General features: G+C 39.5%; 1 protein-coding gene across 2 annotated transcripts; it reads right to left on the bottom strand.

Moving 5' to 3' along the window:
* Positions 1 to 15,267: 15,267 nt before the first annotated feature.
* On the bottom strand, positions 15,268 to 62,574 carry GCH1 (GTP cyclohydrolase 1). Of its 2 annotated transcripts, none has more exons than XM_047079626.1 (6): positions 62,097 to 62,574; positions 35,389 to 35,498; positions 32,500 to 32,555; positions 18,887 to 18,918; positions 17,860 to 17,944; positions 15,268 to 16,953 (listed from the first exon to the last, which is right to left on the bottom strand). In XM_047079626.1, the coding sequence occupies exons 1-6, from the start codon at positions 62,434 to 62,436 to the stop codon at positions 16,827 to 16,829; spliced, it is 750 nt and encodes a 249-aa protein (XP_046935582.1). In that variant the 5' UTR covers positions 62,437 to 62,574; the 3' UTR covers positions 15,268 to 16,826. The 2 variants fall into 2 exon arrangements, with proteins under 2 accessions (XP_046935582.1, XP_046935584.1); XM_047079628.1 differs by having other exon boundaries at positions 15,268 to 16,681.
* Positions 62,575 to 72,089: the final 9,515 nt, after the last annotated feature.

Genomic DNA, 72,089 nt, shown 5'->3' with positions numbered 1-72,089 from the left:
CAGGGTCTTCTGTGGCCTAGCCCCTGTCCACCTCTTTGACCTTCTTTCTCCATTACTCCCCTGTCCATTGTGGGCTCTACATATATTAGTGCTTTTTATCCAAGTGTTTCCCATATTTCTCCATATTATCTCTCACTAGACTTAAGGACAGGGCAGTCTTACTCATCTTTGCACTCCAATACACAACACGGTTAAACCAAAGGGAACAGTCATGTATGAGAAGATCTGGGTCTCCCTCATCAATACCAACTGTAGGTGACAAGGAAGGGGGCTGTGGTGCTGTCTCCAGGGCAGCCTTGTCAGGGCACACAGGACCTTGCTCCCAGGAACCACTTGGTCTGGTAACCCATGAGCGGAGATAGGGCCTGATATCCATGAAGCCTCCTTGATACCCAACCCCTCAGAAGCTTCTGGAGCTAGGGTGCCCCAAACCAGCTCTCCTGGAACAAAGAATCCAGGCTTCTATACCATGGCCTCCTTCCTGTATTATTTCTATCTCTGGTAGTGAAATTTCCAGCAATGAAGTACTCACTGAAATATAGCTTCATTCACAGGGATGTTTCTATAATCTAAACAGTAAAAATAAATGAGAATAGGGAAGAGGGAGAGGAGAAAAGGAGGCCAAGAGGATTTTAAAGCCTTCTATGGGATCATTTCCATAGTTGTAAATGCTAGGAAACTGACACTCACCTACTTCAGGTTAAATTCCTCTTTGCAGCCCATATGGTTGCAGCTCCTTGCTGTTCATGGGAGAGAACCACACAAATGTGTTAGATCTAGAGCCGGGGTCTGCAAATTCTAGCCTGCTAGCCAAATCCTGCCCACACCTGCTTTTGTAAAGTCTACGAGGTACAAATGTTTTTTATATTTAAAAACTTTTTTAAATGTTTATTTATTTTTGAGAGACAGTAAAGAGCACGAGTAGGGGAGGGACAGAGATATAGAGAGACACAGAATCCGAAGCAGGCTCCAGGCTCTGTGCTAACACAGGACTCGAACCCATGAACCCCAAGATCATGACCTGAGCTGAAGTTAGACACTCAACCGACTGAGCCACCAAGGAGCCCCTGATTTTTATATTTTTTAATGATTAAAACAAAAAAAAGAAGGTTTTATTACACATAAAAATTATATGAGATTCAGTTTTCAGTGTCCATAAATATAGTTAAATTGGAACATAGCCAGGGCTCCTGGATGGCTCAGTTGGTTAAGCATCCAACTCTGAATTTCGGCTAAGGTCATGGTCTCACGGTCTTAAGATGGAGCCCCGCGTGGGGCTCTGCACTGAGTGTGGAGTTTGCTTGAGATTGTCTCTCTCCCTCTCCCTCTGCCCCTCCCCGGCTTGCACGTGCACATGCTCTCTTTCTCTTTCTCTCTAAAAATAAAAAATAAAAAAATGAATTGGAACACAGCCATATCTATTCATTTACATATTGCCTTATGGCAGCTTTCACACTACAATGGCAAAGTTCAGCAGTTGCAACAGAAACCACCATGATCTGCCAAGTCTAAAATATTTCCTATCAGTCACTTTGCAGAAAAAGTTTTGCAATCCCTGATCTAGCGTACCAAAAGGACTGAGAATTACAGAGAAATAAAGATGCAAAAATTCAGATGAAAGCAATGATTTCTTTATTTCATCCAAGAATTCACATACTTTATCTTTATCCTTTTTTCCCCCAAAACTTACTTCAGCTGTAACGTTCAAAGATATTTCAAATAGTCGTTAAAGACCCTATACTTACCTTTTTTCTCTTGGCTCCATATATGTAGATAAAGATGTATATATATATATATTTTAAAGATATATATTTTTAACTTTGAACAAAAGAAGTACAGGTACACAATTTTTTAAAAAGTCAAAAAGCGACAGGTTTACAATTTAAGCAAGAGTCGACCCCACCTCCCCATTTACAAACAACGTCTTAAAAGATGGTTCACCTGTATCTCCTTGTAGTAACTTAACTAAAAAATGTGCTTAATTGCTCTTTCTTGATTGTTCAAGTTAGATGTTATCTAAACTGTGTCGTCACAAATGAAGATAGAGGTTATCTTACAACTTTTAGTTAACTCAGTAATCAGTGTTTACTCTATGACTGTGTAAATATTTCTCACCACAGAGACAAGTAGCATTCCATGGTTACGTTTCTCACATCCATATTTTTGTTTTCTTCCATGTTTTTAAAAGCTAAGAGGGGGAACTCTGTGTCCCAATACTGTCAGAAATTCTAGGTCTCCAATAATGATCTTCCCCAAACTCAGTACACTGCAAATTATCAGAGCAATTACATATCTATAAAACAGATTATGAAACACAGATGTTGCTTAAAAAATAAACAGTCTGTTCAGAATTACAGGCACTCAGGTCTGCACTCCCCTTCCATGTCACAATACCTCATGTGGCTTTTACATAAGAGTTTTGGCCCTTTGCTTTCAATCCTAAAGGAAAAGAGTAAGAAGAGTAAGGAGGACAAGTCTGCATTGCTCACTTCATCTGCTTACAGAACATGTTATTGAAGAACCACTGCCCCCAGACTTCCCTGTTCCAGCCTCTAAAACTGAAAGTAAATCAAAGAGACCAGGACTCCTGGTCCACGAGCTACTTTCCTAGAATGCGATGTTAACTTACGACTTTAAAGGTTCTCAACAAGAACCACCTGAGTTACCTGCCTAATCCCAGAACTTTCTTCAGTGTGAGACCAAGACATTAAGGTGGACAGGGATCAAAAATCTAATCCACCTCCAGGTGGAAGGACTCTAAAAATCACAATCCAAACCTCAAATGATCACTTCACATACTTTGGGTTGAGAGCTGACTTATAAGCAAGAACTTTCTTGTTACAAACAATGCTGAAATGAATAAACCTTGTACACAAACAACACTTTGACACATACACAAATACATGTAAAGGATAAATTCTCAAAAGTAGAATTGTTGGGGTAAAAAAAAAAATATATATATATATATATATATATATAGTTGTTTCCAATGACATATAGAGGATCTTTCAGAATTTGATCTTTTTTGCTTATACTCAATATGATTTCTAGATCTATATTGTTCAGGACTACATGGTTACAATTAAATTGCATTTTCTATGCATCGTGTATACTCACTTCTCTAGGCTAATTAGGGAATGATTTATCATAGATTGCATTTCTAACCCCAGCACCTCCCCATGTTATATTTGCCTGAGGACAGTCCCTTCTAATGCCACCTGTTTATATCATCTACCCCCCACCCCTATTCTCTATATCCCTTCAATTTCAAATTCATCCATGTAGTGTTGTTTATAATCTCCTCAATTCCAAGTTCAGCAATGCTCTTACTTTTGCAGAAACAGTGGGTTATAATAAAGGTAGCTCCACACTGATTCACTATAGACCAGTAATTCTGACCCAACAAAAGGAGACATCAGGCCATGGTGCGTGCCATGATGATTTGGAGTACCCTGACCAGTAACAAGGAGAAAGAATATGATCATTTCTCAGAAAGAAACTGAGAGGGCCCCTCCTCTCAGAGATTATCTCCTCTCAAAGAAAATAAAATTTTCATTCAACTGTACTTAGAAAAGGTAAGTATCTTTTGACTTAGATCAAATCCCTTTTAGAAATAATTTTAGCAAAAGTCTTCCAGTCTGTCTTTAGACAGAAAGCCACATTAAACAAAATATGATTGCCTCAACCACATGAGCAGAGTAGTTAGTACCAGCTTTGTTAAAGATAGAAGTCTGAATGCTTATTGCATTTGGCAGTTTAGTGATTTGATTTTTGCTGAAAATAACATTTTGAAGTATTGGACAACCAGAGAAATTAAAGAAACGTCTGTCCCATATCCTCTAGGAGAACATTGGCCATAATCTTTGAGACCCAATTTGATAATAAATGTATTACGACTTTAACACAAAGGTAGAACAATGAAAATATTGTTCACTTAGGAATATATTACATTTTTAAAATGATACTCAATGTTGGTAATACTTTGTCTGGAAGCAATCTGGAATATTTACCAAAAGTCTTTGTGTGTGTGTGTGTGTGTGTGTGTGTGTGCGCGCGCGCGCGCGCGCGCGCTTAAATTTCCTCCTGAGAACAGTTTTCCAATAACCTCAAAACACACCCTTTCATTTACAAACAATTGATGTACTAATCACAAATCATTCTCAGCTATTTATTAGCTAGTTTCAGTAAAGGCATACATAATCCAAGGTCTTTCTTTACAATGTCCTTGTGTTTTTATTATTATTTTAACAAGATGAACTGTGGTTTCGTATACTGTCATTAGAAAGGACTAAAGATCACAAGCATACTGAAATGCAGAACTCAGATCTCAAGAGTTTTTTTTTTTTAATGTGAAGATGTGGGATGTGAGATTATAATAAAACAATACAATGGACCCTTGTGCTGTTAGAACTGTTTACTTATCTTGACCCTGTGGAAGTGGATACCAAACCAAATGTTCATTATTAAAACTTAATACAAATACACACACACACACACACACACACACACACACACAAGTACAAGCAAAACTGGGAAAATCTGAATACGATTAGTGAATTGTATCAATGTCAGTATCCTGGTTATGATATTGTATGATAGTTTTGTTCAATTTAGCATTGAGGGAAACCATTGCAAAGTATATAAGGGATCTCTGTGCAATGTTTTTCACAATAGCATGTAGACCTACAACTGTCTCAAGAAAATATTCTGTTTAAAAATGTGAATCTGGGGCACCTGGGTGGCTCAGTCAGTTGGGCATCCAACTTTGGCTCAGGTCATGATCTCATGGCTCGTGGGTTTGGGCCCCGCATTAGGCTCTATGCTGACAGCTTGGAGCCTAGAGACTGCTTCAGATTCTGTGTCTCCCTCTCTCTCTGCCCCTCACCCTACTCACATTCTATCTCCCTCTCTCAAAGACAAATAAACATTAAAAAAATTTTAATAAAAAAATAAAAATATGAATCTGCCAAGATAAATGAAGTGCAAAGGTGCCCCTAGGTAAAAGAAGAAATTAATCTGTGTACTATTTACTAGGAGACAGTTACATATAAAGGGATAACTATATATGTAGAGGTTGGGAGGTGTCATGACTAGTTCAAGTGAGGTCATCCATTTTTGTTAAGAGAGGGGAAGAGGGAAAAAGGGGGAGTGACTTTTTGTTTTAGTAAATCCATATCTAGAACCTTATTCTTGGGAAATAGAAATGTTTACTATAGCATTATTTATAATAATAAAAAACTGGAAACAATCTATAAGTTCTTCATTATAAATTTGAGCAATACATGATGATATTTCCATCATGGAATGTCACATAACCATTTAAACAAAGTTGTAAGATACCAAGAGAGGGAAAGGCTATGTGTACTTTACAGTATCTAAAGAATTAGACAGTTACATGGGGATAACGAAGAGGCAAAGACTGGCAGAGTATATATCAAAGTGTTAATAATGAACACTAAAAAGAAATTTGAGACAATCTGAGAAAAGGTCAATGCAGAATGGGTATGATATTAAGTAATCATTGTAGATTTTTGTTGGGTGTAGTAATGCGTGTGTGTTTTAAGTCCTTCCTTGCCCTTTATTCATTGGTGTTACATATTGAAGTAAATACAGATGAAATGAAATGATGTCTGGACAAATTTGTTCTAAATAATCCAGGAGTGTATATATATTATTTTTACAACTTTAAAATAAATGTTAAGAGTAGTTATCCCTGGACTGTGTAATTATAGGTAACTAGTCCTTTTCTTTATACCTTCCTATATTTTCTAAGTTTTCTATGATGATCAACTAAAAAAATCAGGGGGAAAAAGTAAGATATATTTAGAAAAATCAGACCAGAGAATTAAGTTATTTATACACGGGTAATTGCAGCGCTAATTATATTAATCTGGAGACAGTCCCTTTTAAGGGGCAATTTACCTTTAGACTTATCAGCTGAGTGGTTGCAGATGCCCTTAACTGTGGATGGTGGAACCGATTGCTCACAGCTCGCAGAAGGATCCATGCAGCTGCTTTTCTGTCCAAATCACCTGGACTTGGGCCCAGTGGCTTCCTGATGTGTCCCATGGCTCTGAACAGATCTATCTTAGACTAGTGGTTCTCAACCGGAGGAACCCACCAAAATAACCAAGGGCAGTTTTTTTTTTTTTCAAAATACAAATACCAAGTAAGTCTTCATAGGGTAGAGACACATGTATTATCTAACAGTTCCCCAGGCAATTCTGATTCAAATAAGCAAACTAATATATATTAAATGTAGTATAGGAATAATTCTCTGTGTGTATTAACTTGCTTACATACGCCTTAAATATTTTTGGAATTATAAGTAAGAAGGTAGTAAAAACCAGTCATTTGGGGGGAGGGGAACTGGGTGGTTGGGGACAGACTTTTCACTGTGTTTTTGAATTGTATGCAAATGAATGCATTCGCTATTCAAAAATGGTGACAAGTGGGGAGAAAAAATTTTAAGAGCCTCTGCTTTAAACACTCAGCTCATCAGAAGCACTTTTCGTTGCTAAAGTGGTCAAACTTCTGTAAAGTGGACACATTTTTTGGCTGAAATTTTTGCTAAAAAAAGTTTCCAAAAAAGCATCTAATGTTGACCTAAGAACACTACAAATAATAATCTTAATGGATCTCACATTCTGATAGTTACAGAAACCACTCACCACTTTAGAGCGACACATTTTACCATTAAAAGTACAAACAGCCTCCATGGAGGAAAGAGGGTTTTCAATTTACAATAATAGTAAAGCATTTCATAAAATATCCCTGGTAGTAACTATTGTCTGGCTTACTCACGGGCAGAAGTAAAAGTAAGCTTTTCCTTAATATCATTTGTGCTGTTTGAATTTTGTTCTAAGTACATGTGTTACCAGTATAAAAAAAAAATTTTTTTAAATGTGAGCATTTAAGACTGTATGACCAGATGAAACAATACACGTAGCCAATTCACAACCCTATCTTTGCACTTTTGAGTTCAAAGGACAAGGCCAATTTACATTTTCAAAAATCAGATTCCAATTCAAAACAATGGGGGCTCAGTGTTACAGAGGTCACCTGGAAAAGATTAACTACGATGATGAGCTGTTATGAGTAATCTAATGGCCTGAGCCCATTGACTAATAGAAAGACCAACAGATGGAGCAACAAGATAGGAACCTCTGTTCTTTAATCCAGTGGCAGTGACGCAAGTCATTTAATCTTCCTAGAGCCCAAACTTGCTCACCGATAAAATAGAAATGTTCTTTATTCAAGAAGACTGTCAAGAAAATAATACTGTGGGAAGTTCTATTGAATGTTTACCCCACTTTAAAAGATCACCTTGGGGATGCCTGGGTAGCTCAGTCAGTTGAGCATCTGACTTCGGCTCAGGTCATGATCTCACAGTTCATGGCATTTGAGCCCTGCATCGGGCTCTGTGCAGACAGCTCGGAACCTGGAGCCTGCTTCAGATTCTGTCTCCCTCTCTCTCTCTGCCTCTCCCCCACTCACTCTGTCTCTCTCTCTCTCAAAAATAAATGAACATTTTTTAAATAGATAGATAGATAGATAGATAGATAGATAGATAGATAGATAAGCAAGCACCTTGTAGGAGCACCTGAGTGGCTCAGTCGGTTAATTGTCTGATGCTCAGGTCATGATCTCCCAGGTTCGTTAGTTTGAGCCCTGCATGGGGCTGTCTGATGTCAGTGCAGAGCCTGCTTCAGATCCTCTGCCTCCCTCTCTCTGTCCCTCCCCAATGTGCATGTGCTCTCACTCTCTCACTCAAAATAAACAAACATCAAAAAAAGAAAAAAAACAAGCATCTAGTAACAACTTTTCCAGATTTAACATTGGGTACACATGCACATGTGCACATCACACACAGTGTTAAATCTGGAAAATTCTTCTTCCATCCCCCCAAAATTAAAATGCAGGAAACAAATGATCGGTTTTCAAAACTCAGGGTTTCACCTTGATTTACATTTTTTTTACAATGCTCTAGTTAAAAAGGCCATGAGAATTTATTGTTGACCTATCTATACTTCAAATGTATAAGACCCTTTTTATTTTATAATTATTTTCTAAACATTAAGTTTATGTGGAAAATTCTGTTAAAATATTCAAGGATTGACATAAAAAAATCACTCTCCCCTTACCCCTTCATTGTGAGGTGATTTTGACAATTGCTAAGCAAGAAAAGGTCAAATTAGATTTGAATAAGACTTCAAGTTCACATGCTCCTAGGTCACAGTGAATCAACTTTCAGGAGAATCAACTTTCAATCCAGAAATGAGAAATGAGAAATTTTGCTCTGAGATTAGTTGTCCTTGGTTAAAGTTACTTTCCAAATGACCAATATGAAATAATCCTGTGGTTCCTGCTAGTTGTTTTAAATTGATTAAAAAAAAAAATTTTTTTTTTAACGTTTATTTATTTTTGAGACAGAGAGAGACAGAGCACGAACGGGGGAGGGTCAGAGAGAGGGAGACACAGAATCTGAAACAGGCTCCGGGCTCTGAGCCATCAGCCCAGAGCCTGACGCAGGGCTCGAACTCACGGACTGCAAGATCATGACCTGAGCTGAAGTCGGCCGCCCAACCGACTGAGCCACCCAGGTGCCCCAAAATTGATTTTTTTTTAATTTACTAACTTTTCTGTCTCTTTTCAGTTTATCCCTAGGTTGTAGATGTGAAATGACCCTCCAAAGAGAAAAGTCTCCACAAAGAAATTTACCAGTTAAGATAGGATATGACTGAAAAAATTAGTATCATCACACATATAATGGGAAACCCCACAAAAAGACAAACTAGAAAGAAAAATATCCCATTGGTCTATTCACTCAGCACATTTCAAATAAGAAAAAATCCAGGAAAAAAAGAGGGAGAAGAAACTCATCCTAAAATGAGAAGAAAATCAACAAAGCAGAAGTGTGACAGCCTCAGAGGAAGTTTTCATACATGCCCAGGCATTTCATCCCAGACTCCCCTCGACACAGCCTTCTCTGCACTGACCAACAGCCAAACCACATCTCTCTGGGCAGCACAGTCAGTTCCAGAAGTTAAAGGATTTCTCAAAAGGTCAGGGTTGTGGACACATTGCTCAAACCAAACAGGAGAATGTAGAAATAAGAGGAAAAGCGGATGGATGTATTAGGGCTGTGTAATACATGTGCTAGGAGTTATCCCAACAGGATTTGTAAGCAAGTCATAACTACACCATTAGGGAGAGAATAAAAGAAGCTGCTTAAAAACAAGACCTGGGGGCGCCTGGGTGGCTCAGTCGGTTAAGTGGCCGACTTCGGCTCAGGTCACGATCTCGCGGTCCGTGAGTTCGAGCCCCGCATCGGGCTCTGTGCTGATGGCTCAGAGCCTGGAGCCTGTTTCGGATTCTGTGTCTCCCTCTCTCTCTGCCCCTCCCCCGTTCATGCTCTGTCTCTCTCTGTCTCAAAAATAAATAAACGTTAAAAAAATTAAAAAAAAAAAAAAAAGACCTGGTGTGTCACTTCCTTCTCCACCCCAGTCAGCCAGAGCCAGCCTGGTGTCCTTACTCAGAGGGCCATACAGATGTAACAGCAGTCAGGCACCCAAACACTCCTACCGTCCAACCCAAACCTTGGAATTCCCCAAGGACAGGACCTCAAAGTGATGTCAAGTCCTGGCGGATTCACTATTTCCAGTCCTATAATAACCCTTCCACCTTAACCAAATCTTGGCAGCCGAGGAAGCCATGTGGCAGATATTTTAAAACTAAAGCCTATCCAGAAAAGATAGACACCTCGCCCCACCAAAAAAGGAATAAACTCTATTCCATACCTGGGTGGGTGTTACTGGGTTACAAAACTAAAAAGAGGTGTGTCCAAGTTGAAGGGTGAGCCTGCACTACTCAGTGCTGCCTCAGGATCCAGGCTGCCTTGGGAATAGGAGTTTAAGGTCATGGAGGAATGTCATGGAAGACAGCAGCCCTTTCTCTTCTGCTTAATTGAAGTTTCACTTCATTCGGGCAGCCACAGACATCCCAGCAGTTGACATTTCATGAGTTCACAGGGACTTCTCCAAAAGCAAATGACCAAATAAATGGTAAGGATAGTATAAAAGAAAGGGAGCAAGAGGTGAATCTACAACTTTACACAGACTTAAGAAACATATCAACCAATGAATAATCCAAAGAAGAAATTAAGAAAATTCTATTTACAATAGCATCACAAAGAATAGAGTAGGTGATGAATACATGGAGCACAGATGATACTTAGGGCAGCAAAAACTACTCTGTATGACAGTGTAATGGTGGATACACATTATTATGCTGTATTATTATATTGTCCAAACCAATAGAAGGTACAACACCAAGAGTGAAACCTAATGTAAACTATGGACTTTGTGTCAATGTTGGTTGATCATTTGTAACAAATGCACCACTCTGCTGTAGGATGATGATAATGGGGGAGGCCACATGAGCATGGGCAGGAGGTATAGGAGAAATCTCTGTATCCTGACCTAAACTGTCTAATAAAGTCTGTTAAAATAAAATAAAATAAAATAAAATAAAATAAAATAAAATAAAATAAAATAAAATAAAATAAATAAAACAAAATAAAATAAGATACTTAGGAATAAACTTAACCAAGATGGGGAAAGACTTCAACAGTGAAAACTACAAAACAGTGATGAAAGAAATTAAAGACATAAATAAATGGAAAAAATATCTCACGTTCATGGATTATAACACTTAATATTATTAAAATATTCATACTACCCAAAGAATCTCTACATTCAATGAAATCCCAATGGCCTTTTTTGCAGAAATAGATTTATATGGAATCTCAAAGGACCCCAAATGGCCAAAACCATTTTGAAACAAAGCCGGAGGCCTCACACTTTCTCTCTCATTTCAAAACATATTACAAAGCTACAACAATTAAAATAGTGTAGTTCTAGCATGAAGACATATAGACCAATAGAACAGAATAGACAGCTCAGAAATAAAACCGCATGTATATGATCAAATGATTTTTGACAAAGGTGCCAATGCTACACAATGGGGGAAGAGAATCTCTTCAACAATGGTGTTGGAAAAACTAGGCACCCACTTGTAAAAGAATGAAGTTGGACCCATACTTTACACCATACACAAAAATTAACTAAAAATGGATTAAAGGTCTAAACGTGAGAACTAAAACCATAAAACCCCTAGAAAAAAGCATAGAGGGAAATCTTCACAACGCTCAAATGGGCAATGATTTCTTGGATATGACACCAAAGGCATAGGCAACAAAAGTAAAAGTAGACAAATGGGACTACGTCAAACCTAAAAACTGTGCATCAAAAGAAGCAAAGACTGAAAAGGCAATCTATAAAATGGGAAAACTATTTGCAAACTATTTATCTGATAAAGGGTTATAAAGAGCTCCCATGCTCAATAACAACACAAAATAAATAACCTGATTAAAAAAAAATGGGCATAGGACCCAAGTAGACTTTTCTCCAAAGAAGATATACAAGTGACCAATATGCTTATGAAAAGATGCTCAAGATCACTAATCGTCAGTGAAATGCAAATCCAAACCACAATGAACTATTATTTCATGCCCCCTTAGGACGGCCATAAACCAAAAAAGCTGGAAAATAACAAGTTTTGGTAAGAATGAGGAGAAATTAGAACACTTGGTACACTGTTGGTAGGAATGTAAAATGGTACAGCCATTTTATGGAAAACAGAATGGAGGTTCCTGAAAATTTTTTAAAGAATTACCATATAGGGGCGCCTGGGTGACGCAGTCGGTTAAGCGTCCGACTTCAGCCAGGTCACGATCTCGCGGTCCGTGAGTTCGAGCCCCGCGTCGGGCTCTGGGCTGATGGCTCAGAGCCTGGAGCCTGTTTCCGATTCTGTGTCTCCCTCTCTCTCTGCCCCTCCCCCGTTCATGCTCTGTCTCTCTCTGTCCCAAAAATAAATAAATGTTGAAAAAAAAATTTTAAAAAAAGAATTACCATATAGAGAGAATATAGAAATTCTATAATCCCACTTCTGGGTATATATCCAAAAGAATTAAAAACAGGTTCTCGAAAGAGACTCACAAATATGGAGAATGAACTGAGGGTTGCTGGAGGGATTGTGGGAGGGGGGATGGGCTAAATGGGTAAGGGGCATTAAGGAATCGACTCCTGAAATCATTGCTTCACTATAGGCTAATTTGGATGTAAATTAAAAAAAAAAAAATAAAGTTAAAAAAAAAGCAGGTTCTCGAGGAGATATTTGCACACCCATATTCATTGCAGTATTATTCACAATAGCCAAGAGGTGGAAGCAATCTAAATGCCCATGAATACATTAATGAATTCTAAAAATGTAGTATATACATTGTGGAATATTATTTAACCTTTACAAAGAAGAAAGCCCTGTCATATGCTACAACATGGATGAGTCTGGAGAATATAATGCTAAGTGAAATTAAGCCAGTCACAAAAAGACAAATACTGCATGATTCTACTTTATATGAAGAATCTAAAGTAGTCAAACTCAGAAACAGAAGCAGAATGGTGATTACCAGGGATTGGGGGGAGGGGGAAAGAGTTCAGTGGATATAAGGTTTCAGTTTTACAAAATGAAAAAGGTTCTAGAGATCTGGTGTGCAACAACGTACATATAGCTGTTACTAAGTGTATACTAAAAATGGTTAGGATAGTAAATTTTATGTGTTTTTCACCATAATTAAAAAAAAAAAAAAACCAGATCAACCAATTGCAATGTATGGAACTCATCTGTAGCTTGATTCAAACAAGCAATGAATAAATTTATGAGACAATGAGGGAAAATTGAATGCCAACTGGATATTTGATATTAAAGCATCATTTTTTGTGTGTGATAATGGATTTTTTTTATGTGATTCCTCTCCTTTTAGATAATCAAATATTTCATGGGTGAGATAATATCTGGAATTTGCTTTGAAATAATCCAGCGGGGATGGGAGGTAACGGAGGAATCAAGATGGCCATGAGTTGAGACTTATTGAAGCTAGGTGATGGGTACACAGGGGTCACGTAATTATGTACTATCTACTGTTATGTATGTTTTTTTCTTTTTTTAAATTATTTTTGGGGCGCCTGGGTGGCTCGGTCGGTTAAGCATCCGACTTTGGCTCAGGTCATGATCTCATGGTCCGTGGGTTCGAGCCCCGCGTCCGGCTCTGTGCTGACAGCTCAGAGCCTGGAGCCTATTTCAGATTCTGTGTCTCCCTCTCTCTGTGACCCTCCCCTGTTCATGCTCTGTCTCTCTCTGTCTCAAAAATAAATAAACGTTAAAAAAATTTTTTTAATTATTTTTTATGAAAAAATTTTGTTAATGTTTATTTATTTTTGAGAAAGAGACAGAGTGTGAGAGGGGGGAGGGGCAGAGAGACAGGGAGACACAGAATCCGAAGCAGGCTCCAGGCTCTGAGCTGTCAGCACAGAGCCTGACGCAGGGCTCGAATTCACGGACCACAAGATCATGACCTGAGCTGAAGTCAGATGCTTAAACGACTGATGCTTAACCGACTTACCCAGGCGCCCCTGTTTTTTTTTTTTTTTTCCATAGTAAAGACTAAAATAAACATAAACCAGGTACCTCGGGGGAGAGGGGGGCGGCTATCATGTATTTATACTTCACCTTGAACTCATCTGCTGAGACTCCCTCTTCTCATCATCAACAAGTGGACCCAGGCCCTTCAGGGTGAATCCAGGTGTTCTGTGTTGGCATCATTCTCTAAAACCTTTGGTGTCTGCAACTGCTCTTTCCCTAAGCGACAAAACAGGGAACTCAGCCAATCTTTAAAAGTGAAAAAAAAACCTCAGGGGCAGCAACTTGGGCTTAGTTGAGCAGCTCGTTGTTCTACTGAGTTATGGTTTTAGGAATGTGGTATTTCAATAAGCATTTCTAGATTGGGTGGCTAGATTCACCGCCCAACAGTCCACAGAGTCCTTGAAGGAGCAGCAGGCCACTCCAGAGCCCCAGAATCTGGGCACATGGACATTAGTGAAAGGCAGGGGCCTCTGCCTAGGTAGAGCAGCAAATGGGGAGAAGAACCCCAAAGGAGGTATGGACAAGGGCACCAGACACAGACAGAAAAGAGGCAGCAAAAGCTTTGCACTTCGTTGGAAGTTTTGTCCAAGGCAGGCTCTTCCCTAGAAGAAGGAGGGAAACTCTCTTCCACTCCCAGCACTGCCTGGCTCCCTGCCCCAGCCTGTTCTTCCTCCAACAGCTCCCACACAGAAACAGCACCAGTTCTCAGGAGGCTGATGTTTTTCAAACTTAGATTTAGGACAATAGGGACATGAGGGCCACTCAGACTCCTCACTCTTACCCCAGACCTCCTCTTCCCTTACCAGCCAGAGGGTGAGGACAGTAATACCCAAACCAAATACCAAAGGAAGACAGAGAACCCCAGGTTAATTTCTACTGCCACTGGGATTTATATTTTAATAGCTTGATGACTGAGGGAAGCCCTTATGATGGGTATCTTTGATAAAAGAGAATACAATTAAAATAATCTATTGTTATATCTATACAAGTGGTTCAGAAAGAAACTACTTTCACAAGAAACTATGGTATAACACTTTAATAATTTCAATAGAACCAACTTCAGGAACAGATGCACACATACATAAAATTCAAACAATTGAACAGTGTACTTAAATGCATCAAATTCTTAAAAATCCCCAAAATGGATTCACAGATATGAAAATTTTAAAGTACTGCAGACTAGAGTAAAACAGCCAAGATTATTACTTTGCATTTACCAATAAGACAATAGCCTGTAGATACATTAGACCTTTATGAGAACACTTGTAGGAAATGTTAGAGACTCATTAAAAAGGAATACAATTGATCTCAGAAAGATGAATTTATAGCTAATAATTTCTTTGGTCCTCCAAATCACATCTTTTTTTACTTTAAAATACCAAACATGAGTTGAGTGCTTAATTCTAGTTCTTAAATGTCTAAACATTAAGCAGGATAATGTTTATATCAGATTAGATTTTTTTAAAGGAACTCAGAATGAATTAACACTGTATTTCAGAAACTCCAAGTATAGAAAAATATAGAAAATAGAAGTAGGGAAGAATTTTTTTTTTTTAAACATTACTTCTGGGGGCGTCTGGGTGGCTCAGTTGGTTAAGCAAACAACTCTTGGTTTCAGCTCAGGTCATGATCTCATGGGTTTGTGAGATCAAGCCCTGCATAGGGCTCTGTGTTGACAGAGCAGAGACTGCTTGGGATTTTCTCTCTCCCTCTCTCTCTCTCTGCTCCTACTCTGCGCATGTGCGTTCACTCTCTCTCTCAAATAAATAAATAAACTTAAATAAATAAATAAACAGCACTTCTGCCACCGTGTCCCATCATAAGTCAAATGACATCAAAGTGGCAGATTTAGGACCATCAAGGTTAAAGAAAGCACTGCAATTAGTTCTTAAGGTAACAGAATAAATCTGAAGAGCATGAGGTCAACCAAATAAGAGACTTTTCCATGGAATGACTGTGGTTGTGTTTTTGCAGGGGAGTTGGGTTTTTTCTTTGTTGTTTTAATTTGGCCCACACTGCCCCAGTGGAGGAAATTTCAGGTAGTCATTAATAAGGCAAGAGCTTCCTGGAAGAAAAGACCTATATACCACTTGAACAGTTACACTGAAGACAAGACCCACAGGGACCACAAGAGGAGCCAATATGGGGGCTTCCTATATTTTCCAGTAATTCCAGAAAATTACAGTGCATTTTCATAGGCACCAACAATGCAGCTTTCATTAAACATTGGATATCGGTCACAATGCAGTCCATGGTTAGTTCATTCTGCCATCTTTCATATTCACAGAAGCTATGGTTCTGCAGACCTGAAAATGATGGACATTCTCAAAAGTTTCTGGAAATACATAGAAAAATACTTGATAAGACTTTAAAAAAAGTTTTGAGGCATCTACAAGGAATACACAAAGTAAGCTTGCAAGAGACTTCTAAAGGTAAAATTGTGAGGACTAGTTATTTGCAGTGTTGGTACTTAAGTCTCATAAAATAATGGCTTTTTAAAAAAATGGCAAAGGTAGCTACACTCTAAGTGGTGTGATATTCGCATCAAGGCACAGAGAGTTAAATGTCTAAATCCCTGTATGTTGACATGTATTCCCATTTACATTCGTAAACAAAAGGAACAAATTCTTTGTACTTGAATTTAAAAAAGAACAGAAAGTAGAAACGTGACAGTAAAATCAAAAACATAGATATCCTACCACCTTCCCTTTCATGACTAACATTATAACTGGACAGTTAAAAAATAAATATATAAAAAATAAAGTGCCCTGGCAGTTTATGAAATGTGATCATGGTGGAGCCTGTTGGACTTCGTGTTTGCAGAGCAATGCTGCATGCTGTGCAGGGATTATTTTAAGCACTATACCATTTTTGTTTGGGGAGGGGGAAAAAAAAACAGTATATTGGCCATAATTTCCTCCCATTCCCAAAATTCCTACGCTTATGAACCCAATTACCATAGTATTTGAACAAAATACTTGAGTTTTTCTTCCTTTCCAGCACCCAGTGGTTATCCAAATGGCAGTGATTTTGTGCATGTAACTTACACTATTTGGCAGTTTCCTTGACAGTTACCACTAAAAGGTGGCAAGAAGAAAGTAGAGGGCTCACCCCTTTATTAATTATTTTTATTTCATTTCTATAAATAATTATTAAACACAATTAGTGACAAGGGATAAAGTTCACATCTGTAACAACTGGAAACAGAATGTACAAACAGTTAAGACCAGACAAACAATGTTTCTAGTGGCACAATCTGCAAACCACAGGACACACGCTGAAGTTCAGCTCTTAATGAGAGTTAGAAACTCTTCCCGAGTCTTTGGATCTTCCCGGAACACACCCAACATCGTGCTGGTCACAGTTTTGCTGTTCATTTTCTGTACCCCTCGCATTACCATACACATGTGTCTACAAAACAAGACAACAGAGGTGGCTTAAAGAAATCGACAGTTGCTGGTTTGGTTTTTAAAGTAAGAAGCAAGCCAAAAAGTTAAATCTGATTATACTGAGTTCACAGCTACCAGCTGTATCCAATATCACTTCTTAGACAGATTTGACCTGAAGTTTTCATTAAGTTTCTCAGTGGCTGAGTCTTTGATGCATCTAGCAGAAGGGGAAAAAAAGGAATTTTCTTTCTTGTGAAAATACTACAAGGGGTCCGCAGAAATACAACAACTTCTGGATAAAAAGAAATACAGAATTTTCACTTGAATAATCTTTAGGACCCAGACAACACAATGCTAGCTTAGGTGCTAGGAGAAACACTGAAGTATGCTGGTCTCACCAGGCGAATCCAGAGAATGGTGACCACAGTGAGCCTAAGCAACCTGATGAGGCCAGACAGCATGCACAGCACAGAGCTCATGCCATGCCAGGAGAGTGGAGAAGATGTGCGCAATTCCCATAATTCATTCTCACTTAAATAAGTGTCTTCAGGTGCCCTGTGCACACAGTCTTAGCTCCATTTTTTAAAACGCGTGACAAAATATCAGGAAAAGTCTGCATAGAGCAACAAAGAGCTAAAGAAGAAATCAAGAGAAGACATAAAATGCCACGGTTGCACAAATCACTACACGGATGACTCCCTACACCTCCATAACCCTCACCAAAAACAAAACAAAGCCTGTCTCCTGTACCCAGGTTCCTATATCAACAACACAGTAAATGAAAGAGGTTAAAAAAAAGCTTCAGTCTCAGAGACAGAAAATGGGACAGTGTCAATTGTGTGCCACCACCCAGCGCTGGGAAAAGAGCAGCACTAAATATCATTTCCATGCACCACAAGGACATTATGAAAGGCAAACATAGACTTACGTTGCTTCCACCACCACCCCAACTCCAGCGGGCCGCAAGGCTTCTGTGATGGCTACCGCGATTTGTTTTGTAAGACGCTCTTGAACTGTGGGTGTGACAAGAAGCTTGGTTTAGGAGTCTGACACACCCAGCCGTCTTTAGAGTATTTGTTGTCTTTAGAATATCTGAAGTCTTAAAAAGCAGACTTCTGTGAGGTTTCAGAGCCAAGGCACACCAGCTTTTCCCAGTTTGCTTTGTCTGCTGCCTGGCCCACAGGGGGCAGCTGTTCAATTCCCTCACCTGCAGAATAAGTACTGACGGGGGCTCAGCACCACTGGAGGGAATGGTAAGAATGACAGCTGTCTCTTAGGTGTGCAGTGAGACCAACAGAATATTGATAACAAGCACCTCCATGCAAATGAACAAGTAGCTCGCAACATTATTAACAAAGGCGCTACAGTCCAAGTATTGAATTGTATGTAAAGCTGGAGACCAACCATTTAACCTATGCAATGCAGTTCCTGTGCTGAATAAACAACTCATCTCTGAAAACACATTAAGAGTGTTCACTGCAGCACTGCATCTATTTGAAAACTGACAAAATTTTCAAACATCTATTAGAGCAGGAAATGGTTAAATCAAGCCCCAGCACAGCCGTACAATGGAATGCTAAACAGCCAGCAAAATCAATGAGATAGTTATGTGCATGTGGGGAAAAAAAAAATGTTTTATTTGTTAAGTGAAAAAAAATAGGGGGAAAAAAGTGAAGCCCATTACATACAATATGAGGACATTTAAAAATATAATAAAAATAAATTGATTTCAAAATGTTGGTAGATGCATGAAATACGAAGGAGTGTGCAAATACATCAATGATTTCTTCTGGAGGCTTGAAACACTGCAGACTTTCTCTTTCTATCTTATATTCCTATGAGGTTTTGATTTTGGTAAGTCGCATGTATTCTACTTGAAATAAGAACAACAACCAAAAATACTTTTTCCTTAAGAAAAAAAATGTTTTTCTGTAAATAAATGTTTAAAAGTTTACCTTGTAATCGTCTACTATAGATTTCTACAATCCTAGAAAAGAAAGAATCGTTTTAGTTAATCATAAATTAGTTTGAAGTGGAATTCATAAGGCTTCTTCAAAAGACTAAAAGGACTTTATTGAAGCAATTGTAGGGTGTGGGCAGGAGATTGAATCTTCTAAGAGGGGAAAAGATACAAAAACTAATGGAAATGAGAAGAGGGAGGGTCTTGAGGAGACCACTAAGCATGACACAGAGTGGTACTTCCCAATGTCCCCAAAGAGAGAGAATTAGATGAATATTCACTTAGGAAAAACACAATGGGACGTAAGTTTAGAGCTCCCAAGTCATCAATTTTAGGCCAAGTCTCAAGTGTTCTAATTAGTCATATTGTTTAATCACAGCTTAAAGTTCAAGTTAAAAATAAAAGACTATTTGTTAATTAATAGCAGGCCACTGTCAACTATTGTACCCACTAAACCTATTAGGATAATCAGATTAGAACTGAACAGACGTCTTCAGACATCTCTTTATAAGATAGATCTATATAAGCACTCAATACGATTAACTCCCCAAATTAAAAGCCTCCTGATCTTAGCTTATAACACAATCTGTCAAGTGATGGATTTTCCACTTTCAACATCTTTCACTCTAACTTGTGAAATGTAAAGATGGCCACGTGAATTACTCATTTGAGGATAACAATTCATGTTAAGGATCTTTTTTTCAAAATTTGGCTTTTTAGTCCTGAATTTGGACTCAATTTAAGGATCACCTCACCTATGAGGCACTTTATGGCTCTTCCTCCCACCACTATGCTGCTCAGATAAAACTGAAAAGTTGTTCCTTTATATCCATTACAGCCAATAAAGTCAGTAATGGGTATGCCACCCTGTTTACCACTCATCCTGAAGGCAGGAGCCACCCTGATTCTTCTTCGTGTTTCTAGTAGATTTATAACATTGAAGGAATACATGTTTTCAATTTTGAACAAAAACCTGAGGAAGGATGGTATTCAAGCTCCTGGATAGGTCTCATTTCTTCCGGACCAAATCTTTCTATATATTTCTTCTGACAGTTCTCCAGCTGATTATTTTCTGTTGTATTAATAGGAGATGCCATTAATTTAAAAATTAGTAATGTCGGGGTGCCTGGGTGGCTCCGTCTTGATTTCAGCCCAGGTCACAATCTGACAGTTCATGAGATGGAGCCTGCATCGCACTCCATGCTGACAGTGTGGAGTCCGCTTGGGATAATCTGTCTCCCTCTCTCTCTGCCCCTCCCCAGCTGCGTGTGCTCTCCTTCCCTCTCTCTCTCAAAAATACACTTTAAATAAATAAATAAAATAAAAATTAGTAATGTCTTCCTGCTCATAGTCATTTCTTTCTCTCGAGAATTTCAGGTACAACATTAGACAACAGTGATAATATTAGGCATCCATATTTTGCTCTACACTTTAACAGGAATGCCTCTAACATTTGCTATCACCCATGATGCCTGCCTGTTTCTGGCAGATAGCCACTCTCCTGCCAAAGGAAAGCCATTCATGTAGATCATTAATTGAGTGCCTTCTACATGTATGATTATGTGATAAGCAGGGCCCCTGTGCTCAGAGAGTTTATAATTTATTCCTAGTTTATTCATTTTTCATTTTTAAGTAAGAAGTAGGCATTGAATCTCTGTCTTCTCAGCATTAAAAATAATCATATAGCTTCCCTGAATTTAAAAAAAAAAATCTTTATTTTGCCCTCTTCCTTGAAGATAATTTGTTGAGAGGTATTTGTTGAAAGTAGAATTCTAGGGGCACCTGGGTGGCTCAGTCGGTTGAGTGTCTGACTTTGGCTCAGGTCATGATCTTGCAGTTTGTGAGTTCAAGCCCCATGCCGGGCTCTGTGCTGATAGCTCAGAGCCTGGAATCTGCTTTGGATTCTGAGTCTCCCCCCCGCCTCTCTCTCTGTCCCTCCCCACACTCACACTCTCTCTCAAAAATAAGCAAATATTAAAAAGAAAGAATTCTAATTTGACACTGATATTTGCGTTTTAACGTTGCCATTAGCAAACAATCATCAGTCTAATTGTCATTACCCCCTTAGATAATATTTTTCTCTGCCACTGCTTTTATGACATTTCAGAATGTGTACCCTGAGGTTTTTTATGTTGTGTCAGATGGGGGTTTAATTTTATTTGCCCTGTTTGGGATTCATTAGGGTCCCTAAATCTAAAGACTATGTTTTTTTCCATATGCTCCCCAAACCTTTTCAGCCATTACCTTCTCTAATATTGCACCTACCCCATTACCTCTGTGATCTCCAGGAATTTCAATCAAGGACATAGTAGACCTCCTCAGTCTTCCATATCTCTTACATTCTCACTCATATTTTCCACCTAGCCCTCTGTGTTACATTCTGTGCAATTTCTTCAGACCTTTCTTCTAGTTCACTATTTTTTACTGTGTCTAACCTGCTATTTAATGTAACTGTATTGGGCTTCAATCCAATTATCACTTTTTTTCCTAGAAGTTTTTTTTTTTTTTATAAGAAGAACCTTTTTTTTTTTTTTGAGACAGAGAGGGACAGAGCATGAACAGGGGAGGGGCAGAGAGAGAGGGAGACACAGAATCGGAAGCAGGCTCCAGGCTCTGAGCTGTCAGCACAGAGCCCGACATGGGGCTCAAACTCACAAACCGTTAAGATCATGACCTGAGCCGAAGTCAGACGCTTAACCGACTGAGCCACCCAGGCGCCCCAGAAGTTTTGTTTTTTTAATCTAATTCTGAAAATTTGCCAAACTTTCGGTACTCTTATTTTCTAACGTATTCGTTGTATATTCTGCATCTGCTAGCTTCAGTCTCTTCCCTGTTTGACTATTTGTTTCATCTGACTCTGACCCACGGTAGGTTTGTGTTTTTTTTTTTTTGTTTTTACTTTTGGTGAACTCATGCTCCTTGGAATTCTTTGAAGCTTAAATAAAAGTGCATCAGAGAATGAGCACTTGTCTCTGCCAGGTGCTGGAAGGCTACCTCATTGGCAACCTCTGAAATTAAATTACTGCCTTGGGTTTTCTGAGGACCACACATGGTGATGTGAATTTTGAACCCAAATCCTTGTGAATACATAGTTATGGGTTCTTTTTCTTGCACTCCCCAGAACAAAGCTAACAGGTAACATCTCTCCCAATTTGGGGTGGGATAGGGAGGACAGAAGCCTGACTTTGACTCTAGTGCCAGCTAATTCTTGTGAATTCTCACTGGAATTGCTTACACTTCCACCAATGTTTGAAATGTTCACACACATTATATCTCCGTATGCTATACTAGGAGGGATATCATTACCATCTAGTTTACCATACTCCCAGAATCTATAGTTCTTGGAGTTAACCTCCTTGGGTCATGATGAAAACAATACTTGTGCCTGTTAGAGGAGTTTTTTGGGGTTTTTTTGTTTTTGGTATTTAGGATTTTTACAACTACATTTATAAGTGAGATTAGTCTATAATCTTTTTAAATGCTAGCTTTATCAGACTTTTACCAGGAATAGGTAGCTTTATCAAATTAATTGTATAGCTTTTCAGGTTTACCTGAATAATTTATGCAACATTGGAATTAGTGGTTACTTGGAAGTTGCCTATTAAATTGACCATCCACTCCTTTCCCTCCCACCCAACTCACATTACTTTGACTTTTTCTAATGGTTACTAGTCTATATAAGTTTTCCAACTCTTGGTTCATTCCCTTCTCCATCTTTTTTTTTTTTTTAACTTAAGATGTAAAGTTTCTAAAACATACTTTTAGTTACATAGCCTCTCATTTCTAGGTATAAATCTTTCTCCTCTCAGACTTCTAAGCAATCTATGATGTATGATATTTTGGGTTTATGTTTTCTATTCTTTTTTAATTTTCTAATTTAATCATTTGATTTTCTTCTTTCCCATTTGTTCTATTAAGCTTGCTTTACAATTTCTTTTTCTTTAAAAAAAATATTGGATGCTTAATTTACTTGTAGTGTTTCTTTTAAAAAAAATTTTTTTAATGTTTATTTATTTTTGAGAGAGACAGAGACAGAATGCAAGTAGGTTAGGGGCAGAGGGAGAGGGAGACACAGAATCCAAAGCAGGCTCCAGGCTCCAAGCTGTCAGCACAGAGCCCGACGCGGGGCTCAAACTCACAAGCTGTGAGATCATGACTTGAGCCGAAGTCAGTCGCTCAACCCACTGAGCCACCCAGGCGCCCCTGTAGTGTTTCTTATTTAATAATGAAAGCATTTGTGGCTAAAAATTTATCTCCAAAGTGCAGGTTTTTAAAATTTTCATCTTTACTGAGATATAATTGACATAAAAATTATAAAGATATTTACAAGTGTATGTAAGATATTTAAAGTGTAGACTGTGATTTGATATATGATGCACTGTGGAAAAATCCCATCTAGTCAATACACCCATCACCTCACATATTTATCTTTTTTTTTCCCCCAGTAAGAACAATGAACACTGGAGTACAGATATCTCTTCAATATTCTATCTTTATTTCCTTTGGATATATACCCACAAGTAGGATTGCGGAATCATATGCTAGTTCTATTTTTAATTTTTTGAAAAATCCCCATACTGTTTTCCATAGAGGCTGCACCAGTTTACATTCCCACCAAGAAAGTACAAGGATTCCCTTTTCTCCACAGTCCCACCAATACTTATATCTTTTTTATAATTCTGTAGCCATGCTAACAGATATGAGGTGATATGTCATTGTGGTTTTGATTTGCATTTCCTTAATGATTAGTGAAATTGAGCACCTTTCACTTACCTGTTGGCCATATGTATAACTTCTTTGGAGAAATGTCTTTTCAGTTCATTTGCCCATTGTTAAAAATTGGATTGTTTCTTTGCTATTGTGTTGTAGGAGTTCTTTATATTTTTTTGCACATTAACCCCTTACCAGTTATGTAACTTGGAAATATTTTCTCCCATTCTGTAGGTTGCTTTTTCATGGTTTCCTTTGCTATGCAGAAGTCTTTTAGTTTGATGCAGTCCCACTTATTTATTTTTTATTTTGTTGCTTTTACTTTTCCAGAAAATCATCACCAAAACCATTGTCAAGGAGCTTACCCCCATGTTTTCTTCTAGTTTTATGGTTTTAGGTCTTATGTTCAATCTGTTTTGAGTGGATTTCTGTGTATAGTATAAGAAAGGTATCCAGTTTTCCTAACACCATTTTTTAAAGTTCATTGATTTTTTTTTTAGTAATTTCTGCACCCAACATGGAGCTCAAACTCATGAACCCAAGATGAAGAATCACACACTCTACCTACTGAGCCAGCCAGGTGCCCCCCCAATACCATTTGTTGAAGAGACTATCCTTTCTCCATTCCTTGCTCCTTTGTCATAAACTGGTCATATACGCATGGGTTTATTTCTGAGCTCTCTATTCCATACCTTTGGCCTATATGTCTGTTTATATGTCGTTGCCATTCTAGTTTGATTTTATAGCTTTGTAATTTAGTTTAAAATCATAAAGTGTGATACCTCCAGCTTTTTTGTTCTTTCTCAAGATGGCTTTGACTATTCAGGGTCCTTTGTGGTTCCATACAAATTTTAGGATCATTTTTTCTATTTCTGTGAAAATGCTGTTGGAATTTTGAAAGGGATTGCATTGAACCTGTAGATTATTTTAGGTAGCATGGACATTTTGACAATATTAATTCTTTTAATCCAATAACATGAGATATTTATTTGTATCTTCTTCAGTTTCTCTCATTAATGTCTTACAGTTTTCAGTGTACAGATATATCACCTCTTTGATAAAATTTATTCCTAGGTATTGGTGCAATTGTAAATAGGATTGTTTTCTTAATTTCTTGGACAGTTTGTTAACGTATAGAAACACACTGACTTCTGGATATTAATTTGTATCCTTTATAATTTATTAGTTCTAACAGGTTTTTGATGGAGTTTTAAGGTTTTTTTCTTAAATTTATTTATTTTCAGAGACAGTGAGATTGTGTGGAGTATGTATGAGGGAGGGGCAGAGAGAGAGAGGGAGAGAATCCCAAGCAGGCACCATGCTGTTAGCACCGAGCCCAACATGGGGCTCAATCCCACGAACCATGAGATCATGACCTGAGCCGAAATCAAGAGTTGGATACTCAACTGACTGAGCCACCCAGGTGCTCCTTTAGGGTTTTCTATATGTAATATCATGTCATCTGCAAATAGAGACAGTTTTGTCTCTTCCTTTCTGACCTTGATGCTTTTTTCTTGTTGTATTGCTCTGGCTAGTATTTCTGATGCTACATTGAATTAAAGTGGTGAAATAGGGTATCCAGGTGTTCTTGTGTTGTTCCTGATATTAGCTGAAAGCTTTTCCTCATTGACTATGATATTAGCTATGGGCTTCTCATATATGGCCTTTATTATGTTGAGGCACATTGCCTTTATATCCAGTTTGTTGAGAGTTTTCATCACAGATGGATGAATTTTGTCAAATGTTTTTCTACATCTGTTGAGATTACGATATGACGTATACTTCATTTTGTTAATGTGGTTTATCACTGCATATGTTGAAACATCCTTGTATGCCTGGAATAAATCCCCCTGGATCAGAGTGTATGATCCTTTTAATGTATTGTTCAATTCAGTTTGCTGGTATTTTGCTGAGAATTTTTATATCTATGTTTGTCTGGGATATTGGCTTATAGTTTTCTTGTATAATTTTCTGTTTCAATATCAGGTTTAATGCTGGCCTTGAGAAATGAATTTGAAAGTATTCCCTCCTATTCTATTTTTTAGAAGAGTTTGAAGAGGATTGGTATTAATTTCAAAGTGCAGTTTTTTACTTTGAATTGCACACACTGACATGCAGTGTTTGTATCATTATGATTTTCTATCACATCAAAGGAGTTTAAAAGAAATTTAACTTCCAAATAGTTGGTTTTTAAAAATAATTTATTAATATATAGTTTCTTATTACACAATAGTCTATTCATTTTTTTTAAGTTACAGCTAGTTTTTGACCAAAATCCTATTACTCTGCTTTGTATATCCTTTTTTGTACATCTCAATCAAACATTGAGAGGTAATTGGTGTTCCCACTCACTTCTTTGGAGTTTGTCAGTTTCTCTATGTATTTCATCTAGCTCCTGTTCTGTTTTGAACCCATTTGACAAAAAAAGATTCATGACCACTTTTATTATGCAAACTTCAATATAAGAGGACCCACCTTGTCTCCTTTGATAAATTTTGCATTTTCAGCTTTTGTAATTTTTTTTTTTTTAGAGAGAGTGAGCATGAGTGGGGGAGGGGCAGAGGAAAGGAGAGAGAAAATCTCAGGCAGGCTCTGCACTTCCAATGAGGGGCTCAATCCCAAGACCCTGGGATCATGACCTGAGCCAAAATCAAGAGTCAGACACTTAACCAACTGAACCACACAGGCATCCCTGTAATTTTTTTTAAATAAAGGGGGCATGATTAGGTACTTATAAAATCTGTGTTAGGTCCTGTTTCCTGTGTTGCATTATGCTTTCTCTCCTCTTCCTCCTCCTATGACAACTGGGAAAGTAACCTGGTGACACCTTTGCAGGTAGATGGTATAATTTAACCCTTGCAAATCTTAACAGTATTTTTGATGCCTTCATATAACTTGACTTGTCACCAGGCTGCAAATTCTCAACTATGGCTAGAGCAAAGAGCAAAAAAAGCAGCAGAGGGTAGAGCTGGATCACAGTGGGACTTGCCAGCTAAAGTAAGGAGTTTGAACTTTATCTTAAAAGCTATGGGGAGCTACATCAAATCCACACTTTAGAAAGTACATCCTAATAGTGTATGAGAGCAGATTTAAGGATGCAGAGAGATTAGAGGCAAGGAGGAGTTCAGGGTTTTATAATCCAAGAAGAACATATGCAAGGCCCAACAGAGTGGCAGCAAGGATAGCAAGAAGGCAGCATGGTAACAGGAGGGAAGTGGGGGTGCTGTAGGAGGTCAGTGAGCATACAACAGCAATGGATGGATTCCTTCTCACTCCTTGCTCCAAAATACATTCCAGATGGAGTGAAGATTTAAATATAAAAATAAGGCCATAAAAATAACCCAAAAACATGAGTTTATGACTACATAAAAATTTTAAACTTCTTTATGGAAAAATGATATTATCAAACAAAAACAGAAGACAAATGACAAACCTGGAAAAATTATTTGCAGCACCTGACCTAACTGGTTTAACATTCAAAGAGCTCATACAAATCAGTAATAAAAAGATATGCAATCCAATGGAAAAATTAGCAAAGGCTAACTAAGAGAAGGCAGTTTCTATAAAGATTCAAACTCTATTTAAAAAATGCAAGTTTGGGGTGCCTGGGTGGCGCAGTCGGTTAAGCGTCCGACTTCAGCCAGGTCACGATCTCGCGGTCCGGGAGTTCGAGCCCCGCGTCAGGCTCTGGGCTGATGGCTCAGAGCCTGGAGCCTGTTTCCGATTCTGTGTCTCCCTCTCTCTCTGCCCCTCCCCCGTTCATGCTCTGTCTCTCTCTGTCCCAAAAATAAATAAACGTTGAAAAAAAAAATTAAAAAAAAAAATGCAAGTTTTAAAAGTGCAAATTAAAACAATAAGTACCCTATCCCACTTATCAGTTTGGCAAAGATAGAAAAGTGTGATGAGGGGCGCCTGGGTGGCTTAGTTAGTTAGATGGCCAACTTTGGCTCAGGTCATGATCTCATGGTTTGTGAGTTCAAGCCCTGAGTCAGGCTCTGTGCTGACAGCTCGGAGCCTGGAGCCTGCTTCAGATTCTGTGTCTCCCTTTCTCTCTCTGCCTCTCCCTTGCTGTCACTCTCTGTCTCTCTCTCTCTCAAAAATAAACACTAAAAAATTTTTTAAAAAAAAGTGTGATGAAACTCAGTGTTGGCAAAAGTGGAGAAACACACACACCCTTTGACCTATTATTAGAGTATAAATTGATATGCTCTTTTTTAGAGAACAACTTAGTAATAGCAAAAATTTGGCTACCCTGAACCCAACAATTTAATTTCGGTAATTTACACTATACAAAACATGTTCACCAAAGCATTTTTTCTACTTTTTTTAAAAATATGAAATTTATTGTCAAATTGGTTTCCATACAACACCCAGTGCTCATCCCAACAGGTGCCCTCCTCTTTTGACAACAGTCTTAAACTGTAAACTCTCTATCAAAGACTGATTACATGAATTATATTAAACAATTAAAGAAATACTATGTAGCCATTAAAAGGGAGTCAGACTTTCTGGACTAAAAGGTGTCCAAAGGACTTCAAGGTTTTTTTTTTTTTTTTTTTTTTTTTTCAACGTTTATTTATTTTTGGGACAGAGAGAGACAGAGCATGAACGGGGGAGGGGCAGAGAGAGAGGGAGACACAGAATCGGAAACAGGCTCCAGGCTCTGAGCCATCAGCCCAGAGCCCGACGCGGGGCTCGAACTCGCGGACCGCGAGATCGTGACCTGGCTGAAGTCGGACGCTTAACCGACTGCGCCACCCAGGCGCCCCCAAGGTTTTTTAATTAAAACAAAAACAAAAACACAAAGGGGCACCTGGCTGGCTCAGTCAGTAGAGCATGTGACTGACCCTTGATCTCAGGTATGTGAGTTCAAGCCCCCCCCCCACCTTGGGATTACTTAAAAAAATTAAAAATACAAACAAAAAACACAAGTTGTAGTACAGAATGTAGGGTATGATCTCTCCCTTTTTTGTTTTGTTTTGTTTTGCTAGTCTTAAAGTGATATATGTTTGTGTTTGCATAGAAATTTTCTGGAAGGACAATCTCTAGCCAAGAGACAAGAAATGTCTAGTTTTAACTTTGAGTAATGGAAATAGAAAGGAAAGCTTTCCCTTTACTCACTCATTTGTATTTAAGCTTAACTGGTAAGTATGTTATTTTTATAATAGAGAGAGGGGCACCTGGGTGGCTCAGTCAGTTGGGCATCTGACTCTTGATTTCCGCTCTGGTCACCATCTCCTGGTTTGTCAGGTAAAGGCCCGCCTCAGGCTCTGCACTGACAGCTGACAGCGTGTAGTCTGCTTGGGCTTCTCTCTTCCTCTCTCTCTCTCTCCTCTGCTCATGCTCTCTCAAAATAAATAAACATTTATAATAGAGAAAAAAGGAAAAAATAATGTCCTCCTTGTAATCTAATGCCCACCCTACCTTTCTGACGATCTTGCAGTCATCCCTGCCTACATCTCTTACTTCTGTCAGTTAATCTCTCTATCGACTTGCCTCTGCTTACGCATTTACCATACCCAAAGGAATTTCTCTTCCCTTTAGGATTTTTTTTAAATGTCTTATTTATTTTTGAGAGAATGTAAGCAGGGGAGGGGCAGAGAGAGAGTGGGGCAGAGGATCTGAAGACAGCACAGAGCTCAATGTGGGGCTTGAACTCACGAACCCTGAGATCATGACCTGAGATGAAGTCAGATGCATAACCGGCTGAGCCACCCAGGGGCCCCTCTTCCCTTAAAATTCTGCTCAGTTTCCACCTCCGGGTCTTTCTTTCTTAATTTTTTTCAACATTTATTTTATTTTTGAGATATAGGGACAGAGCGTGAGTGGGGGAGGGGCAGAGAGAGAAGCAGACATAGAATCTGAAACAAACTCCAGTCTCTGAGCTGTCAGCGCACAGCCGGATGTGGGGCTCAAAATCCACAAACCTCGAGATCATGACCTGAGCCAAAGTCCGACACTCAACGAACTGAGCCACCCAGGGGCCCCTCTTCCCGTAAAATTCTGCTCAGCTTTCCACCTCTGGGTCTCCTTAATCCTGCCAGGCCACAGTCATCTTGGCTCCTCTGAACTCAGAGCTCCAAACCAGGCATTTCTGTGGTACCTGCTGCCTCATCTTGCCCACCCTCCATGAGGGCAGTGGTTGTGTCCCACTTCTCTCTAGCAGTCATCATGGCTGACACAGCACCCTTTCACAGTAGATACTCAATAAATAGATGAACCACAGCTAACCTGAGGCACTTCAATTCTATATTCAAGATTTAACTATGTTCACTCAATTATTCTAAGGCAAGAAAATGAATACATGTTCAATGGATATTTAGCAACAAAATGAATTCTTTTTTTTTGTTGTTAAGATTTTATTTTTAAGTAATCTCTACACCCAACACAGGGCTCAAACTCACAACCCCAAGATCAAGAGTGGCAGGCTCTACCAACTGAGCTAGCCAGGCATCCCAACAAAAGGAATTTCTATTCAAACTACATTTACTCTAGAATTCTACTAGAGTTAAACCAGATCAACTCACTTCTGGCATTTTCTTGTTACTTAAGGCTTTACTGTTTGATATTTGACTTCCCTGGCACTAAAAGGTCATTCGTTTAAAGGCAAGCATATAACAAACTTCACATACAAGATTAAAATGAGCAGTGAAGTTTTGCTAAGACATTCAGCTTTCTTTATGACTCTTCATTCCCTAAATATTCCACTTCTTATAAGAAATAAACTGGATAAAAATCTTAGCTTTCTTTCCTGTTTAATAAACACTTCAATCAAATTTTTCTTTACAAATATCTGAAAGTAACATACACTCTGTTCTTTAGTTTCATGTTCCTTTTTTTCCCTTAAGTTTAATCCTATTAGTGTAAAGACGAACCCCATGCTAATCATTAACTTCTTTGTATTATTTCCTAAAAGCTTAATTATTTGAGATCTTTCCATTTCACTAGGAAAGGAGGTAACACAAGCATCAGCAGTGCCCAAGTTTCTATATAGGAAAGGCATAGGGTTGGCAGTCTTGCTGAAAGGGAGGGTGCCAGCAGACTGGGCCTGCAGCTAGGTTTGCACAGAAACTAAGCTGGTTTTACTTAGACTGTGGCTTATCAAACAGTAAGAATAACCAATTTTAGTACAGACACTTCTTTTGCAGTTGACATGACTTTATTATTTGGGAGTAAGTTACTAGGGAGGAGACTGCTAATAGAAATTAAAGTAGGATTTTTTGCCCCCTCCCATTACCACCAACATCCACCCACCCCTCGGCACTGCCACTGGGTACAGATCACTGAAAGGTGGCAAGATGTTTCTGGATTTGTGTTAAGAGCCTTACTGCAGTGAAGCAGTTACAGCTATGACATAATAACATCTTTTCATGGTACAAGTAGCCCTGTCTGATGGAGAGTGCTAAGCAGGAATGTGGTCAGAAACCAGGGAAGTTAAATTTCTCTCTTCTACCTACTTTCTCCTTAATCCCAAGAGGAATGAGTAAGAAAGTGGAAGAGAAAACAAAGTAAAAAGAACAGCTGTGTAGAGCAGCTGTCAGATTGCTAGCATGGTTTTTACAGATTCCAACACAGAATTGAAAAAGATCTGGACCACCATTTCAGGATTGTGATGAATCCCATTGTCTAAGTGGAAAAGCAGCAGGAATACATCAGAGTCACAGTATATATAGTTAGTTTGGTCACAAAGATTCATTTATTCCAAATTTTTTAATGTTTACTTATTTTGAGATAGAGAGAGAAAGAGGTAGGGAGGGGCAGAGAGAGAGGGAGAGAGAGAATCCCAAGCAGGTTCTGCCCTGTTAGCACAGAGCCCAACGCAGGGCTCAAACCCACGAACTGTGAGATTATGACCTAAGCTGAAATCAATAGTCAGATGTTTAACTGACTGAGCCACCCAGGCACCCCTATTCCAATTTTGATATGGTCACTATAATCTCAAATTATCCAAACTTAGCTTGGTTTGGGGTGGGGGGGCACCTGACTGTATGTTCATCGCCTATTACCTCATTTTGTCCTTAATTCTCTCCCAACACACACACAACCACACCTCCCAGCATTCCTCCATACCCAGGACTCACTAACTCCATACAAAGAAATTACAAAGAAGAATATTTAGGGGCAATAAAATACTGGTTGCTGAGCTATCAGAGATACATGAACACCAATCGTCAGGTTGATTTTTAAACACAGATGACAGTACTTGTATATTACCTCTCCTTCCTAAAGCCCAAATAAAAATAGTAGCAAAGGAATTTTTTAAAAGGCATGAACCCACAGGATAAAGAAGGGAAAATAAGACTGTAGTAGAAAAGAGAAACAGAGAGGAGAGTAGGTATTATTTTTGGAATATTGCTGAGAAAGCCAAGGAAGGCACAGCACAGTTTTGTGCCTGCAGAGGTATCAAACCAGAAGTGAATGGATGGCCCTGCAGGACCCCAGAAGATGCCCACAAATACTCAGGTGCAGAAGACCCCAAATGGTAGTATGATTAAAAGTCTGAAAACAGTGCGGTGGAATTAGACTCCTGCTCAGGTTTCCTCTCCCCTCCCCCCCACCCACTGTTAGTAAACCACCCTTAAACATGGGGGGCTGGACTGAATGCATCCTGGTCCTTTCCAGGCTCTACAGAGAAAGGTATGAACTAAGACTTCAAAGATGTGCCAGTGGGAAGAGTTGTGGAAGGTGGGGGAGAAAGGCAGTGATGGGTGAGAATAAAAGGGATTTGTGTCTCAGGTCCTCCAAATACGCTTGTCTCTGTGACTATAAATTTTATGTTGTAATGTGACTTCCAAGTTAGATCCACACCAGTCAAGAAAACAAGCCTTATGAGATTCTAGCCATATAAGGGCAGGTCCTACAAATCTGTTTTCCTACTCACCACACAGTCATACTTACCTCGCAAGTTTGCTAAGGCCAAGGACTTGCTTGTTAGGAAGATAGCCAATATGAACCTTCAAAGAAGAGACAGAAATCACGAGTTAGTTGAAAATCCAGTGCTTCTTTGTAACAAAATAAGGAAATAGAAGACAGTATATGTATTATGTAATTCAACACGATGAAAATGTCTCTTTAAAAAATCTAGAAGTTTTGGGGCACCTGGGTGATTAGTTGGTTAAGTATCCAACTCTTGATTTCAGCTCAGGTCATGATTTCAAAGTCATGAGATCGAGCCCCACGTCAGGCTCTGCACTGAGCATGGAGTCTGCTTAGAATTCTCTTTCACCGTCTCTCTCTGCCCCTCCTCCACTCATTCGTTCTTTCTCTCTCTCAAAATAAATAAATAAACTTAAAAAATCTAGAAGCTTTAAGACTTAGAAAATGAAGGACTAACAAAAGCATTTAGAAAATTACAGATGTGCAGGAAAAGGAAAATATACGAATGACTATTAATGAAATGACAAATTTGAAATATAGTCTTGATATTTCCTGGTGAAGCTAAACTCTTGATACAATTCTTCCAGTCTTTATTCTATTGAGGGGACATTCTCTCAAGACAGTGCAAATTATCCTATAGCAACATTAAAATGTAGCCAGGAAAGCTTCCTTTAAATGGCCCAAACTGTAACTGTGAACACTGACATTCCACACATCATAGTGGCCTTAAAAGTCCCACCCCACTGCACAGAAAGAGGGTCTCCATGTCCTTTGTCATGGTTGGTGGCCCCATCTCTAAGCTGCTGGAGAATACTATCTTCCTGATGGAAGATAAAGGACACAGCTACAAATGTGACTTGTCAAAACCTGGACCTTAAGATCTAGGTTCTTATAGGACCTACTATGAGGCCAAGCCAATTCCGTAATCTTAAAAGTCACTAACATCTAATATGTCCATGTTACCTCTCTTTGAGCCAAGTATTAAATTATGGGAACACATTAGTTCTACAAAAGGCTAATAAGTAAATGGCCATTTGTAGGCAATCAATTAACCTAATATAAAAGTATAGATTTATTTGCATCATGGTTCGCTAGCATTTGTTGCATTCGCTCACCTAATTAATATCTACTGTACATGTGAATAATGGATATAGTAGTAATTAGTGATTTTTCATCTATTAGCACTGTGCTTTGGGAATTTAAGAATACCAATTCATCACCTTCCTGGTCAGCAGAAGGAGAAAGTAAAGTAGCACCTGAACTATTTCAAAGAAAAATTAGAGAGTTGAAAGTTTCCCACAGAGCTAAGATCTTCTGTACCACTTGAAATTTTATACTTATATGCAGAGCTATAATTTGTTTATTGTTTGTACTACTTTTGATCTTTCTGAAGATCTTAAGTCATTTCAATGTCGATTTTAGAGAAACACTGCTGAACAATAGATTTTTTTAAAAGTTAGCAAGAACACAAACACAGAGATAATCATAGCAGAAGGTAAGAGGATATAGTGAGAGGCTGAGCACAGATCAAGTTCCTAAGTCTAGCCCCAGCCCAAATCACTAACTTCCTCCGTCTTCTTGGACAAAGCCTATGCTTTCTGGGCCCAAATTCCTCACTTACAATAAAAGGTAGTAAGATAAGCTCAAAGGTTCCCTCCTTCTTGAAAATCCTGAGCTCTTAATTGCAGGCACACTGGAGAGCAGGGGAGGGGCAAAGGGAGGGGAGGAGGGGAAGAGGGGAGGAGGGGAGGAGGGGAGGGGGGGATGGGGGATAGGAGGGGAGGAGGGGAGGAGGAAAAAGAGAAAGAGAGAGAGAGAGAAAGAGAGCACGAGCACACATGAATCCCAAGCAGGCTTCACACTTGGTGTAGAGCCCCACACGGAGCTTGATCCCAGGACCCTGGGATCCTGACCTGAGCCAAAATCAAGAGTCGTATACTCAACTGACTGAGCCACCCAGGTGCCCCCAAAATGAAATATTTTAACAAAAAAATGTGAAGCAAATGTTAACACATTAAATTTAGGTGATGAGTATACAGGTATTCATAACACTATTTGCTAAGTCTTCTGTTTAAAAACTATTAATAAAAAGTCAAAATAAAATAAAATTATAATGGGAGAGAGAGGACAGGACTACTTTTGGTCCTACATCCACGGTTTCAAAGATATGCTTAAGTGCAACAAGCTAGACAATATTAAGCAGCTTGCATTAGATTCACTGTTCCTAATACAAAAAGAGTTAGAAACAAAGTCCACTAATACTATGACCTCTGCCATAAGAAATTCTGCAATCATTTCTGCTCATGCCATATTACACAAAAGTACATCTTGGATCAAACATTATTTAGTCAAAATAAAAAGCAAAGGTTTTCAGAGTCTGCTGCAGCTACCTTAAAAAAAAAAAAGGCAACTTTATCTCATTATTTTAAATTTTTTTTTCAACATTTTTATTTATTTTTGGGACAGAGAGAGACAGAGCATGAACGGGGGAGGGGCAGAGAGAGAGGGAGACACAGAATCGAAACAGGCTCCAGGCTCCGAGCCATCAGCCCAGAGCCTGACGCGGGGCTCGAACTCACGGACCGCGAGATCGTGACCTGGCTGAAGTCGGACGCTTAACCGACTGCGCCACCCAGGCGCCCCAAAAAAGGCAACTTTATCTCATTATTTTAACCAATACCATGGTACTTACTATGAAATATTTACCCTGAGGACCTTCAGCTACTTGGTTTTTGTTTTGTTAATTTCAAATTATTAGATTAGTCAGGTTGATAAAGAGTAAATGTTTATGTGTAATTCTACATATCTGGGATATTAGGAATTAGCAGGTGATGATTTTAAAGATAATAATCCTAATTTAAAAATTTTTGTTATATTTTAAAATTAACAGGAAACAGAAAAAACCCTTACCTTTCCAACAAATGGAACCAGATGATGTTCACACATGGAAAACATATCTATGTCCTTCACAATCACCATCTCATCATGATCTTCATCAAATATAGCATCATTTAGGACATCTGAAATCAGAGGCTTGCTTTAGTAACATTTCCAATTTTACAGAAAGATTCAGAGTAGAAAAACTAACAATCTCCACGGTTAAACAGAGATTGACAGTCAACAAAGACAAAATGTTAATCCTAACTAAAATGTTAAGGAAAAATGCGTTAAAACTAGTTATTTTTCTCCCACCAAATTAGCAGTCTTTTTCTTTAAATGATGAAAACAACCCTTAACTATATAATATTACATAACAAATGCAGGATTACAAACAAATGTGTCTGCTGCATGAGAAAAGGAGAAAGGGAGAAATATGCAAAACAAGAGTTCTGGTGACTGTTTTCCTTTTCTTCTTTATATTTTCTTGTACCTAACACTTTCTCTATAGTGGATGTGTAGAAAACCTTATCTGACTTCTGAGGCCAGAAGTCCTTAGCCATCTAACCTCTGAGGCCAGATCTCAACACCCATAAACTCGACATTATCTATCCCCCAAATACTTGTTTACTCATAAAATTTACTAATTCTTGAATGCAAGCACAAGACTTATTCTAAGCAGTTACATTTTTCCCTAAGGAACTAAATGCTATAATTTTTATGTATATGTCTGCCCAGATTAGCTTTTGACCTCTGGACTCTGGCACATATGGCCAGGCATACAACAAACATTTAAAAACATAAAAGCTTTATTTTTTAAACGTGCACTGATAGCTGGACATCATGGCAGCCTACATACATTCAAGACTCCAAGCCGTAGGATTTCAAGGATCGGGGATACCCATCTACATAGTACGATGAGACGGAGCGGGGAGGAGGTGAATAGAGTTTTGCAGCCACCTACAGTTAATCTCCCCTCAGAAAGCCAGGCTGCAGTGTGAGTCACAGGGAAGTGCAAACGTCCACCCACACAGCCTGACCTTCAGTGGCTCCGTTGTTGCTAGAATAGAGGCTCACAGATATTGAGTCATCACCGAACCACAGTTATCATCCCCTGAGTCAGGCTATTCAGAGACACATTTGATTGTGGAGTGGAAAAGTCATTAGCGTGGTCAACAAACGTGAATATGCAGGGTTTAGACACACACAGACAAACACAACACCCCTGGTAGGAGAGGCTGATAAAAATCCACGGAAAAAAAGGATCAGTGTCATCCTTGAAGTAAATACTTCGCCAAAAACAGTTTTCTATTCTGAATACTCTGCCCTAACCTACAGTCATATTTCTGGAAGAAGTCTAAAAATAGGCCCTGAGTGCTCCCCAAAGTATCCTGGATTTCTCCAAGATTTTTAAGTAATATTACTGCCATGCATAGCTTATTAAAATCCTTAGTCATACAAGAAAACCCTGAAAGTAAAACAAAGTTATTTCTTAAAGAACAAAAGAATTATCAAACAGAAGCATTCATTTTCTCTGACAAAGAATGAGAGCATCCCCATTCTAAGTTGTGACAACTACCATACGGCACATGTTAAAAGCTGGTCCTCAAGTTAGGCTAAATTAGTGTCTGGGTCCATTACTAAGTAGCTGTTGGACCTTGGAAAGACTATTCTTTGCCTCAGCCTTCTAAGCTGTAAAATGGACATGAAAAAAGCATCTACATTTTCAGGAGTATCCTGAGCATTAAATGAGATAATCCACATGTTTTTAGAAGTACGCAGGTGGATTTAGTAGTAGTTGCTGTCATTACTGTTACTATAATTACGGTTGAGGGAGTGGCTAAACTATGTGTCCCATGCACACTAATATACATCAGAATTTAAAAAGCAATAATTTGCTTCTAGGAGACAGACTACAGAAAAGGAAAAAATAGTAACTTTACACCGAGGAAACCTGGCAAACCAAGTGATCCAGTTTAACTCTACCAGTAATAAGACATAGTAATAACATGTAGCTTCTGGTAAAATGTGAAAAGGGCACATCACCTCTGTGGTGTTCTTCCCCCGAAGTGTGTGACTGGAGTCTAATTACTAGACAAACTGAGGGACATTCTGCAAAATACCTCAACAAGCACTCTTTTAAAATGACACGGGGGGAAGGCGGTGTGTGGGAGGCTCAGCTGGTTGAGCAAATGACTCTTGATTTTGGCTCAGGTCATGATCTCATGGTTCACAGGATCAAGCCCTGCATTGGCAATGCACTGAGCATGGAACTTGCTTGGGATTCTCTCTCTTCCTCTCTCTCTGCCCCTCCCCTGCTCATTCACACTTTCTCTCTCTCAAAATAATAAACATTAAAAAAAAAAACAACACAGAGAGATGGAAAGACTGAATTGTCACAGATTAGAGGAGACTAAAGAAACATGAAGACTAAATGCACTGGAAAAACTAAAATCCACACAAAGTCTATAGTTTATAGTATTGTACCAACATTAATTTGTTAAATATTTTTAAAGTCTATTTATTTTTGACAGTGTGTGAAAGCGTAAGCTGGGGAGGGGCAGAGAGAGAGGGTGAGAGAGGAACCCAAGCAGGCTCCGCACTTCAGCACAGAGCTGGACGTGGGGCTCAAACCCATGTCCTGTGAGATCATGACCTGAGCCAAAATCAAGGGTCGGACATTTAACCAACTGAGCCACCCAGGCGCCCCCCAATATTAATTTCTTAAGAAATGACAACTATACCATGGGCCATAGGAGAGGTTAACATTTGAGGAAGCTGGGGCAATGGTATATAGAAACTCTCTGTACCATCTTTGTAAGTATTCTGGTAAGTCTAATGTCACTTCAAAATAAAAAGGAAAAAAAAAGCAATAGGACAATGCCCATCAACTGGAATGTATAAACAATAGAACACTATTCTGCAATAAAATAGAATAACTACTTATATATGTACTAATATGGCTGAATCTTCAAAGAATTACATACATAGTGAAAGAAGTCATATACATTCACACAAAAAAAGTATGTATGAAATTCTAGGAAAGAGAAGTATAGTTAGAGAAAGCAGACAGATGGTTTAGCAGGGACCAGAGGGGCGAGAGGATTGGCTGTAAAAGGGTAGAAGAAAACCTTTTTGGGTGATGGAAAGAGTCTATACCTTCATTGTACTGGTGGTTGCACAACTGTATGTATTTGTCAAAATTCAAATTGTACACATGAAGTTGTTGAATTTTATTGAATTTAAGTTATCCCTTAGTAGAGCTAACTTTTTAAAATAATCTTAAAAGAATATAGAATAACATGCAACCTTTTGTGTAAAGAAAGTGGAATGGGGGTAGATATAAACATATATATGCTTATCTTCAAAAAGAAACACTAGGAGAATAAATCAAAAAACGAATAAAAATGATTATGCATAAAGGACTAAGAAAGCAGGAGAGAAGGGATACGGATAGAAGTGAGACATCTTTAAATATGATTTGTTACATAGTTGACTTTGAAATCATGTAAATGTTTTACATACTTAAAATTAAGCCAAAAAGAAAAAAACCCAGTGACCCCCATAAATCTTAATGGTTTGTGGTAATGGAACAATATTATGTTGCCTATATCCCATTTCGTGAAAGTGAACCCAGACTATAAACTTGACCTAGCTGAATCATTTTTCTTCAATAATGAAGTTTCCCTGCTATATTTATTTATGTTTTGCTCCAACATATCTGAAAGCTACCATCTGTGGCTAATAAGAACAAAACACTATCACAGATTGTTTTAATTTCCTGCCTGTTATCAGCAGCAAGAAGGTAACCCTGGAAACAAGGATTTATGGCATTCTGTTTCCTACTCTTGGTCATAACCAACAAAGAAAACTGAAGGGGCCTCCAAAAGTTGAAGGTTTGTCTATTACAATACCACACAAAGAAAAATGTAAAGGTATACCTTGCTCGTGTCATTAATGATTAAGCAATGACAACAAATAACCCTGCTGGGCAGCGATCCCTTAAGTAGTTAATCCCTTCCTGAAAGTACAGTTAGTCAGGTCCACAATAGGAGCCCATGTACCTGTTTAAGCACCCCCGGAAGCAGGGTGCTTCTCAGACTCCCCCAGGGGGCTTGTCAAAACACAAATCACTGGACCCCAGTCCCAGAATTTCTGATTTAGTAGTCTGGGTGGGAATGAGAATTGACATTTCTAACAAGTTCCCAGAAGATGCTAATTCTCCTGGTATGGGAACCATACTTTGAGAGCCCCTGTATTTTTTTTGTAGATTTTTTATCTAAACGTTTATTCATGTTTGAAAGGCAGAGAGAGACAGAGTGGAAGTGGGGGTGGGGAAGAGAGAGAAGGAGATACAGAATCCAAAGCAGATCCCAGGCTCTGAACTGTCAGCACAGAGCCTGACGTGGGGCTTGAACTCACGAACTGTGAGATCATGACCTGAGCTGAAGTCTGACACTTAACCCACTGAGCCACCCAGGCACCCCAAGAGCCCCTGTATTAAAGTTGTATTCATGTTTTGTGCTGCTACACAGAATCTTCACACCTTCAAAATGCTCCTACTCAAACATAGCAATATAAGAAACACAGAACTGCTTCTGCCATGGTGAAAGGCGGTAGGAGTAACAGGAAACCTCTGGGAGAGATTCCCCACAAAAGAAAAATTCTATCTAATGGAATTTCTTTTTAACGAATGGTAATAGGAATTAGCATTATCTAGGATGTTTGGCACTAAAATTTAGAGATCTCTGAGGAAGCCAGAATTTCACACCTGATGCAGCTTCCTGGAGAACAGCATTAATAGACAATGGAAAAAGGCTTGGAACATTGAATGTACATCCATCCTAACAGATAAGAAAGAGAATGGGGTCTGCCTACCGATTTATTTGAAAAAATTGTTTCTCAGTTTATTTATTTTGAGAGAGAGAGCACGAGCAGGGGAGGGGCAGAATGAGAGGGAGAGAGAAAATCCAAAGTAGGCTCTGGGCTCTCAGCACAGAGGCTGATGTGGGGCTTGAACCCACAAATGGTGAGATCATGATCTGAGCTGAAATCAAGAGTCAGACACTGAACCAACTGAGTCACCCAGGTGACCTATCTGCCTACTGAATTTAGAACTAAATACTCCTGTAAAGACAGCAAAACACAGTGACAACTAATAAGGCAGGAAAAGTTTCTTTGCTCTTGGCTGGAATTAAATCAACTTAAGGGGCTAACAGCCACCCTGACTTAGTGGAGAAAGGTCTGAATTACTGGCCCAAACCCCTCAACATCAGAGCTGTCTCAACCAGCATTGGGCACTTACGTCATATACCTCCTGGTACCACCGTTATGTCTGTAATTTCTCCCAACCTTGGAGGCAGGAATTGTAGCTTAAGACTTTATGAAGTTTCAGCACAGTACCCTATATGCCATTCACAGAGCCAGAATTAAACGCAAATTTTCCATTTTATCCAATTAATATGTCAGTCTCTACCCTGTGATTTACTTCCTTAAGATAGATTTCAAAGAAAGGACTCCAAAAAAACTGATGTGGCCAAGGGAACAGAAAAAATATTATTGCAGCATTATTGGTAATAGCAAAATTAAGGATTTAAATGGACATCAGAAGAATGATTACACAATCTGTGTAGAGTGATGTAATAAAATATGGCCCAGCCATGAAAGTCAGTGAATCTAAGCTGAATTTATTATTTCCTGAAACAATGTCCAGTGAAAAAAGCAAGTATTAGAGGCAATAGCGGATACACACAGTAATATCCTTTAAATGAAGTGGAAGCAAAAACCACATGTTGTTTATGGACCTACATATGAAATAAAAGTACAAAAATAGGCATGAGAGTAGAGATCAAATTCAGGATAGTGGTTAACTCTGTGAGGGAGGGGAACAGGATCAGAAAGAGGTATCTATGAAACTTATCTGTATTTTCCAAAGCAATTATAGCAAAATGTTAATATTTATTAAAACCAGATGAATGTCGGTTAAACTAATTCTTTGTCCTTTTTCTTATATATTTGACGCATTTCATTAATTAAAAAAATTTGGAGCGCACCTGGGTGGCTCAGTCGGTTAAATGTCTGACTCTGGGTTTCAGCTCAGGTCATGATCTCACAGTGTACAAGTGTGAGCTCACATCGGGCTCCGTGCTGATGGTGCAGAGCCTGCTTGGGATTCTCTCTCTCTTTCCCTCTCTCTCTGTCCCTCCCCTGCTTATGCTCTCTCTCTCAAAAATAAATAAACATTTTAAAAAATGTTTAAAATTGTTTTAATTGCGTTGTTCATGTACATGCTGGTGTTCTGGGTTTTTTTCCTGGGGGGGAAAAAAAAGCAAAAACCCTGAAGTTACCTTTGCACAGAAGTTCTGATGCTAGAGTGGCATTACACAGGAAAGACCGAGCCTGCTTCATGTAACACTGCAAACTCCAGAAACTTCCCTTGATCACACTCTGCAATTAAAACAAAGACTTCTTCTGCCTTCAGTGTGGCATTAAAACATTTTGCATTTTACTCCTGTTTGAAAAATTTGTCCTACAAGTAAGGGCAATGTTAAATTAAAAGACGGAAGAATATCACCCTCTCTGCCTTCATTTCCATCATGATGGTGCACCTCTTGTTAGCACTTCCAACACGCATAGCTTCACAAGATAGAGCGAACATTTGTAAAACTTGGCCGAAATAAGCATGAACTCAAACATTCCACAGACTGACATAGGTGGAAACTAAGATGACTTTAGACAACCATTCATACCATCTGGAGTAGGCAGAGCTGTGGCACAGCTCTGATATGCTCTGTGAACTTATTTCATAAACTGCGAATTTGTCAGCAGGAAAGATCCAATGCATTGCAGAGAAAGTAAAAGTTTGGTTATTTTGCAAATTTTCATTTCTGTCATCCCTGGCAGAGATAAATTCCCATGCTGCTTGTAAGCAATTAAAATATAGCCAAGGGGCTCCCGGCTGACTCTGTCACTAGAGCATGTGACTCTTGATCTCATGGTTGTAAGTTTGAGACCCATAGTAGGTGCAAGGATTACTTAATATCTTAGAAAATAAATAGGAGCACCTGGATGGCTCAGTTGGTTGAGTGCCAGACTCTTAATTTTGGCTCAGGTCATGATCTCACAATTCGTGGGATCAAGCCCAGCACGGGATTATGTGCTTAAGTGTGGAGCCTGCTTGGGATTCTCTCTCTCCCTCTCTCTCTCAAAATAAATAAGCTTCAATAAGTTAATAAATGAATAAAAATTAAAAAATAAAATATAGCCAAGACAACATGGATGGATCTTGAAAGCATTATGCTAAGTGAAATAAGTCAGAGAAAAACAAATACTGTATGCTGTCACTTACATATAGAATCTAAAAAAAGCCAACCTCTTAGAGAGTAAAATAATGGGTATAAGGGGCTGGGAGGGTGGGAAAGATGGGGAGATGTTGGTCAAAGAATACATACTTCCAGTTAAAGATGAATAAATTCTGGGGATTTAACGCACAGTATTTTTTTAAGTTTTTTTTAAGTTTATTTATTTTTGAGAGAGCGAGAGAGAGAAGAGAAGGGACAGATGATCCTAAGCAGGCTCTGTGCTGACAGCACAGTGAGATCTGTGCTGTGAGATCGTGACCTGAGCCAAAGTCAGACACTTAACTGACAGTCACCCAGGCACCCCACAGAGTATCTCCTTTTTTAATGCACACCTTTTTGATTACAGTTAACGATACTGTATTACATACTTGAAAGTTGCTAAGACAGTAGATCTTAAATGTTTTCATCACAAAAAAGAAACAGTGATTTTGTGATGTGATGGAAATATTACCTACCTATGGTGGTAATCACATTCCAATATACACGTGTATTAAAACCAACACGTTGTACACCTTGAATTTACACAATGTTGCATGCCAACTTTTTTCTCAATAAAACTGTAAAAAAAAAATGTAGCCAAGGCTATTGAAATAAATGTACTGGTTGCGTTAAAAATAGTACTGGTATGCATCCTTTTTTTTTCAATCTTTATTTTTGAGAGAGAGAGAGACAGAGCATGAGCAGGGGAGGAACAGAGAGAGAGAGAGAGACATAGAATCCAAAGCAGGCTCCAGGCTCTGAGCTGTCAGCACAGAGCCCCATGTGGGGCTCAAACTCACCAACCATGAGATCATGACCTAAGCTGAAGTTGGATGCTCAACTGACTGAGCCACCCAGGCACCCCTTGATGTGCCTCCTTTATTTGCCAAATGCAATCCTGGAAAGCTGTTCCCATCTTCTTAGCTGGGCTTGTCATGAACATAATGTCTGTTGCTGAGGGCATGTTCTCACATGATAACATAACCAAGACTTTTTCCTAATTACAACAGTGTTTGTTGTAGTTTATTTATAAGACATTGAAGTACTGAAATAAGAAAATAGAAGTACACAAATTGCTCTACCTAAACACCATTACTTAACTGGCCCCTAGAAAACCACATACACGCAGTGGTTCAAAAAGCATAACAGTAAATTAGAAAAGATGAAGTTTAAAAGTCCAGAGACCCGGGGCGCCTGGGTGGCGCAGTCGGTTAAGTGTCTGACTTCAGCCAGGTCACGATCTCACGGTCCGTGGGTTCGAGCCCCGCGTCGGGCTCTGGGCTGATGGCTCGGAGCCTGGAGCCTGTTTCCGATTCTGTGTCTCCCTCTCTCTCTGCCCCTCCCCCGTTCATGCTCTGTCTCTCTCTGTCCCAAAAATAAATAAACGTTGAAAAAAAAAATTAAAAAAATAAAATAAAATAAAAAAAAAATAAAAGTCCAGAGACCCAAGTTCTCATTTGGACTTTGTATGGACTGTGACCTGGGCTACAGGATCGCCACAGGTAAGAGAATGGTTTTTGGAGAAGGAATTTAACAAGACTCCCAGGTTCTTGGCTTGTACAACTCTAGGGATGTTGGAAATCAATGCCAAATTACAACACAAGTTATCCACCCACTCCTACTGGTCAGTCACCTTTTGAGATGCGCAAAGGTACTGGCTAGTGGCTTTCAGTACTGAGGTAGGGAAAAGCACCTGTTTTAAACTATTCAGGTTTTTTTTAAGGATAAAACTCAAGGCTATCAATCCTATACATTATTAACTCCCAAAGTTATCCAAGCCTCCAAGCCTAAGAACTTCCTTCTGGTCTCGGTTTACTACTCTGAAAATTTGTGGTAGACAAAAATTAGAGCCTTAAAAGGCTATCTAAGGAAAGAAATAAGAGTGTATTCAAGGAGTCATTTAAAAAAAAAGGATGCACACTTGCCAAATATAGTCTTTTAATTGGATAACTTTGTATATCTTTCACAATCCAGCTGTTAAACTGTAAATGGAATTTACAAAACAGATGGTGGTAACAAGGTCTGGTTCACAGCAGTTCTAAAGAAAGAACACACCAATCTGATAAACTATCCATTTGCTTCAGAAGCCTTTAATAGGCTCATCCTTTATCATCCTACATTCACTTATGCCAAGAGATATCATACAGATGGATGTTATAGAACCATCTGTAATCCTATCCAACAAATAAGTACCAGCAGGGTGTGCAAGCCACCATCATTACTGACAAATGATTAAGGGAAAAGGGATCACGCTTTAGAACAGTGGATCCCACATATGGCCAATCATAGGGAGCTTTGGAAAATACACCTTCTCAAGCTACCCTGAAAAATCTGATTCACTAGCTGTTGGGGTGAAACCAGGATTATTAAATCTTTTAAAAACCCAAGCAATTCTGATGACCAGTTGGGCTGGGAGCATAGGCTTTTGAGAGAGGTTGAGGGTTAAAAATGGACCCACTACTGGCCTTAATTTGCTGTTTAGCAAGGTTGAACAGTTGGCAATGTTAATTCCCCACCATAAACCCTCACTATAGTCACCAACTCAGAGGATGACAATTCCTGTGGAACACTGTGAGGTCTGCACACCAGCTGGGGAAGGAGGCTTGGAACAGAGAGTGAGATTGGATGGTGAGGTGGGGAACAGGATGGGGAGATTAGGCAAAGAAGCTGGAGCCAACTTTCCAGAGGTCCAGTGAAAAGTAAAGGAAGGAGGACCTCACATAAGAAAATTATATCCATATCCTAGAAAAATATCAGCCATTTAAGAAACCAGTTGGGTCCTACATACTGCCAGCTCACTATAAATCAGTTTCAAGGGTAACATGATCAAGTTTTCATGGGAAGTTCTGTACTAGTTTCTGAGCTGGACACAAATATATCAAACATGACCTCAAGAAACTTAAGATCTGGGGAAATAAGAAAATAAGTGAAGGGAATTAAGAGTACACTTATCATGAGAAGCACCGTAATGTACAGAATCATTGAATCAGTATTTGTACACCTGAAACTAATATAGCACTGTCCATTAATTATATTAGAATTTTTTAAAAACTCAGCCTCCCAAAATGGAAGGCATGCCTAGAAGCTAAACTATAGAAGCAATACTTTATATAAAGGAAAAATTATAAGCTGGAAGAAAACATACGGCTATATTGAGCATAAAAATTTGATCCAGGCCTTAAGGACAGATTGAAGGAAAGGAAGGGAGGGTTTTCCAGAGGGGGTAAGGAAGAGAGATATTATAGGAAATGAAATACAGAAATACAGGAAACAACAAAAGGTAGAGTTGACTGCCTGAGTGGGTCTATGCATTCAGCAGAAACAGATGCCCTTCTATTTCCGAGCACATAAAATTGAATTTTACATTTCGCTCATGACTTCTTTCAAGTCCTGTCTTATTCTGCAGTCGTCAAAACAGTTATCATCCCCCATTTTACAGATGAGCAAACTGATGCTCTATCTGGAAACATTAAGTGCCTGCTAAAGAAGAGTGTACCTGTTGGCATGAAGAGCTGGATTTTGACCCCCTGTCTTCTGACTTACACATGAGAGCCTTATCACCAGCCACCATGAGTCTGAACCTGACCTGCGAGAACAATGGACTCAAGGGGGAGAGCCCAGAGGCAAGGAACCAGAATCAGAAGTTGCTGCACTTCAGTCACCATGAGGTGACAGGCCTAAAGCCAATGACAGCAAAGGAAACAAAGAGAACCAATCTGAGGTTTTAAAATAAAAGTAAGATTAGTGATAAACATGGGGGTTGAAGAAGAGAAGTGTCAAGGTACCTGCCAGCTCAAGAGAACAGACAGAAAGAATGGCTTGATACCCAGAGGCTGCCAGAGCCCAGAGCTGGTGCACATTGGTTGCAAAATACTGTTTTACCAACTATTTATTTGGTTTATATGAGGAAAAATTCTGTAATTTAATGCTACTTTGACCTTTACTTTTTGAAATGAAACTGGAACAGTTCAGGGGAAAGGAGAATCCCATTAAATCTTCAAACTAATAAAAAGGCTTGAGGAAAAAAAAAAAAGAACCTCTCTATAGAAGTTTATCCTAGGAAACCAGTAAAGAATCGCTTTTACAAACCAACCACGGTCTTTAAATCTTCAAGATCCACATATTTTATGTCTCTTGGTGTGATATGGTGTGAAGAAAATAGCATTCTTGCTAAAATGGTTTTCCTGGAATTTAATCAAGCCTTTAGACCTAACTTCCACTTCCAGGAATATGAAAGAGATAGAAACAAGTTAAATGAAAACAAGAAGAAAACAAGCAGACAAATCCCAAAGGTGGAAGATCTTATAGGACAACTGAGAATTGGATAAATCAGTGTCACAGGGTGGGGGAGAGGAAAACAAGAAATCTTCTAGATTAAAACCTAACAATCAAATACAAATGTATGGATCTTGAGTGGGTCCTAGTTTAAACAAGTCATGAGTAAAAGACATTTGGGGCAACTGGGGGTGCAGAATTAGGTATTAATTCTACTGTTATGAATGTAGATTAGGTATTAAAACATATGAAGAAATTAATAGTTAATTTTGCTAAGGACACTGTAAGTGGTTAAGAAGAAAAACACTTTCTAAGGTGAGATTTCACCTCTAAATACAGGTCTCTGATTTGTTCTCTGTAAAATAGACCATGCCAATGTGGCAAAATGTTAATTTTGAATCTAGGTAGTAAGTACATAGCTGTCCATTATACAATTTTGTCTATGTTTGTGTTTGAAAATTTTATATAAAAAAATCAAAAGTAAAATAAAATGTCACAATCCTGACAGAAAACACTGTTTCCTTGTTATTACTGTGCTACCAAATAATCCAACAATCCCTCTTCTAATTGATATGAAACCTTATTAACAGACTAACACCTCAGCTAGTAGGACTAGCAATTGCTTTTTCTTCTACAAGTATCTACAATACTCCTGAGGAAAAAGTCCTTAAATAAGGGCTTTGTCTAATCCAAGGGGCCATAGGTTAGAAGACCACAGCATGAAGAACGTTTTCAAAAATGTGTGTGACAAGAAAGAGAGAGATGTGTTACCATAGAAACTTCTGTGTGGCTTAAACATTCCAAAGGAAATCAGCACCCCTAGCAACGAAAGAAGCCCGAGATTCTTAGTAGGACCTCACCTGTCAGCTGCTGGAAGTCAACACAGCGAGTGATGAGGCAATACTGACAAGCACACCCATAGTACAAAGACTCCTAGTCCAACTGCCCCTCCCTGTAGACCAGACCCAGAAAGCCTTGCAAGGGACTTGTCTAGGGTCATAAACTACTTAGTGGGGATGCTGTGACTAGTCCAGACTAGTTGTTCTTCCCATTATACCAGGATGAGTTTGTTGATGCACTAAAATAGTTTAAGAAACACCAAAAGGACCTTGGGATTGTATCAGTGAACACAGTTTCTAACACACTAACTATAAAGCTGAAACACTTGACTGTCTTATAAAGTACTGCACTTGTGGGGTGCCTGGGTGGCTCAGTCGGTTGAGCTCCCAACATCGGCTCAGGTCATGATCTTGCAGTTTGTGAGTTTGCTGACAGCTCAGGGCCTGGAGCCTGCTTCAGATTCTTTGTCTCACTCTCTCTCTGCCCCTCCCCTACTTGCACAAGCACTCTCTCTCTCTCTCTCTCTCTCTCTCTCTCAAAAATAAATAAACATTAAAAAAAATTTAGAAATAATAAAGTACTTCACTTGTAAAGAGCCCCACCCTCAAATTATGTTGGTGGTGGAGGAATAGAAAGAAATGGATATCAAAATGAAAGCAAAAAACAGCATGGAATAAGCATGACCTCCACTGAGGCAAAGCAAGGGCACTAGCAGCTGTAAGCTGTAAGCTAAGCACTTTGTGCTGCTGAAAGGCAAGTTGTTCCTGGTGGCGATCAGTGGCACACCTCCAGGATTGCCTGTGCATTAACAAAATATTTAATATATATTAAATACATATATATATATATTTAATGTTTTTATTTATTTTTGAGACAGAGAGAGACAGAGCATGAGCAGGGGAGGGGCAGAGAGAGAGAGGGAGACACAGAATCCAAAGCAGGCTCCAGGCTCTGAGCTTCAGCACAGAGCCTGACGCGGGGCTTGAACTCACGGACTGTGAGATCATGACCTGAGCTGAAGTCGGACGCTTAACCGACTGAACCACCCAGGCACCCTCAAAAGCACTTATATTTTGAAGGGGTAGTCAATAAGTTCTTTGGCAAAGTCCCCAATATCAGTTAAATTCCAGCACCTACCACCTTCGTTGCTGCTCATGAACCACTTACCATAAAATAGATACGATTGCATTTGAAGCTATGTTATTAAGAACTTCCTTGTTTGGGACATTTGTCAATGGCCTCTGTTGAACTGGGTTCTGATTCCTACTTAGAAAAATAAACACTCATCTATGTACATAAAACATATCATACCTCAGAGCAAGAATCATATGTTCCTGGCAAAGCTCTTCACTGAAACAGCACTTGGACCAACTGGATCTCAAAAGACTTCAATGCAGAAACTCAGCAATGGGCAATTTCCTTACCTAAAACTGCTTTGTTGTTCAGACTCTAGAGAGGCAATGGCTGTTAATAAATGGGTGGTGGGGTGGGGATCTTCATGGTGAGCAACCAAAACCAAAAAAAGATAGTGAAAAAAAAAATTAGAGGAAGAGAACAACAGATAAAAAGGGCCAAATATTTCAGACAAACAAGGCTTGGGCAGAATGTCTCCCTCGATCTACAGCTCCATTGTGGGAAGAGACACAGTGGTTCTTCAAGCTAGACTGTGCACTAAACTAAAATACTAAACTGCCTCTCATGAGGGGACAGTGATGCAACAGAAGAAAAAAAATGCAGGCAAGAGGATGGAATACTACAAAACTTCAAATCATGGTGAGGAAAGACCAGAAAAAATCAGTTAAGTATTTCAGCAGGAAGTGATCTATTCTATTTAGTAAAATTACACTGGCAGTAATGGACTGGAGCAGAACAAGCTAGGCGGCAAGGCAACCAGTTAAGAAGTCACTGTACTATGGGGTGCCTGGGTGGCTCAGTCAGTTAAGCGTCCGACTTTGGCTCAAGTCATGATCTCACAGCTTGTGAGTTCAAGCCCCATGTTGGGCTCTGTACTGGCAGCTGACAGCCTGGAGCCTGGTTCAGATTCTGTGTCTCGCGCTCTCTCTCTGCCCCTTCCCCGCTCGCATGCTACCTCTCTCTCTCTTAAAAATAAATAAACATTAAAAAAAAAAAGTCACTGTACCTCTGGTAAGAGATGACAAAGAATCAGAAGTGAAGACAAAGTCTAGAGATACTCGAGAAGTACAAGAGCCAGGACACGAAGCACAGGTAACCAAAGAGATTAATAAGAAGTTAGAATCACAAATAAACCAACCAACCAGATTATAAAGACTAGACCAAATAGCCCAACTAGCAACATGCATTCAAGTAAAGTTCATAGAAGGGCTGGGTGGCCAAATGGACTTTTAAAACAGTAGGGGTGCCTGGGTGGCTCAGTCAGTTAACCATCCAACTTTGGCTCAGGTCATGATCTCATGGTTTGTGAGTTCAAGCCCTGAGTCAGGCTCTGTGCTGACAGCTCAGAGCCTGGAGCCTGCTTTGGATTCTGTGTCTCATTCTCTCTCTGCCCCTCTCCTGCTTGTGCTCTGTCTCTGTCTCTCAAAAAAATAAATAAATGTAAAAAAAGTTTTTTTCAAGTGGCTAAAATGGTAAATTTTATGTTATGTATATTTTACCACAATAAGAATCAAACAAATAAAAAAAAAGAACATACAACATGCAAGTGTATCCATTTAGATAAGGTTGCAAATATACAGTAGGGAACACAATTTGGATAGATTAGCACAGATGGAACATAATTATATTGTAGTATATTTGCCTAATTGTTCAAGGTGTTAAAGTAAGTTCGTATCTCTGAAATTTATATACCTGGTGGTTATAGATAAAATTACTTTTAATGAAATATTATTTATAACTGCATTTAACAGAAGGTACAAGCCCTAAAAACTAACATTTAAAACAGAAAAGTTCCCAAACAATAAAATTATTAAAAGACTCACATATATAAAATACAAAATGGCCACAACACAATTCAATGTGCTTTAAACAAAATATATAAAATTTTGGTCTTCAGATATCTCCCTCAAAGGATGAAATAGGGAAAAGTTTGTTATAATCCACCTTAGAATTGAACACAATTTAGCTAAGACTTTTGCATTATTCATGAATTCCCCTAATCAAAAACTTCATGAAATCTCTTTCAGTCAGGGTAGTAAGAAATGCCTCAAACATAAATCTACTTGGCTCTCTCCTTGCTAGAATTCAGGAAGAAAAGCGGATTCCTATGTATTATGATCCTCACATATAAATGGATCTTCATATAAAATTGTAACATAGGCACTTTAAACCTGAGGGGGCATGATGTCGATTAGAACATGAGCGCTGTAGTCACAAATACCTCGGTTCTGCTCCGTGACCTCTGGCAAGTGACAGCATGAACCTCCTCAGTTTCCACTTCTTTAGAATGGGTCCAACCTTCAAGTTGACAGGCGTATCATGTGAGATCACATGTATACCACCTGGCCCACCTTCCCAGAGTTTTGGGTTCATGCTTTTCTCTGACACCTAAGGGTTTCACTCAGCAACATCCAGCATCCAGCATGTTGATGCCTTGATACACATCAAGGGGAAACTCACTTGATCCTGCCAGTCAGAAAAAGATACCTCAAAATTTTATTGTTTTCCAGAATTACTCCCTAACATCCTAGAAGCTGGCTTCTGACCACATTAAGCTATAGAAACTACTAACATCATCCCCTTCAAATCTCAGTCCTCATGGCTAACGCGTACAAAATGTCTATAGAGCTTCCTGTATGGCAAGCATTGCCCTTACCACTTTTTGTGTACTAACTCATTTCATCCTCACAATAACCCTATAAGATGCATGAGTACTATTAATAGCTCCATTTTACAGATGAGGTAATTGAGGCATTGCTCACAAATAACAGAATTTGAAGCCAGGTAATCTGGCTCAAGTTTACACTGTCTCATGACCTCTAGTTTTTGTTCCTTGTCTCTCTTAAAACCATTTTCTGCCAACACACTGTTGGATCTCCTGCTTCTGATATGTCCTTTTAAGACTGTCTGCTGGCTCTTCTCTCATTCTTCTTACTATCTAAATGCAGACATCTTCTAAAGTTTTAGGCCACCCATCTCCTATCACTATTGTGAGGAGCCCAGGTACTCTCCTCGCTTCAGGTATCAGCCTTATACTGATAATTCACAAATTTAAATCTCTGGCCTTAAACCATAATGCCATCTCTTGGCTTATTTAACTCACTCCCTCTTCCTCTGTACAAATGCAAATCTAACCACCCTCATCTAAAAATTTGCTCCAGTTGCTTTTAGTGCATAACAAAACGCTCCAGAATTTAGTGGTGTACAACGATTTTATTATGTCCCTGGATTCTGTGGGTCAGGAATCCAGACAGGACACAGAGAAGATGACTGGCCTCTATGCCTCAATGTCTGTGGCATCAGTGGGAACGGCTGGGAGTTGGAATCACCTGGGGGAATCTACTCCCCTGTCTATTTTTCAATACTAGCTGTTGGGGGAGACCTCGGGTACAGCCATCAGCCACAACACCCACCTGTGGTCACTCCATGTGGCACACCTTCCTCACAGCATGTCTGTGGGCTTAGGGCTCCAAAGCGTCCCACAGTCTTAAAACACTTCTCAATTAATCCAATGTTACAGTTTTTCCTCACCATAAAGAAGGACTAGATGAAGTATCATGTGCTTTCTCACATACCTTCTTAATTCTTAGAAGAGCCCAGGCAAAGCAGGTATTACCACCCTTTACAAAAAGGGGAAAACGACAAAGTTTAGAGATATACCAGTAATTATACAGATAGTTAAAAGACAAGATCCCATTCAAACTCAGTCTCTATGTAGTAATGATCACAACAAAGATCAAGCTCACAAATATGTATGTCCAACGATTTTTCTCTAATTTCAGGGTAAACATTTTCGGTTACCAGATTTTTCTTGTTAGCTAGCTAGTTAGGAATTTGAAACAACTTTGCCATGATACTATTTTTTTTAACATTTTATTTATTTTTGAGAGACAGAGCATGAGCGGGGGAGGGGCAGAGAGAGAGGGAGACACAGAATCTGAAGCAGGCTCCAGGCTCAGAGGCACAGAGCCCCACGCGGGGCTCGAACTCACATGCTGTGAGATCATGACCTGAGCCGAAGTCGGACACTTAACCGACTGAGCCACCCAGGCACCCGCCCCAATATTATTGAATTATCTTTTTGAAAATAAATGCACATACCTCAGAAATCAAAAACTGAAAATGGTGAAAAGTCTTGCTTCTACTCTTATCTGTTACCCCAGTTCATATTCCTGATGAACATGTAAGCACTTGTGTATCCTCCAATTCTTAATACGAATATAAACAACATGTAACTATGCCCCCTCCCAATTTTCCCTACAAAATATAACTCCTCTGCATAATTTAGCCATTCTAGGGGCCTAGACATTGAGGTTGCTTCCACATTCAACGCTACAGTGATGAACTCTGAGCATATGTCATTTCGTGTGTACAAGTACCTAAGATAAATTCCCAGAAGCAGGATTTTCAAGTAGAATATATAAGTTTATATATGACAGATGTTGCCAAATTATCCTCCATAAGGATAGTTACCCTTTCAACAGCAGTATTTGTTTCTCCATCACCTTAATAACATAATAGGGTATCAAATTTCTGAACTTTTGACAATCTAACAAGGAAAAAAATGTATCTTGGTGGGAGTCTGTGTGCATTTCCCTTATTGAGGGTGAGGTCAAGCATCTTTCCAACTGTTTAAAGATTCTTTGTATTTCCTGGCCCTTGAACTGTCTGCTTACGTGTCTTCCCAATTTTTCAATTGTGTTTCTGGCCTTTCTCTCACGTTAATTTTTAGTATCTCTTTTTATATTAGTGTGATTATCCTGTCATCTCTGATAGGAATTGTAAATATTTCCTCCCATTCTGTCATTTGACTTCATTTGTATTGGTATTTCATATGTGAAAATTCATAGTTTTTATGTAAAGTTTAATTATTTTCTTTTATGGCTTCTAGACTGAGTCACAACGAGGTAGATATCCACTGCAGAATTAAAGAAATTAACAACCTATATATTTTTAAGCTTTAAATACTTTTAAACTTACTAAATAGTTGCAAAGATAGCCTAAAGCATTCCCCTATACCTTCTTTATAAAACTCCAGTCGACAAATCCAAAAGGAATTAAAGAACCAAACATCATTATTTTGCAACTTCTAATAATTACTGAATGGCTGGTAACACCTAAAGTTGATCAACTGTAAAATCACAAAAAGATAGACAACTAGATTATTTAGCTGCTTCCTGACAGAAGCCCACGCCACACCTCTGAATTATTCTTGACTAAGTTTAAGAGTTATTTTCAGTGTGGGGGCAGCGAGGCATACCTCTAAATCTACTAGTATATAAGCAATACAGGAGCTAAAGGAACATGTTAAACTAAATCATGAGAAAATAATGAGCAAAACCCAGAATGTAGGAAATCCTATAGGACAGACGACCCTGTTTCTTCGAAAAGTTATTAGGGGATAAAAAGGAATATCAAACTGTAACAAACTAAAAGAGAATTAGACATTTATCAAATATAATGTGTGAATCTTGCTTGAATCCTTATTCAAAGAAACCAATTTGTAAAGAACACCTGTGGGAAAATCAGAGAAATGTAAACACTGGTTAGATATTCTAAAGTAAGGAATTTATGTTAATTTCAAGCATAATATTTTTAGGTTTTTATAATTTAGATATAGTGAAGTATTTATCAATGAAATGACATATCTGGGATTTGCTTTAAAATAAGTCAGTGATGGAAGGTATAGGAGGCAGAAGGGATAACACAAGATAACCTATGTTTATGTTAACAGTTGAGGCTACGTAAAAGGCAATTGGCAGTCAGCTCGTTACGTTATCCTAATTTTGTGTACATTTGAACACTTATATAATATCTTAAAAACTGGTTACAATCCTGACAGATTTTCTAGAGATCCTTCCCCATGATAATTTTTATGTGCCAGGGAAACAGGCCAGTCACTTCAATACCTTGAAATAATATGTTGGTTGGCTGTAACAGTTACCTCACCAAACAGGTGAGTTTCTGCAGGTGCAGGACTCTATGACTCTACAATATGTCTAAAGGGTGTCCTCTGGCCTAAAGTATTCAAGAGATGCAGTCGGAATAACTTGTAGCTTCTTTCATAAAGAAAAATCCTCTGCATTTTTCTTTAGTGTATAAAACAGCCAGTATTATGGAGCACCTATGTCTGAGCATTGTAGAAGAAAGATAAGAGTTAAGAAGGGGCCTTTGTCTTTATGAAATAAATTCAAACATTCATCAAGTCGTCCACATGTGCTGGGCAATTTGCTAGGGATTCAATAATGAGTACAAACAGTCCCTCTTCCGCAAAAGAGTCTTTTAAAAAACTGCTACTGAGGCTATAATCAGACAAAATTCTAGTGAGTAAATGTCCTCTCAGCCCTGACTATAACAAATTTACCTCAGTTCACAAAATCTTTGATCAGCCCAATCCAAATTATCCCCTAATTACCACAAACTGAATAGAGAATGTAGAACCGTAGGGAATGTATTCATTTATATAAACGGGAATTAGGAATGGTTCATATAATCCAGGACTCATAATCTAAGATTCATCAAAGATTAGATAGTTGCCCTCTCCTGGCAAATTTTAATACTGCAGTCTGGCTCAACCTAATACTGGGATCAAATTACAGGGGTATACTGCAAATAAATCAGTGCGGGAATACCCAGCCATGAAGGAGTTTCAAGAGCTGAACAAAGAAAACAGCAATTTTTTAAAAAGGAGAGGGAAGGGGGTAAGGGGGAGTTAAATAAATCAGTAAAATATTATTAATAAAATTAAACAGAATGTCAGAGATTAGGACTCTTATTCTCTATCATCCTCCCAACACTGCTACTTTCAAGATAGGATCTTGGATAGGTCCTCTCTGTATTTCAGTTTCCTTACCTATAAAATGGGAATAATATCACCTACCCCCTAGGGCTCTTGTGAAGGCAACAAAGGTTATGCATGTCAAGGACTCAGCACCTAGTTAAATCCTCAGCAGTGTCTGTTGTTATTCAGATGTCAGCTCAGGCTTCCCTGCTTCTATCTCCCAACACAGATAAACTCCTCTGCTAAGTGCTCTCCTTGAGCACTCTTTATCCTTACATCCCTCTATCAGTAATCACATTCACACACACACACACACACACACACACACACACACACACACACACAGGTGATTCTGATGAATATCTGTTTTTGTCCAAAAGATTGTAAATTCCATAAGGGCAGACACTCATCCTGTGTTCCTAGCATTCAGTGCGGGGCCTGGCACTCAGCAAATTTGTTAATTGAAACTGTAAAATTGCCAGTCTTTTGAATAATCATATTTAGCACTGGTATAGGTATAGGTTGAATTGTGTTCCCTCCCCAAAAAGATACCTTGAAATCCTAAACCCTCATACCTCAGAATATGACTTATATGGAAATAAGCTAATTACATCTGCAATCACTGTAACTAAGACGGGGCATACTAGACTACAGTGGACTCAGTCCTAGGTGACTGGTATCTTTAAAAGAGGAGAATTTGGACAGCAACAGAGGCAGGGATTAGAATAATGCGAGCAGACAAACACTGAGGATTGATAGCTACCACCAGAAGCTGGGCAGAGGCAAGAAAGTTCTCCCCACTACAATTTTCAGAGGGAGTATGGATGCACCCACACCTTGATTTTGGACTTCTAGCCTCTAAATAACAGAGCTCTATTGTCTCACAGTTCTAAACATCCCAATTTGTGATACTTTGTGTCAGCCAATGAAACTAAGAGAAGTATTAATTTGATGGCTTTGTTTGGTATTTAAAGGTATGTATAGGGATTTTTTTTTTCTCCAAGGCCAGAAAAATTGTTTATAGATAATATATTTTTTTTATTTAAAAAAAATTTTTTTTTCAACGTTTATTTATTTTTGGGACAGAGAGAGACAGAGCATGAACGGGGGAGGAGCAGAGAGAGAGGGAGACACAGAATCGGAAACAGGCTCCAGGCTCTGAGCCATCAGCCCAGAGCCTGACGCGGGGCTCGAACTCACAGACCGCGAGATCGTGACCTGGCTGAAGTCGGACGCTTAACCGACTGCACCACCCAGGCGCCCCTAGATAATATATTTTTAAAAGAAACCATTAGGGCAAGTTTTTCCCGTCTATTCTCAATGACTTCTTAATGGCTTTTTAAAAACATGCTCATTTTTTTTTAATGTTTATTTATTTTTGAGAGAGACAGAGAGAGGCAGAGAAAGAGAGGCAGAGAGAGGGAGACAGAGGCTCCGAAGTGGGCAGCAGACAGCAGTGGGCAGCACTGACAGCAGAAAGCCCGATAAGGGGCTCAAACTCATGAACCCTGAGATCATGACCTCAGCTGAACTTAACCAACTTAGCCACCCAGGCTCCCCTTTAATGTTTATTTATTTATTTTGAGAGAGGGGGAGAGTGTGAGCAAGGGAGGGGCAGAGAGAGAGGGAGAGAGAGAATCCCAACGCTGTCAGCACAGAGCCCGACAAGGGGCTAGATCTGACAAACCAGGAGATCATGACCTAAGCCAAAATCAAGAGTCGCTTAACCAACTGAGCCATCCAGGCACCCCCAATGACTTCTTAACAGCTTTAATCAACTTTGACTACTCCCCAATTCCAGTCATATATTCCAACAGCCTCATTATTTTTAGTTCTTTATTCATAGTACTCTTTCTGGCAATAAACAGAATTAAGTCCTACATAAGTATTCATTAGCAAAATAAAACAAAAATCATTAGTGAATCAAGATTTAGATGAACTACATACATCCAAAAATAGCACCTCAATGATGAGATTAAGTTTTCTTTAATATACTTTCAAACTTGGGATGTAAACTCACCTTTCACCCAAGATATGGGAGGGATAGGAAAAAATTTGACTTTCTGTCCCCATTCATACCTTATAAATTGTTACAATTTTTAGTTCTTCATCAGTCTGATTTGTTAAATCACAAAAATCTATGATTCAAAAAGAAAAAAACAAAAACTTTTCTAAGTGCTAAGCACATTCAGCACGAAGTGGCTAAGACTCATTTTTGTATAAACAAAGTATCTAATTGCCTTGTGTTATCTTTAAGGAATAGATATCATCTTGCAGTGAAAATGATTGAGGCAGGGACAAGACTCCTCAACCCTGGTGGGTTAAGAAGTTCATCACCTGTGGTACCATCTCCTCATGCTACATTATACACATGCTCAAAATTTGGGACACGGTCAACTTGATTTATAAAAACTGCTTTGGCATCCTGGATAAGACAAGCTAAAACCTACTTTAACTAAAAATGTGACAGAAGAGTCAAGACTCTTGAGTGTTCTCATAAATTCATAAAGAGGACAATTGATGGGACAAGTTACATGCACTTAACCTTTAGTAGATAATGTTATTTTAAGAATTATTGCCATTTACACCCAGGAGGGCACAGGGAATAGAAAGGGTCAGACACAGACAGGGACAAGACGACCAAGAACCCCAGAGAATAGTAGAGCCTCCAATGTAATTAAGGTTCTGAGTAAAATATAGGAAAGATCCCTTATTGAGAAAGGAGACATCATCAAGCTAAACTCTGAATACATACAAAAACTAGGATGTGGTTAAATGGAAATGGGACAGCAACAGATAAAGATGAACTGGTCTAAGAATCACCATGTGATGCCAGATTCAAGAGAGAGCCAGTTTCTGGGAGAGGTGACAGTATCTCTTTCAGAACTCCCTCCCAGGCTACAAGTTAAAGCCCAGTGGTGAACAATAACCAGGAGGCTTGCACAACCCTCACATAGCCCCATCCCCGCTGATCAAAGATGTACCCATGGTAAGGTACACACTGGAATGTAGAGGAAAGGTCATGGAGAGAAGGGGCAGTGCAGGGAGAAATGACAAATTCCCCAGAACACCAGAATTTAGCATCGGTCCACTCAGGAGAAACAAAAAATAATTCGGAGAATAATTTGGGGAATTTTCTATTTTACAACACTGAAGTCAATACCATTAACCAGGAATTAATATAGACAGATATAAAAATACAGAGTATCTTGTTTACAAGCATATAAAAGTGAGAGTTTGAAAGAAGTTTGTTTCTATCCAAAACAATTTCTAGTAGTCACTGACTTATGCTCTCTAAAGAAATAAAAATTAGAGATTGTGCAGAATTGTTTTATTAGTCTCTGCCATATTTGCTACAGACTTAAAAGTCTCCTTCCTTCTCTCTCCCACCTAGGCTGGCTCACGATCTGGACCACTGCCATTTGAAGTTTATTCCTTTAAGTTCAGCATCATCCTCATTGTCCTCTCCTCTCCGTCTTCTGTACCTCTAAGAAATAGATGTTAATTCCTTAAGTATGATCCCTTAGAGGCTTTCAAACTTTTGACCACAACCCACAGTTCAGAAATATATTAACATTTGGAGCCAGTACACACCAAAAAAATATACCTCTAAAGCGGACTCAGAAGCTCCTCACAACTTGTATCCTTACTTCATGTTATAAACGCATCTTTCCCATTCTACTCCACCTACTTCATTTTTCTTAAATGTTTATTATTACTGAGAGAGAGAACGCAAGTAGGGAGAGGGGCAGAGAAGGGGAGGGACTGGGGGAGGGGGGTGGACAGAGATTCCGAAGCAGGCTCCACACTGACAGCATCCAGCCCGATGTGGGACTCGAATTCACAAACCATGAGATCGATCGTGACCTGAGCCGAAGTCAGATGCTACACTGACTGAGTCACCCAGGCGCCCCTCCACCTATTTTTTTAAGTTTTTTAAAATTTATTTTGAGAGAGACAGCAAGCAGGAGAGGGGCATAGAGAGAGAGGGAGACAGAATCCCAAGCAAGCTCTGAGCTATCAGTGCAGAACTGGATACAGGGTTTCAACTCGTGAACTGTGAGATCATGACCTGAGCTGAAATCAAGAGTCGGGTGCTTAGCCAACTGAGCCACCCATGCGGCCCTACTTCACCTTTTTTTAATGCTGGTAACCCAATGGTTAGGTCACAACTCACAGTTTGAAATACTTAGTAGATAAGACACAAGATAGCAACATAAGAAAGGAAGTAAGAGTTCGGCATTCAGGCTGTGGGAATTCAAACACCAGCCCTACCACTTGAAGCTGTCAACCTCTCTACCTCAAGGTCTTTATCATGGGGATAAGAGAACAGTGTTTATCTCAAAACTAAGAATTAACCAAGACTCTCCACAGAAAGCACTTAAAGCATCAAAATATTCAATTAATGGCTGGTAATAATTCTTAAATGGTCTGTGGACTTTTTTCATTACGGTAAAATACACATAAAATTCATCATTTTAACCATTTTAAAGCGTACGGTTCAGTGGCATTTAGTACATTCACAATGTTGTACAAATATCACCACCTCTCTAGTTCCAGAACATTTTCATAACCCCAAAAGGAAACCCATTAAGCAGCCACTCCCCATTCTATCCTCCTCCCCAGGCCCGGGCAACCCCTAATCTACTTTCTGTCTCTAGGTCCAGAGACGTTTTTAAGTAATAAATTAACATTTTACTGAAACAATTTTCTAAGGTATACGGAAGTGTTCTTTGGATTCATTAGCCCTACGGCTCATGAAACAAACTTCTGCTCACCATTTGTTTAAATAAACCTTGTGGGTTAGGTAATTCTGTGACCTGTCTTTGGAGTCAGAAACCCCTCCTGTGAATTTGGAGAGATTCCCAAAGTCTGACCCGTGTTATGGAGGAGACTGTATTCAGTGTCCACAAGAGACAGAATGAGCAAGACCCTAAAAGAGGTTTCTTCATTACCTTGTGGAAGATCACCGAATGACAGAATATTCACCAAATGCAGACTGCTTATTCTTCAGTCTCTGCATTTTGAAATTCTGCTCTTGAGTCTCGGAAATTTTTCCATCAAGAGGTAAAAAAGTGAACTTGGACACAGAACTAGAGGCCCATTTCTTGGCTTTAGTGTGTAGTATCATTTCCTTTTGGGGCCCCACCCCTCTCTCACTGATTTCCCACCCTTCCTTTGGGGTGTGGAAGACTGGGCAAAAAATAACTTTGTCCTTCCCAGGATCTACTGGGTGAGTCGCCGGATACTTGATCAAGAAAATAACAGGGACAGGGAGTTACTTTGCAAAGCAGCACTGTTATTCCTTGAGACATGATGAAGGCAGAGACTTCTCAGGCCAAATAAATAAATGTCACCAAGAGGCACAGAAGATTTGAACTGGAAAACAACGTCCTTGGTCCCAGTTGCAGAAGTCAGACTATATCTTTCTCTTTTGTGAAGACCAACACCGTTCACCCAGCAAATAAGCAGCGAAGTCCTCATTTTCCATTCTCCCTACCCATCCCCTACAGCTTTCTGGCCTTCTGGGTGAAAGCCTGACCCGCCTCAAGCACGGATAGCATTGGGCAAACCCGGCTTAGAGGTACTCCGATTCCGGGTCCCAGAGCTCAGCAAACCTTCCCGACTCCCAGGGAAGAGCTCTATGGCTTTTGAGCTTTTACAGTGGGGGCGGGGGCTTCAAACAGCAAACTAGCCCGAGAAACCTCACGCCTCAAACCCTGGGAGCATCCTGAGATGGAGTTAACTTGATGTGGACACAAACTACACCTTTCCGAAGACCCGGGTGCCCCCTGGCAAGTCAGTGAGAGTGCGGATCTCTGAGTTTGCCACAAAGGATCACCCCCAGCCTCCAAGCAGACGAAGCCGAAGTTTCACCCCAGATCTATCAAAGAGTGAGACCTCGAGAAAAAGACCTGGGAAGCCCTCCCTTCCGCAAGCGCCAGGTGATCCTAATCCTGGCAAGTGTGGGTCCAGCACGTGCTTCAAGCATCCAGCCCTGGACGCTCAGGCAAAAGGGGCTCCAGCTGCCCACCTGGCAGGGAGCTCAGTGACCGCGGTCCCAGCGCCCCGAGGCTCAAGGAGACGGCTGCGCGCAAGGCAGGGAGGACCCCGCAAGGACTGCTGCGCGGACCCTTGGGGAGGAGAGGCGGCTGCCTCCCTGGGCGCCAGAAATGCGTCCCGCGCAGGGCTCTCTCCAGCGGGGCCAGCGCAGAAGGCGGGGTGCGGAAGGGACAGCACTCGGTTCACTCCGCCAAGAGTGAAGCAACTCCGGAAACTTCCCGGAGCCGGCGCGCGCCTCCCGCCGCCACCTACTCGGCGCCCCGCAAGCCAGAGCAGCCCGCGCCCACGCCGCGGGCGGGCGCACTGACCTGAGATGGTCTCCTGGTAGCCCTTCGTGAAAAACTGCATGGCTGTGGCCGCCCTCCAGGGCGTCTTGAGCAGTCCCTGCCGCTGGGGGTCCTCTCCTAGCGAGCGCAGGATAGACGAGTAGGCGGCCGCCAGGTTGGGGAGGTTCAGCTCATTATCCTCCTCGCTGCGGGGCCGTTCACCCTTCCAGCCGTCCGCCGGCTGGACGCTCTTGGTTTCCGGCCGCGGCGGCTTCTCGGCCGGCCCGCTCGGCCCCGGTCGCGGCGACTCCCCCTCGGGGAACCCATTACTGCACCTGGCACCCCGCGGCTTGGCCGGCGCCCGCACCGGACCCTTCTCCATGGACCTGCCGCTGCCGCTGCCGCTTCGGAGGGACTCTGGGACTCTTCGGGGACTGCAAGTAAATTGCACCGGCGGCCGCGGGCAATAGGCTGTGGCCGGGATCACCTGAGGAAAGTAGGCGACCAGCCTGTAACACTCTTCAAGCCAGGGACAGCTGAAGGCTAGGGAGCGCGGCGGTGCCTCCTTTTTATGGGCTGGCGGCTCTGGCGGCGCCGCGAAGCGTTCCCATTGGCCGGAGCCTACGCGCGTCACGGCGCTCGCCCCGCCCCCTCGCCTGTCCTCTGCCCCGCGCCCGAGAGGGGGCGGTCCCGCGGGCTGGGCGCAAGCGGGGCTCGACCCCGCGAGCTCCGGAAAGGCAGCCGCCGGGGGCAGTGGAGCAGACCCGCGCCAGCCGGGAGGAGGGGGTTGCATCCCTCGGGTTGTGGCGGCGCGAACCGAATCCGGACGGAGGCAGATGTCGAGTGCTGGAACCTAGGCTGGGGGATGCACGCTCCGGGCGCCCGGCGAGCCCTCTCCTCTTCGGCAAAGAGAATGCTGCTCAGAAGTGCTCGTGTCCCCTCGCTGTAGGAGAGATGACCAAACAGGTGGGCTCGCCGGGGAAAAGACTGCGTTAAGCTGTCGGTAAGGAAACCAACTCTTACGCTTTTAGGGCGAGAGAATAATATGACATGACACTCTTGCGTTCGTTAGTTTAAAATATGGCCAACGCACCTGCCACCTACGAGAACCCACTCGCTGCTCTGAGGGAGAGTGTTGCACCAAGTGGACCTTACGTGAGTCCCTGTATCTAGGAGGATGGCATTTGTGATGGCCAGAACTTTGGCCCTGGAGAAGAATTGATTTGTAAGCGAGGAAAAGTTAGGACTTTCATTAAAAACCCATTTGCGTTCTGTGGGTATTTGGTACTGATCATTTTGGAGTGACGTGCTAAGCTCCTTTCCCCTGATGTTGGTACAAATTGTGAAACGTTATTGATCAACTGGACTCGTAACCAGTGACATCACCTTTGACTGTTTTCTTTAAGATTAAAAAATGTGGGGTTTTTCAATGGGCTTTTTATCCCCCCTCGCTGGGGGGATTATTTCTTAATGCCAAAGGTAGGTTTTAAACATGTGTCAAATTATTAACATGATTTGCTCCAGAGTTTCTCATGCTGACTTTCTGACGTATATACAGGTATTTAAACAGCTTAGAATCAGACGAACCAGGAGGGAAGCCCTTGAAATTATTCTATACTGATATATAATATCAGTATTATATCATATTTTATGATGATTATATTTATTAATATTATTACTTATTTATATGTATTAATTATTTGTTAATATTATAATTATTAATTAGTATTATTGGAACAGGCGTAGCCCTGTTGTTAACATCAAGGAGGGAAATATGGAAATTACTTGGCCTCCTCAGCACCTTTAGTCTAAAATAGAAGTATTTGGGCGAATGTGCCTTTTAAAGATAATTGTTGAATTTCTACATACATTAAAGACCAAGATACATAAATCAAGAAACATGACCATCTCTTGGAAAACCTCTTTGTCATTCTGCTAACATTTTTGTAAGTCCCCCCCGCCCCCCTCCCCCCCCATCAAATTCTTGCAACACGTTTTCCCTGTAAATGCACTGCCCACTGTCCACTGATATTTCCTGGTCAGAGTTATCCACTGGGTCTCAAACTGCTTCAGCATAGCTGCAGACAGCGTTAAAGAATGGTCTTGTAGGGGTACCTGGGTGGCTCAGTTGGTCGAGCGTCTGACTTTGGCTCAGGTCATGATCTCACGTTTGAGCCCCAAGTGGGGCTCTGTGCTGACAGCTCAGAACATGGAGCCTGCTTCAGATTCTGTGTCTCCCTCTGTTTCTCTGTCCCTCCCTGCTTGTGCTCTATCTCTGTCTCTCAAAAATAAACATTAAGAAAAAAAAAGAATGGCCTTGTATTTAACAAATGAAAAGAAAGATACCAAGTGAGGTACTTTTTTAAATGGAGGGATTCAATGAAGACGCTTTCAGTAAGAATTTTTTAATTTTTAGTGGCAATCTTTTTCCTTCCTTTAAAAACATTTGTGAACGTTAACTAATATCATATTCCCCAAAGACAACTTCTAATTAAATTTTTACCCTAAAAATTAACATTTTCTTATAAACACTGCTACTGAAGCATTAGCACTTTTGTTGCCAAATAATGCAAAATCTCCAGATTTGTTCGATAATATAATTAGTTGTAAAATGGAGGCAATGCCTTTCAGCCAAATGCCCAGAGGTAATATAAGGAAACTTTAAAATCACCTTTATATAAACAGTTTAACAGTGAAATGTAGGTACTTGGCAGGGGTAGTTACAAGTGGAAATGAGAGAAAAAAGAGGAATAAACTAAAATAGGAGGGACATGTTCCCAGAATTTATTAGCACAAAAAAGTGCAACAGTAAAACTATGTGCATTCTCAAGCAGGAATTGTAATGGCATGTATGTATCTAACCCAGTAAGGGACCCATTTTCACCTTGGACCCAACCTGGGAGTTGCTTTGTATCAAAAGGCCAAGGAATTTTTTTTTTTTTTTTAATTCTCCCGCTTTTGGGAAAGTAGCAGAACAGAGAAACAGATGAGTGAGATCCACAGTATCAGAGATTGAATACTGCAGGGCTATAGAAATATATAGTCACTTGCCAAGGGTAGCAGGGAACTAATGTTAGGAATCTGTCAATGGTAACTGGAAAAAAGGAAATTTCTTTAAATACACTTGATGGTGATTGTATATTTGAGATTCAAACTTTAGAGGATATTCTTGCATAAGGTGGAAAAACACACAGGAAAAGTGTCCTTATTCCACTCCTAACTTCCAGAAATAGGACTATGGAATCAGTGCAATCCTGAGATGTCTCACGAAATCCCTCAAATGTCAGGAGAAGCAAACTAAATTGAGGCCTTTATCTTTCTTCTCTTCTGACTGAGGAGGAATGGGACAACTTTTGGAGAGAAAATGGAAGAACACAAACACTGAGCTGAGTCTCTGAGATGGAAGGAAGGATCAAGGGCTCCATGCTGACTTGAGGAAACTGTCCAAAGCCCAAAGGTACCTCACAGGGTAGGGTAGACATACCCCAAATGTCACATATTCCTGGCAGGGGATCTTAGATACCATTTCAAAAGAACTACCACGTGCTAAAAACAGGGATACTAAGGAAGAGTACACTCTACCACAGATGAACACTGTCCCAACCTTCATAATCCCTTATAGAAGAAAGGATATATTACAGTCACTTCAAGTCCCCAACTGTAGCAGAGTCAGCAAAGCAAATGAGCTTCTGCAATAATGGGAAACACAAATAAGTCACCCTCAATAATATCAGGAATGGATAGAACAGAGAAATAACATGGCAACCATGCAAACGTGTAACAGCCAAACTAAACTAAACAAGGGTGAAAATAAAACAGCACAAAGAAGACACAAACATAAAGAGTGCAACTGAGTAGGAAGTAAAGCTCATGGAACAGAAGCAAATTGCTCACAAATGTTTTATGCTATAAAACAAATTAATAAAAACATGGGTTCAATATGATAAAAAAAACCAAGATAATAAAATTGAAAAAGGAGTTACAGATCTAAGGAAATATATTGAGGACCATCATTATTATGGAATTTATTTAAAAGAACTATATATAAAATAGACACTGTTAAAAATTTAATTACTGGGGCACCTGGACGGCCAACTCTTGGTTTTGACTCAGGTCATGATCTCATGGTCATGAGATCAAGCCCCATGTGGGACTCCACACTAGGCATGAAGCCTGCTTGGGATTCTCTCTCTGTCTCTCTTTCTCTCTCAAAAAGTAAAAAAATAGGGGTACATGGGTAGCTCAGTCGGTTAAGCATCTGACTCTTGATTTCAACTCAGGTCATGATCTCACATTTTGTGGGTTTGAGTTCTGCATGGGACTCTGGGCTGACAGTGCAGAACCTGCTTGGGATTCTATCTCTCCCCTCTCTCTCTACTCCTCCCCTGCTCATGCATGCTCTCTCTCCCAAAAAACAAAACAAAACAAAAAACTAATAATAAATAAAAATAAAAATAAAAATAAAAAATAAAATAAAAAACCTTAAAAAAATTAATTACTGACATGGAGAAAGGCAGGTGAATGAATGCAGAATAAGAGACAAAGATGAGAGCTATTAGAGAAGACAAAGATGATCCAGCATAAGAATAATTAGGGTTCTTGAAATAGAGAACTCAACAAATGGGAGGGACTATAGTCAAAAATATGATACAAGCAGATTTCTGTACTAGAAATAAACCCTTATATTTATACGCAGTTGATTTTCAAAATGAGTGCCAAGATGATTAAACAGGGTAAGGAGTCTTTTCAACAAATGATACTGGGACAATTGGATACCCTCTTGCATATAGCAAAAGAAAGAACTTGGTGGTGGGGAGATGGGTGAAATAGTTGAAGGGGATTAAGAGGTATAAACTTCCAGTTATAAAATAAATAAATTACAAGGAAGAAAAATACAGTGTAGGGAATATAGTCAGTAATATTCTTTACTTTTTTTTATTTTAGAGAGGGAGTGTGAGCAGGGGAAAGGGGCAGAAGGAGAGAGAGAGAGAAAAAAAATGTCAAGCAGGCTCTACACTCAGTGCAGAGCCCAACGTGGGGCTCAATCCCACAACCTTGGGATCATGACCTGAGCCAAAATCAAGAATCAGTCATTCAACTGACTGAGCCACTGAGGTGCCCCTTCTTTTTTTTAAGTAGGCTCTACACCCAACATGGGGCTCAAACTCATGACCCCAAGATCAAGAGTTGCATGCTCTACCAACTAAGCCAGCCAAGCGCTCCAAGTCAGTAATATTCTAATAACATATGGTGACAAATGGTAACTACAGTTATATGATGAGCATTGTCTAATGTATAGAATTATGAGTTCACTATGTTATATACCTGAAACTAATATAACATTGCATGTCAACTATACTTTAAAAAAAAGAAGTTAGATCACTATCTCACATCATATACAAAAATTAACTCAAAATAGATCAAAGGCCTAAATGTAACAGCAAAAATTATAAAGTGCTTAGAATAAAACATAGGCATAAATCTTCATGACCTTGGATCAGCTAATTAGAAATGACACAGAATGAAAAGATGCTCAACATTACTCATCATCAGGGAAATACAAATCAAAACCACAATAAGATACCATCTCATACCTGTCAGAATTGCTAAAATGAACAACACAGGAAATGACATGTGGTGAAGATACAGAGAAAGGTGAACCCTCTTACACTGTTGGTAGGAATGCAAACTGCTTCAGCCTCTGGAGAACACTATGGAGGTTCCTCAAAAAATTAGAAATAGAACTACCCTAAAACCTAGCAATTGCACTCCCAAAGGATACAAATATAAAAATTCAAAGAGGTACATACACCCTGATGTTTATAGCAGCATTACCAACAATAGTCAAACTATGGAAAGACCTCAAGTATCCATTGACTAATGAGTGGATAAAGAAATGTGGTATAGGGGCACCTGGGTGGCTAAGTCGGGTAAGCATCCAACTTCAGTTCAGGTCATGATCTTACAGTTTGTGAGTTCAAGCCCTGTGTTGGGCTCTGTGCTGACAGTTCAGAGCCTGGAGCCTGCTTTGGGTTATGTGTATGTCTCTTTCTCTCCCTCTCTCTCTCTCTCTCTCTGCCCCACCCCACTTGCTCTCTGTCTCTCTCTGTCTCCCAAAAATGAATAAACATTAAAAAAAGATTTTAAGAAGATGTGGTATAGATACACAATGGAATACTATTCAGCCATCAAAAAATGAAATCTTGCTATTCACAATGATGTGGATGGAGCTAGAGTGTATTATGCTAAGTGAAATAAGTCAGAGAAAGACAAATACCATATGATTTCACTCATATGTGGAATTTAAGAAACAAAACAGATGAACATATGGGAAAGGGGGGAAAAAAGAGGGGGAAACAAACCACAAGAGACTCTTAACAATAGAGAACAAGCTAAGGGTTGATGGAGGGAGGTGGGGAGGTGGGCTAAGTGGGTGATGAGTATTAAGGAGGGTACTTGTTATGATGAGCACTGGGTGTCATATGTAAGTGATGAATCACTAAATTCTACTCCTGAAATCAATATTACACTACATGTTAACTAACTAGAATGTAAATAAAAATTTGAGAAAATAAATAAATGGCCATTTTTAAAAATGTTTTTATCATTTATTTTTGAGAGAGAGAGAGATAACATGAGCAGAGGAGGGACAGAGAGAGAGGGAGACACAGAATCTGAAGGAGGCTCCAGGCTCTGAGCTGTCAGCACAGAGCCTGACACGGGTCTCAAACCCATGAATTGTGAGATCATGACCTGAGCCAAAGTCGGACACTTAACCAACTGAGCCACCAGATGCCCATAAATAAATAAATAAATAAATAAATAAATAAATAAATAAAATGACTCACGAAGTAGAAGCAAAAAAGGGAAAAAGAAAAGATAAACTAGGCTTCACCAAAATTTAAAATATAACCCACAGAATGGGAGAAAATACTTGCAAATCATGTATCTAATAAGGGACTAGTATCTAGAATATATAAAGAACTCTAACAACTCAATAAAAAGACCAATAACCTAATATACAAATGGGCAAAGGATTTGAATTGACATTTCTCCAAAGTAGGTATACACATGACCAATAAGCACATGAAAAGATGCTCAACATTAGCTATCAGGGAAATGCCAATTAGGGCCTAAGTGAATATTACTTCACACCCCCTAGGATGGCTGTATTAAAAAAGATGATAACAAGTATTTCAAAGGATGTGAAGAAACTGGAATTCTTATACACTGCTAGTGGGAATATAAAATAGTGCAGCTGCATTAGAAACTGGCAGCTCCGGGGCGCCTGGGTGGCTCAGTGGGTTAAGCGGCCGACTTCAGCTCAGGTCATGATCTCGTGGTCCGTGAGTTCGAGCCCCGCGTCGGGCTCTGTGCTCACAGCTCAGAGCCTGGAGACTGTTTCAGATTCTGTGTCTCCCTCTCTCTCTGCCCCTCCCCCGTTCATGCTCTGTCTCTCTCTGTCCCAAAAATAAATAAACGTTGAAAAAAAAAAAATTAAAAAAAAAAAAAAAAGAAACTGGCAGCTCCTCAAAAGGTTGAACACAGAATTCTCATACGACCCAGCAATTCCACAACAAGTAGAATCACAGGAGTAACAAAAACATGCCTGTACAAAACTTGCACATGAATGTTCATAGCACCATTATTCAAAATAGCCCAAAAGTAGAAACAACCCAGGGGTGCCTGGGTGGCTCGGTTGGTTGAGCATCTGACCCTTGATTTCAGTTCAGGTCATGATCTCCTGGTCATGAGATCAAGCCCCCACATTGGGCTCTTTGCTGACAGCATGGAGTCTGCTTGGGATTCTCTCTCCTTCTCTCTCCGCCCCTCCCCCACTTGCGCTTTCTCTCTCTTTCTCTCAGAGTAAATAAATAAACATTAAATAAAAGTGGACACAACTCAAATGTCCATCAACTAATGAGTGGATAAACTGTGATATACATGTACACTGGAATATTATTCAGCCATAAAAATGAAGTACTGATATAGCCAATAACATGGATGAACCTTGAAAACATTATACTAAGTGAAAAAAGCCGATGCAAAAGGCCACATATTGTGTGATTCTATTGTATGAAATACCTAGAATAAGCAAATGCATCAAGACAAATCAGATTAGTGGTTGCCAAGGCCTTATGGGACTAGGGAGTGACCACTAATAAGTGTGGGGTTTCTTTTTGGGGTAATGAAAATTTTCTGGAATTAGTGGTGATATTTGCACAACTTTGTGAATATATTAAAAACTACTAAACTGTACAGATTAAAAGAATAAATTTTATGGCATATGAATTATATCTCCATAAAAAAGGATATTCCTCTTAAAAACTAAAATACAATTTGCAAAAAATATGTATATATATCCATATATATATAATTTTCTAGAACAATATCTTCTAGAAAAATTTAAGACAGAATGCTTAACACCAAGCTGGATAAACTTCAAGAATAAGGACAGTTTCAAGGATAGAGTTTTTCAAGCATCCATGCAAAAAAACAAAACAAAACAAAACAAAACAAAACAAAACAAAACAAAAACAATAAATTGCCTAAAAAGGTTTGGGAGTAAGGACATAGGCTATCCTCCAGTTTTTCCACAGCAACAGTCATTGCCAAAAAAACAATACAATTTTTTTCTGAAGGAGAAAGTTTTATAGCTTTAAGGAAAGTAAGTTATACCCACTCAAGAAAGCATTCAAATACAAGGATACACTGCCTCAAACATGTATGAACTCAGAAAACACAATGTGTATATAAGTTCCTTACTGAGAAAATCACTTGATATGAGATCCTGCTAATTAAGAGATAATCAAAATAAAGAACTCAAGAATTAAGATGGTATGGTAAGCATTTAAATATAAAATCAATTTAAATTTTTTAAATATAAAAACAATTCTAAGTATAAAGCCAATGCTAAAACACCTAATATCACTGTCACAGAACAGAACATGAACAGTATGAACCTGGACAATATAAGAATAATACAACTAACCAAAACTAAAAATTGAAGAAAGGGAGATGGGCACAGTCTTCACCCTTCATTAAAAAGGGTCAGTAATACTATTTAAGGTGGTGGGACGCCTGGGTGGCTCAGTCGGTTGGACATCCAACTTCGGCTCAGGTCATGATCTCATAGCTTGTGAGTTCAAGCCCCACGTCGGGTGAGCTCTGTGCTGACAGCTCAGAGCCTGGAGCCTGCTTCAGATCCTGTGTTTCCCTCTCTCTCTGCCCCTCCCCCACTCTCACTCTGTCTCTCAAAAGTGAATAAACATTAAAAAAATTGTTTTAATATTATTTAAACTGGAACATATTAGTAAAAAAATCTTCATTTTTTTTAGCTTTAGAGGAATTGTTAAAGAAATACCACAAAGAAATTTTATGTGTCAACTTGCCCAGATATCTGGTAAAACATTTCTGGGTTCATCTGTGGGGCTGTTTCCAGAAGAGAGTAACATTTGAATTGGTGAACTGAGTCAAGAAGATTGCCTTCCCCAAAGTGGGTGGGCATCATCCAATCTGTGGTGGGCCTGAATAGAACAAAGAGGCAGAGGAAGGGCAAATTCACTCTCTCTGCTTGAACTGAGACACCCATCTTCTCCCACCCTCAGGCATTGGACATCACTGCTCCTGGTTTTCAGGCTTTCTGACTCAGATCAGGACTTATATCATCAGCCCCCCTCATCCTACACCCGTTCTCAGGCCTTATGGACTCAGACTAAAAGTATGGCTCTGGCTTTCCTGGCCTTCCAGCTTGCTGAAGGCAGATTGTGGGACTTTTTGGCCACTATAACCACGTGAGTTAATTCCTATAATAAATCTCCTCTTATATATCTCTCTATATATATTTTATTGGTTCTGTTTCTCTGGAGAAACCTAATACAGATTTTTCGAAATAGATTTCTTCAGATTTGCTTCAGATCCCTTTTCTTCTATTGAATTCAAATAAAGTAGATGTAAGTGTTTCTTTTTTTTTTTTTTTTTTTTAAAGATTTTATTTATTTTTTATTTTTTATTATTATTTTTTTAACGTTTATT

Source organism: Lynx rufus, unplaced genomic scaffold (assembly GCF_022079265.1).
Source record: "Lynx rufus isolate CCGP_SWC_20201006 ecotype Redwood Valley unplaced genomic scaffold, mLynRuf1.p SCAF_17, whole genome shotgun sequence".
NCBI classification, from domain to species: domain Eukaryota; kingdom Metazoa; phylum Chordata; class Mammalia; order Carnivora; family Felidae; genus Lynx; species Lynx rufus.
Note: the sequence above shows the minus strand (reverse complement) of the source record. Positions and strands in the feature narration are given on the sequence as shown.

What these genes read in the sequence shown, in the direction of transcription:
- GCH1 (XM_047079626.1), bottom strand. Translation starts at nt 62,436, where the DNA reads ATGGAGAAGGGTCCGGTGCGGGCGCCGGCCAAGCCGCGGGGTGCCAGG. An exon ending in GGCCTTAGCAAACTTGCGAG is followed by an intron (nt 18,919 to 32,499) that starts GTAAGTATGACT and finishes TTTCTTTTCTAG; the next exon opens with GATTGTAGAAATCTATAGTA. An exon ending in CTATAGTAGACGATTACAAG is followed by an intron (nt 17,945 to 18,886) that starts GTAAACTTTTAA and finishes TCACACCCACAG; the next exon opens with TTCAAGAGCGTCTTACAAAA.